The following is a 72,089-nucleotide window of genomic DNA, read 5'->3' on the forward strand; positions in this document are numbered from 1 at the left end:
ATCCATCGCTTTTAACGTTCCTAAACTAACTCATGAATTTTTAAATGGCCGACCCTCTGGTGGTGATCTTGCCCATGACGTGCCCCTCTGGAACTTTGCTCCTGCATGGACCTCAAACGCGTGGAAAAATGCGTTTTTTCTACAATATATACGACGGACCGTACTCACAGGCAGTATCGTTTATCCCGTTAATGCTTGTTCTCCTAGTATCCTAACTCTCCCATTACAGCATCAAACTGTATTTGGTGTACTGCCCGTGTATTTTGCGGAACAGGCTCAAATGGCCTACTCCTGTTCCTATGTTCCTGTGTACTCCCATCGCTTTTCCCTCTCTGATCGTTCCTGGTAGGATGTTCCTCTTGGAACATTCTTCCCCCTTTGTTTAAAGAAGCTCTTCCTAATATTGATTCTAAATTTATGTCTTTCCCTCCTACTTTCCTGGTTTACTTTGAAATAATATCTTGGTTTTACCTTAGCTTTGCTTTTTTAATATTTGATATATCTCAATTAGGCCTCTAATAATCCCTATAACCATCATTCTGGACTGCAGACCTTGCATTTCTCTAATATTTCCTCATATCTTATCTCCTTCACACTTTGGAATCAGTATTGTTGCTCGACTCTGCACCTCCTCCGATGCCTGTACACAATTTTCTGTAGCAGAATTGAACACAGGCGTGTGGCCTGACCAGCTCATTGTAAAGCCTTAGTATGACCTCCGAACTCTGGTCTGGCTACGTAACCCCAGCACTGTATTAGCTTTAGAAATTATACTCTTTTTTTTTTGCTTTGGTCCAGAAACATCACAATGTTCATAAGCTTCAATGATTCAACTCTTTCTTGTGTTTGCTTGAAAATGAAATGTAGTCGTCCAGGGATGAGACATTTCAGTTATGTGAAGAGACTAGGCTTCTGGGACCTTGCTGTGCGCAAATTGGCTGCAGCTTTTCCCTACATTACAACAGTGACTACCCTTCAAAAGTACTTCATTGGGACGTCCTGAGGTCATGAACGGTGCTGTATCAATGAAAGTTCTTTCTTTGTTACATTGATTGCTGGGATTGTTCTCTTTAGAGCAGAGAATGTGAAGGGAGGATTTAATAGAGGTGTTCAAAATTACGAGAGGTCTTGATAGAGCAAATAAGGAGAAATTGTTTTCACTGGCAGGAGGGTCGATAACCAGAGGACACAGATTTAAGATAATTGGCAAAAAAAGAGAGGAGATGAGGAGAAATTTTTTTATGCAGCGTGTTATTATGATCTGGAAAATGCACTGCCTGAAAGGTTGCAAATTCAGTAGTAACTTTCAAAAGGGAGTTGGATATATACTTGAAAAGGAAAAATTTGCAGAGCTATGGGGAAAGAGCAGGAGAGTGGGACAAATTAGATAGTTCCTTCAAAGAGCCGGCACAGGCACGATGAGCCGATTGATCTCCTTCTGTGCTGTATGATTCTAGTCCTTTGCTATACTGATCTGCCAAACCTTGGCTTCTTATATACAGTAATGCATGTTCATTATGGCCCCCTCACTAATATAGGTCCAACGTAAAAAAGCCATCACTATAACACTTACCAGCTTATAACAAAAAAAGTTCAAAAGAAATTCTGCACAGGGGTTTTCCTTCTGGAAGTATATACAAAAGTATTAGCGAAAAACACTCATTGCTGATGACATGGCCCTACAGCCACCACTGTAGACTTCGTACCACTGCATTGCCTCTCTGTGTTGTATTATCTCAGTTTCTCACTCATGGTTCTGATGAATGCCATGTCTTCATACTCTTGATTGTTTGCCTCTCTGGCCTGGTCTGTACCCTGAGGCTTTGTACATCCTTTGAATGAATTTAGGTGAGATTCTTCTTGGCGCCTGAGTGCTTCTTCGGGATTCAGTCTGCTCTCCGAACTTTTGCGACCATGCAACAGGATCTACAAATAATTTTTAATTACAGTATCAGTGATATCATGCCCCTTGCCTTTCAGTGAATTAAACTACCTCATCAGCTTAAACTAAATATGAATATCAACAAAATAAATATTGTCCATATATTTAAAACATTAGTTAGTGATACTAAAGATGTATTTACCTGATGTTCCTCTGTCTACTAATTTAATTGTAAACAATTTTACAACTCCAAGTTATAGTCCAGCAATTTTATTTGACTATAACTTTGCTGGACTATAACTTGGTGTTGTAAAATTGTTTACAATTGTCAACCCCAGTCCATCACCGGCATCTCCACATCATGGCTACTAATTTAATGGAGGCATTAGCACACTTAATTTAATAAGTTAACTAAAACAGTGATCAAAGCAATGTCATATACATACATTACACATTCAACTGCTATTTCCACCAAAAGTCATTTTCAGTTGTACATCTTTTATCTTATGCATGAACATATATTCTTGTGTATTTTATATATACTGTATTCTAGATATATTGTAGACTGCATTTTACATATACTGTAATTTCTATTGTATTTTATACACACTAGATACTATATATACTACCCACTGGATTAGGTGTACACCATATATTATATTTTATATATAACCACACACTATATATTATATATACAACATACTGCATTTTATATGCACCATATGTGGTATCTTATATACACTATATACTATATTTTATATATCATATACTATATATTCTTTATACCATATACTGTATTTTATATATCCTATATATTGAGTGTTATATACGCTATATATACTAAATTATATATATACCATATCGTATTTTATATATACCATATGCTTTATTTTATATATAACAGCAGATCTTCTGTGGCATTGTTCATGAGTGATATTACCAGATATCAATGGACTGGTCAGATGGGCAAAAAAGTGGCAAATGGAGTTCAATCCGGAGAAGTGTGAGGTAATGCATTTGGGAAGGTCAAACAAGGCAAGGAAATACACAATAAATGGGAGGATACTGAAAGGTGTAGAGGAAGTGAGGGACCGCGGAGTACATGTCCACAGATCCCTGAAGGTAGCAGGACAGGTAGATAAGGTAGTTAAGAAGGCATATTAGCCGAGGCGTAGAATATAAAAGCTGGGATGTTATGCTGGAACTGTATGAAATACTGGTTAGGCCACAGCTTGAGTACTGTGTACAGTTCTGGTTATCACGTTACAGGAAGGATGTAATTGCACTAGAGAGGGTGCAGAGGAGGTTTACGAGGATGTTGCCAGGACAGGAGAATTTTAGCTATGATGACAGATTGGATAGGCTGGGGTTGTTTTCATTGGAACAGAGAAGGCTGTGGGGTGATTTGATTGAGGTGTACAAAATTATATGGGGCCTAGATAGAGTGGATAGGGAAGATCTATTTCCCTTAGCAGAGGGGTCAATAACCAGGGGGCATAGATTTAAAGTAATTGGTAGAAGGATTAGAGCGGAAATGAGGAAAAAAAATTTCAACCAGAGGGTGGTGGGGGTCTGGAACTCAGTGCCTGAGAGGGTGGTAGAGGGAGAAACTCTCAACTCATTTAAAAAATACCCGGATGTGCACCTTGAAGAGCCGTGACCTGCAGGGCTACGGACCAAATGCTGGAAAACTGGGATTAGGCTGGGTGGCTCGTTTCTCAGCCGGCACGGACACGATGGGCCGAATGGCCTCCATCTGTACTTTCTATGATTCTATGATCTAGGAACTACTGCAGGGTGGAGATTTTTAGCGGAAATCTGGGCCTGTCCCTTTAATGCTATCGCGCACGTATTCTCCATGGGGAAGTGGTCCAAGTAGACATATCCGGGCAAGTGTAGCTGAGGTCAATCAGAGGACAACGAACTGGTAAATGAATGGCTTCAGGACGGAAGAAGACACGGTGAAATAATTAGCTTTCTCTTTCTTTTAAGATTGTTTTCCATCTGCAACAAAGTTTGCTCTCTGGAGTGTGACAGACACACGCTAGGCAATAGGTTTTTTTTAATATATATTTAGTATTGGCGTGCAGACCCACTTACCTAAGCTCACGGCTGGGCAGACAGACAGCTGGCAGTGAGTTACAAGACAGAAATCCAATGACTCTGATTATCTTGCAAAGCACGAGAGCAAATATTGTGCAGTTGTATTCATTGGATCAAGAGAGACTGTCCAAAGCCTGATTCCCCTACTGCCTGCTGGTGCCACACTCCCTATGTAGCCCAGGCACCAGACGAAAGTGGCACAAACAACACATCTGATTGCAGAAGCTCGCAAAGCTGTGGCAAGGCTGGTCAGAAATTCATTGGGCATCTTTGCCCCGGGTAGCTAGAGCCGTACACCCAGATACTAATGTTGCTCGCCTGGACCGGTCCCCAAAGCTGCCTGTGAGCCACTGTGTGAGGCTTACTCACCACCCCCCAGTTTTCTCTTCTCCCTTCTTCAAGTTACCGACGTGCTGGAGAATGGCTATGAGACATCAGCCAAGTCCCTCCACAGCCTGATCCCCCCACCCTATCTCTCCAATCTCCTCTAGCTTTACGTTCCCTCCACATTCATACATTCCTCCGACTCTGGCCTCTTGTGCATCCCCTCCTCTCCCGCCACCACCCCCCCCCTCCTCTGTCATTGGTGGAAGAGCCTTCAGGTGCCTGGTTACTACTCTCTGGAATTCCTTCCCTAAGCCCCTTTTTCCACTCCAGGTCTCTCTGCTCTTTTTAAAAAACCTCCTCATGACCCATCTCTTCAACCCCTCTTAATCTCTTCCTTTCCAACTCCCATGTCCATTTTCCATGTGCCTATCTGTGAACCACCTTGGGATATTTTGTAACATTGAAGGCGCTATATAAGTGCACGATGTTATTGTAGACGGTGAGTACGGACAGGCTAATAAATCCAACAGGGAATTCAGGAGAAACTTCTTTACCCAAAGAGTGGTAAGAATGTGGAACTCGCTACCACATGGAGTAGTTGAGGCGACTAGCATAGATGCTTTTAAGGGCAAACTAGATAGGCACATGAGGGAGAAAGAATTAGAAGAGCATGCTGATAGGGTTAGGTGTAGCAGGGAGGGAGGAGGCTCGCGTGGAGCTTAAACGCTGGCATAGCCCAGTTGGGCCGAATGGCCTGTTTCTGTGCTGTAGTTTTGATGTAACTCTTGGCTGAACCCAATTGGTGTCCTTACCCAACACTCATACAAGTGCACTTCCCAGTTATTGGATAGCAACCAGGCTCATTTGTTTCCTCCCTAGACCAGGAGGCACTGGGTCAATTGAAGCACCATTTTTTTGCCACCTTGACTTAAATCAGCTCCACTCATCACGGAGCAGGAATCAGATCTGGGCCCTTCTTCGCCTGGCTGGCTCCGTTCCAAACTGGGCGGTGGCTTTGTCAGTTAAGCCATTGGGGTAGCCCCTTCATCACTCCGTAAAGAGAAGGCTGAGGGGTGACCTGATAGAGGTCTTTAAAATTACAAAGGGGTTCGATAGAGTAAGATGTAGAGAAGATGTAGGGGAGACTAAAACTCGGGATCATAAATATAAGATAGTCACTAATAAACCCAATAGGGAATTCGGAGAAACTTCTTTACCCAGAGAGTGGTGAGAATGTGGAACTCGCTACCACATGGAGTAGTTGAGGCAAATAGCATAGATACATTTAAGGGGAAACTGGATAAACACAAGAGGGAGAAAGGAATAGAAGGTTACGCTGATAGGATGAGATGAAGTAGGGAGGGAGGAGGCTCGTGTGGAGTATAAACACCGGCACGGACCTGTTAGGCCGATTAGTGCTGTAAATTCTATGCAATTCTGTTATGAGCCCTGAACCATGTATACTGTATCCCGTGATAGCAACATATTAATGTTTGACAACACTGCATAAATGAACAATTGCAATAATAATTTTTTTTAAAAGATTACTTACAACAAGTGCTATCATCGCAATAGTGACAGCAAAGCTATAAATTAAAAGGGCTGGAAAAACAACATCTTGCCACATCTTATTGGGGGCCTCCAATGTCTCACATGAATTTGACTCTGAAAATAAATCATAAGACAATTTTAGGAACAGGAAAAGTCGCTAGGCCCGATAAACCTGCCTTTCTCACAGTCGAACCCCGCCTACCCTCCTCCTCGCTGTAACCCCTCAATTCTCTCCACAGAAATGCAGCTAAATGCCTCTTGAACCTTTCCGCTTCAACAGCCTTCCCTGGTAAGTTATTCCGCAGTTCTATTGCGGTTTATTTTTTGTGGCTGGAATGGTCCTACCTGAATTCCCGCCTTGCTTCTAACTTCCCAGTTTTTTTTAAACCAGCTGTGTCACCTGGTATTTGAGTCCATCACCAGAGTGGACAATTGTTTATTCAACGCTCATTGTAACCTTGAAAACTCCAGTTGGGTCACCCTGCAGTGCCGTCTCCAAAGGAAAGAAGCTCAACTTCTTTAATCTTTCCTTGTAACTTAAATTCTTGTTACCCGCAAGGGACTTTTTAAATGTTACACAGGAGAAATGTTAAATGCTGGGACTAGCGTCGCCAAGTTTTTTTTTACACGTGTTTCCCATGTTTTCTTTTTTTCACTTCTTTGGTCTGGGTCTCACCAGCCAAAGCACCATCCCACCTGAAAGGCCGTCTGGCTCATCCAAAGCTCTGCCGCCAATATCCCAACCTGCACCAAGACTCACTCACCCATCACCCCCATCCTCACTGACTAACATTGGCTGCCAGTCCCCCAGTGCCTCAAATTTAAAACGCTCATCCTCGTGTTTAAATCGTTTTTGTGGCTTCAACCTTCCCTATCTCTGTAACCTCCTCTGACCCGTTCCTCTGACTTTGGCCTCTTGTGCATTCCTCTGTTACTTTGCCCCACGATTAGTGCCTTCAGCCGCCTTAGGTCCCATTCAGGAATTCCCTCCTTAAACTCTCCAGTCTCGTCAAACCCCCTCTCTCCTCCTCTAAGCAATCTCCTTTAAACCCGCCTCTTTGATCAAACTTTTGGTCACTCCTCTTAATATCTTCCATCTTTGGTTCAGTTTATGAGGCACTTTGGGACGTTTTTCTACAGCGAAGTTGCTATATAAATGTAATTTGTTGTCGTTGGTGTATTCTTTACAGCATTGTTGCACCGTGGGCCTGGGCCCTTCATTTAGGTTTGCCAATAAAATATCGGTGAAGATTTACCAAAATTTAAAACAAGCTTTAAAAAAAAACCACACAGGGTGCCATTAAGCACGTCTGTTCCACAATCGTATCTGTCTTTACTCACCGCGCACATTCAACCTGGTTCCTTCTCCATATCCACTTATGTGAGGCGGAGGAAGAGAGACTGACACTTCACAAACGTACACTCCAGAGTCACCCAGGGTCAGGTTGCTTATTACCAGGACGCTATAACCTTTCGACAGATTGCCGCGAACGTATAAACGCCCATCTTGACTAGACAAGGAATCGGAGTCCGCCGAAAAGGTCATGACGCTATGTTTGACCTGCGCACCTTTGTGCCAGTACATGTCCATGTGGCTTTGTCCTCCATCGCTGTAGTGGGCCTCGCAGGCGAAGGTGGCCGTCATTCCGACAGACGCGGTGATTTCCCCGGGGTGCTGTGACACCGAAACTCTGCATTCGTAACCTGACAAGGTGCGGAGTGTGGGGGAAGGGTGGGAGGGAGTGAAACGGGACTTTGAATCGACTAGCAGTATTTCCAAATATAGCGCGCACAGCAGCAGCTAATGGGCACCAGGCCAGTGCCTGCACTCATTTACAGTCAAAGAATCTTAAAGAAGAAAAATAGAACTTGCATTTATATAGCACCTTTCACGAGCTCAGGACGTTCCAAAGGGCTCTACCGCCAGTTAATCACTTTTGAAGTGTAGTCACTATTGTAATGTAGGAACTGAGGCAGCCAATTTGCACACGGCAAGATCCCACAAACAGCAGTGAGATAAGTGACCAGATAATCTGTTTTTAGTGATAAGTAAGAACATAAGAAATAGGAGCAGGAGTAGGCCATCTGGCCCCTCGAGCCTGCTCTGCCATTCAACAAGATCATGGCTGATCTTCTACCTCAACGCCATTTTCCTGCACTATCCCCAAATCCCTTGATGCCTTTAATATCTAGAAATCTATCGATCTCTGTTTTGAATGTACTCAATGACTGAGCCTCCACAGCCCTCTGGGGTAGAGAATTCTAAAGATTCACCACCCTCAGTGAAGAAATTTCTCCTAATCTCAGTCCTGAATGGCCTACCCCTTATTCTGAGACTGTGACCCCTGGTTCTAGACTCCCCAGCCAAGGGAAACATCTTCCCTGCATCTACCCTGCCGAGCCCTATAAAAATTTTGTATGTTTCAATGAGATCACCTCTCATTCTTCTAAACTCTAGAGAATACGGGCCTAGTCTACTCAATCTCTCCTCATGCGACAATCCCGCCGTCCCAGGAATCAGTCTTGTGAACCTTCGTTGCACTCCCTGTCATGGAATCATAGAATCATAGAAAGGTTACAGCACAGAAGGAGGCCATTCAGCCCATCGAGTCCGTGCGGGCTCGATGCAAAGCAATTCAGCTAATCCCACTCCCCCGCCCTTTCCCCGTAGCCCTGCAAATTTTTGTCTTTCAAGTACTTATCCAGTTCCCTTTTGAAGGCCATGATTGAATCTGCCTCCACCACCCCCTCGGGCAGTGCTTTCCAGATCTTAACCACTCGCTGTGTAAAAAAGTTTTTCCTCATGTCACCTTTGGTTCTTTTGCCAATCACCTTAAATCTATGTCCTCTGGTCCTTGACCCTTCCGCCAAAGGGAACAGTTTCTCTCTATCTCCTCTGTCTAGACCCTTCATGATTTTAAATACCTCGATCAAATTTCCTGGCAACCTTCTCTGTTCCAAGGAGAACAACCCCAGCTTCTCCAGTCTATCCACGTAACTAAAGTCCCTCATCCCTGGAATCATTCTAGTAGATCTCTTCTGCACCCTCTCTAAGGCCTTCACATCTTTCCTAAAGTACGGTGCCCAGAACTGGACACAATACTTCAGTTGTGGCCGAGCCAGTGTTTTATAAAGGTTCATCATGACTTCCATACTTTTGTACTCTATGCCTCTATTTATAAAGCCCAGAATCCTGTATGCTTTTTTAACCGCTTTCTCAACCTGTCCTGCTACCTTCAACGATTTGTGCACATATACCCCCAGATCTCTCTGTTCCTGTATCCCTTCTAGAGCTGTGCCCTCTAGTTTATATTGCCTCTTCTCATTCTTCCTTCCGAAATGTATCACTTCGCATTTTTCCACGTTAAATTTCATCTGTCACGTGTCAGCCCCTGCCACCAGCCTGTCTATATCCTCTTGAAGTCTATCACTATCCTCCTCACTGTTTACTACCGTTCCAAGTTTTGTGTCATCTGCAAATTTTGAAATTGTGCCCTGTACACCCAAATCCAAGTTATTAATATATATCAAGAAAAGCAGTGGTCCCAGCACTGACCCCTGGGGAACACCACTGTACACCTCCCTCCAGTCCGAAAAACAACCATTCACCACTACTGTCTGTTTCCTGTCACTTATCCAATTCTGTATCCATGTTGCTACTGCCCCCTTTATTCCATGAGCCACAATCTTGATGATAGGCCTACCGTGCGGCACTTTATCAAATGCCTTTTGAAAATCCATATACACCACATCAACTGCATTGCCCTCATCAACCCTCTCTGTTACCTCATCAAAAAACTCTATCAGGTTAGTTAAACACGATTTACCTTTAACAAATCCGTGTTGGCTTTCCCTAAACAATCCACCCTGTTAATTCTGTCCCGGATTATCGTTTCTAAAAGTTTCGCCACCACCGAGGTTAAACTGACTGGCCTGTAGTTGCTGGGTTTATCCTTACACCCTTTTTTGAACAAGGGTGTAACATTTGCAATTCTCTAGTCCTCTGGCACCACCCCTGTATCTACAGATGTTTGGAACCTCTGCAATTTCCACCCTTACTTCCCTCAGCAGCCTAGGATGCATCCCATCCGGACCAGGTGACTTATCTCTTTAAGTTCAGCCAGCCTTTCAAGTACCTCTTCTTTATCAATTTTTAGCTCATCCAGTATCTCAACTGTATCTTCCTTTACTGAGTCTGTGGGAGCATCTTCTTCCTTGGTAAAGACAGATGCAAAGTATTCATTTAGTACCTCAGCCAACCCCTCTGCCTCCATGAGTAGAACTCCTTTATGATCCCTAATCGGCCCCCACCCCTCCTCTTACTATCCGATTTCTGTTTACATGCCTGCAGAAGTCTTTTGGATTCCATTTTATGTTATTCACCAGTCTATTATCATATTCTCCTTGCCCCTCTTATTTCCTTTTTCACTTCCCCCTCTGAACTTTCTGTATTCTGCTTGGGTTCTCACTTGTGTTATCAACCTGACATCTGACATACACCGCTCTTTTCTGTTTCATCTTACTCTCTATCTCCTTTGTCATACAGGGAGCTCTAGCTTTAGTTGCCCTACCTTTCTGCCTCGTGGGAATGTGCCTAGACTGTACCTGAACCACCTCCTCCTTAATGTCTGCCCACTGTTCAATTACGATTTTGCCTGCCAATCTTTGATTCCAATTTACCTGGGCCAGATCTGTTCTCATCCCATTGAAACTGGCCCTCCTCCAATTGAGTATTTTTACTTTAGAGTGGTCCATGTCCTTTTCCATAGCTATTCTAAACCTTATGATACAATGATCGCTGCTCCCTGAACGCTCCCCCACTGACACTTGCTCCACTTGGCCCACCTCATTCCCTAGAACCAAGTCCAGCAATGCCTCCTTCCTCGTTGGGCTGGAAACGTAGTGGTTAAGAAAGTTATCCTGGACACATTTCAAAAATTCCTCCCCCTCTTTGCCCCTTATATTATTATTGTTATCCCAGTCTATATTAGGACAGTTGAAGTTCCCAGTTATCACTACTCTATGGCTTTTGTACCTCTCTGTAATTTCCCTGCAAATTTGCTCCTCTATATCCTTCCCACTAGTTGGTGACCTATAGAATACACCCAGTAGTGTAATGGCACCACTTTTATTTCTTAACTCTAACCAAATAGATTCTGTCCTTGACCCCTCCAGGACATCCTCTCTCTCCAGTGCTGCAATATTCTCCTTAATCAATACTGTCACTCCCCCTCCTTTGTTTCCTTCCCTATCTTTCCTGAACACCTTGTATCCAGGAATATTTAGTACCCAATCCTGCCCTTTTTTGTGCCAGGTCTCCGTTATCACCATGACATCGTATTCCCATGTGGCTATTTGCGCCTGCAGCTCACCAACCTTGTTTACCACACTTTGAGCGTTTGCACACATGCACTGCAAACCAGTCTTAGACTTTCTTTTACTCTCTCGTAATCTGATCCCACCTAATACTGTACTATTACTTGCTCTAGTGCTATTTTTCTCCCCCGATTCTTTGTGCCCTTTGTTTCTCCTTTCCATTGCTACATCCTGGTGCCCATCCCCCTGCCAAATTAGTTTAAACCCACCCCCACACAGCACCAGCGAACCTCCCCGCGAGGACATTGGTCCCAGCTCCGTTGAGGTGCAACCCGTCCGACCTGTACAGGTCCCACCTTCCCCAGAACTGGTCCCAGTGCCCCAGGAATCTAAAGCCCTCCCTCCCGCACCATCTCTCCAGCCACACATTCATCTGCTCTATCCTCCTATTTCCATGCTCACTAGCGCGTGACACCAGGAGTAATCCAGAGATTACTACTTTTGAGGTCCTGCTTCTTAATCTCTTTCCTAACTCCTTAAACTCTGCCTGCAGAACCTCATCCCTTTTTCTACCTGTGTCGTTGGTGCCAATATGGACCACGACCTCTGGCTGTTCACCCTCCCCCCACCTCCCAGAATGTTCTGCAGCCGCTCAGTGACATCCTTGACCCTGGCACCAGGGAGGCAACATACCATCCTGGAATCATGTCTGCAGCCGCAGAAACGCCTGTCTGCTCCCCTAACTATAGAATCCCCCATCACTATTGCTCTCCTGACCTTTCTCCTTCCCCCCCCCCCTCCCCGTACAGCTGAGCTATCCATGGTGCTGTGGACTTGGCTCTGGCTGCGCTCCACAGAGGAATCCCCTCCCTCACCAGTAATACTGGTTACAGAGTGAGATGCACTCAGGGGACTTCTGCACTACGTGCCTGGTCCTCCTTGTCTGTCTGGCGGTCACCCAGTCCCTCTCTGTCTGCACTCCCTAAAGCTGTGGGGTGACCACCTCCTGAAACGTGCTATCCACGTAGCTCTCAGCCTCGCGGATGCACTGCAGTGACGCCAGCTGTTGCTCAAGCTCCGAAATCCGGAGCTCGAGCTCCTCCAGCTGACAACACTTCCTGCACCTGTGGTTGTCCAGGACACGGGAAGCATCCTGGAGTTCCCACATGGCACAGGGTGTGAGCTGCCCTGCCAGGCCTCGAATTATTCGATTGTTTACTAACCTTATCAAAAATAAATTAAGCCTTAAGCCTTAAAAGACACTCAACAGAAAAAGAAACACTCACCAGCTATGGCAAGTATATCCTTTCTTAGGTAAGGAGACCAAAATTGTACACAATACTCGAGGTGTGGTCTCAACAAGGCCCTACATAATTGCAGTAAGACATCTTTACTCCTGTACTCAAATCCTCTTGTAATAAAGGCCAATATACCATTCCCCTTCCTAATTGCTTGCTGCACCTGCATGTTAGCTTTCAGTGACTCATGTACAAGGACACCCAGGTCCCTTTAAACGTCAACATTTCCCAATCTCTCACCATTTAAAAATACTCTGCATTTCTGTTAGTTCTACCAAAGTGGATAACGTCACATTTTTCCACATTATATTCCATCTGCCATGTTCTTGCCCACTCACTTAACCTGCCTATATCCCCTTGAAGCCTCTTTGCATCCTCCTCACAACTCACATTCCCACCTAGTTTTGTGTCATCAGCAAACTTGCAAATATTACATTTGGTCCCCTCATCCGAATCATTGATATAGATTGTGAATAGCTGAGGCCCAAGCACCGATCCCTGCGGTACCCCACTAGTCACAGTCTGCCAACCTGAAAAAAACCCGTTTATTCCTACTCCCTGTTTTCTGTCTGTTAACCAATTCTCAATCCATGCCAGTATATTACCCCCAATTCCATGTGCTCTAACTTTGTTCACCAACCTCCTGTGTGGGACCTTATCAAAAGCCTTCTGAAAATCCAAATACACCACATCCACTGGTTCCCCCTTATCTATTCTACTAGTTACATCCTCAAAGAACTCTAATAGTTTTGTCAAACATGATTTCCTTTTCATAAATCCATGTTGACTCTGCCAAATCCTATTATTATTTTCTAAGTGTTCTGTTATCACATCCTTTATAATAAATTCTAGCATTTTCCCTACTACTGATGTCAGGCTAACAGGTCTGTAGTTCCCTGTTTTCTCTCTCCCTCCTTTCTTAAATAGTGGGGTTACATTTGCTACCCTCCAATCTGCAGGAACCATTTTGGAAGATGACAACCAATGCAGCCGCTATCTCTATGGCCACCTCTTTCAAAACCCTGGGATGTAGATCATCAGGTCCTTGGGATTTATCGACTTTCAGTCCCATTAATTTTTCTAGTACTTTTTTTTTAACTAATTCTAATTTCTTTCAGTTCCTCATTCTCGCCAGTCCCTTGGTTCTCTAATATTTCTGGGAGGTTTTATGTGTCTCCTTCCGTGAAGACAGACACAAAGTATTTGTTTAATTTCTCTTCCATCTCCTTATTCCCCATTATAAATTCTCCCGTCTCTGTCTGTAAGGGCCCCACATTTACCATCGCCAGTCTTTTCCTTTTTACATACCTATAGAAGCTTTTACAGTCTGTTTTTATGTTTCTCGCTAGTTTACTCTCATATTCTATTTTCCCTTTCTTTATCAAATTCTTGGTTCTCCTTTGCTGAATTCTAAAATGCTCCCAATCCTCAGGCTTTTTCAGGCAACTTTCTTCCTTTGATCTAATACTATCTTTAATTTCTCTTGTTAGCCATGGTTGGTCCACTTTTCCTGATGGGTTTTTGTGCCTTAAAGGAATATCTATTTGTTGCAAATTATGTATTAATTCTTTAAATGCTAGCCATTGCCTGTCTACCATCATACCTTTTATTGTAGTTCCCCAATCAATCACAGCCAACTTGCGCCTCATACCTTCGTAGTTTCCTTTATTTAGATTTAAGACCCTAGTTTCGGATTGAACTACATCACTTTCAAACTTAATGAAGAATTCTATCATATTATGGTCACTCTTCCCTAAGGGCTCCTTTATAACAAGATTATTAATTAACCTTTTCTAATTGCACAATACTGGATCTAAAGTAGCCTGTTCCCTGGTTGGTTCCTCAACATACTGATCTAGAAAACCATCTCGTATACATTCCAGGAATTCGTCCTCCACAGTATTAGTGCTTATTTGGTTTGCCCAATCTATCTGTAGATTAAAGTCCACCATGATTACTGTATTACCCTTGTTACATGCACTTCTAATTTCCTGCTTTATACCGTGCCCTGCATTACCACAACTGTTTGGTGACCTATAGACAACTCCCACCAATGCTTTCTGCCCCTTGCTGTTTCGTAGCTCCACCCAAACTGATCCTACATCTTGATCTTCTGAGCCAAGATCCTTTCTCACTATTGTACTGATCTCATCCTTTATTAACAGCGTTACCCCACCTCCTTTTCCTTTTTACCTGTCCTTCCTAAATGTCGAATATCCTTGAATATTCAGTTCCCAGGCTTGGTCACCCTGCAGCCACCACGTCTCCGTAATGGCAATTAGATCATACCCATTTACTTCTATTTGTGTCGTCAATTCATCCACCTTGTTGCGAATGCTGGGTGCATTCAGATAAAGTGCCTTTAATTTTGCCTTTTTAACATTTTTTCCTATTTTGATCTTATTTGCTGCTGGCCTTTGTTTCCACTGCCTTCCAATTTCACTTACTACTTTTCTGCCTTCCACTTCCAGCTTTGTTACTTTGTAATGATCATTGAGGGATAAATATTGACCAGGACACCGGGGAGAACTCCCCTGCTCGTCTTTGCAATAGTACCACGGGATCTTTTACATCCACCCGAGAGGGCAGACGGAGCTTCGGTTTAACATCTCATCCGAAAGACGGCGCCTCCGACAGTGCAGCACCTCCCTCCGTACTGCGCTCGGAGTATCAGCCTGGATTTTGTGCTCAAGGAAAAATACACAAACTGCAAATAATTACAACAGAAACAAAATGTTTCTTGTCTAAAGAAAAAGGACTGATTAAATGCTCATCTTTAATTATACCCATCCATGTGAACAAAAAAGTGTGAAAAAGAATTCTCACCCTTTTGATGTTTCAGTCAGATCTATATAGCACATATTGCAAATGACCTCTTGCTAGCTATCTCGGGCACTCATTAAAAGAATAGTTGCTTTTTGGAAAGCACCTTAACCAACAGAGTCATTTGGAGGTAATAGTTGGTCGCATGTAGTCAGAGTCCATGGGTAATACCAAACCAAATGACAATTATCTAGATGCCACAATATGAAAATGCAGAGTAAGATATCATAGAGTTATAGAATCATATAGCATCGAACGAGGCAATTCCACCCATCGTGCCTGTGCCAGCTCTTTGAAAGAGCTATCCAATCTGTCCCACTCCCCCGCTCTTTCTCTCTATCCCTGCAGATTTTTTTCCTTTTCAAGTATTCAACCAATTCCCTTTTGGTCAGAACATTGAATACAGGAGTTGGGATGTCTTGTTGAAGTTGTACAACTTGGAATACTGTGTACAGTTCTGGTCACCCTATTATAGAAAGGATATTATTAAACTAGAAAGAGTGCAGAAAAGATTTACTAGGATGCTACCGGGACTTGATGGTTTGACTTACAGGGAGAGGTTGGATAGACTGAGACTTTTTTCCCTGGAGAGTAGGAGGTTTAGGGGTGATCTTATAGAAGTCTATAAAATAATGAGGGGCATAGATAAGGTAGATAGTCAAAATCTTTTCCCAAAGATGGGGGAGTCTATAACGAGGGGACATAGATTTAAGGTGAGAGGGGAGAGATACAAAAGGGTCCAGAGGGGCAATTTTTCACTCAAAGGGTGGTGAGTGTCTGGAACGAGCTGCCAGAGGCAGTAGTAGAGGCGGGTACAATTTTGTCTTTTAAAAAGCATTTGGACAGTTACATGGGTAAGATGGGTATAGAGGGATATGGGCCAAGTGCAGGCAATTGGGACTAGCTTAGTGGTATAAACTGGGCGACATGGACATGTTGGGCCGAAGGGCCTGTTTCCATCTTGTAAACTTCTATGATTCTATGATTCTATGAAAGTTCCTATTGAATCTGATTCCACCGCCCTTTCAAGCAGCACATTCCAAATAACAACTTGCTGCGTAAAAGAAAATTCTCCTCATCTCCAGTCTGGTTCTTTTGCCAATTATCTTAAATCTGTGTCCTCTGGTTACTGATCCTTCTGCCAGTGGAAACAATTTCTTCTTATTTACTCAATTAAACCCCTCATCATTTTGAATACCTCTATTAAATCAATGTAACAAAAGAGCATAAGGGAGCACGGGACTGAGAAAAAAATCATTCCGTCCACACAGACCGTCCATATCGACCCTATCATGGTCTCCGGCCCTCCTGAGAGAAAGTTCTGCTTTTGATCCCTCAAAGGTTATCAAGTAAAATTCATCTATCCTTAGATCTTCACAACTCCGTGGGACTTTTGAAATCGAGACAGTATTCCCCTCTCTCCCCAGTTGCAGTAGCAAATTATGTCCCATCGAGCATTTGATCACTAAGGATGTGATGGTTAAGGTTAGGGGAGATTTCTTTACTCACTGCACGCATCCAACACATCGTGCCCAGTGCACACCATTGTATAACATGGACAGGGGATACACCACACTATATCCATATCCAACGCTATATCCCGCCCATGCAGATCGCACCCAGTCAAACCTCACCCTTCCCTACAAGGCACAACCCATGCTCACAGGCCGTACTGCAGCGATACACAGCCAGCTCTACACACTGGATGTCCACATAATGAAAAAGATGCACCCTCACCTTTAGCTCTGCCAAGTTCGTTAACTTGAAGTGATAATCACAGCTTTCTTTCGTGGAAGAAAATAACTTTATCCTGCGTGTTTAACTGTAACAAAATAACCCCCTCCCCTGCTCGATTCACTTCAATTTATTTGCAATCCACGTGGCTGTTTTTCAAAACCATGCCCTCACTGTCTGCAGTGAGCTGGTGTTGCAGTACTGTACACCGCGACACAGGCACAGACTTTTGCCTCAGTCACTAGGGCAGAAATTACTGTCCATACTGCTATAGTACAAATGCTATTTGTACCCATTTACAGCTTCATTTGTAGCTCAGCAAATGATGGCAACTTTCCTCTTATCCCAAGTTATTTACGAACATAAGAATGAAGAGCAGGAGTTGGCCATTCGGCCCCTCGAGCCTGCTCTGCCATTTGATAAGATCATGGCTGATCTGATTGTGACCTTGTCTACCTACAATAACCTTTGACTCCCTTGTTAATCAGGAATCTATCTAATGAAAATAATAAATTAAAGAGAAAACGTTACCCCGTATATCAACAATCATAGTATCATAGAATGATACAGCACAGGAGGAGGCCATTCAGCCCATCGTGCCTGTGCCGGCTCTTCGAAAGAGCTATCCAATTAGTCCCATTCCCCTGCTCTTTCCCCATAGCCCTGTAAATTTTTTTCCTTCAAGTATTTATCCAATTCCCTTTTGAAAGTCACTATTGAATCTGCTTCCACCGCCCTTTCAGGCAGTGCATTCCAGATCGTAACAACTCGCTGCATTAAAATAATGCTTCCTCATGTCGCCAGAAAAAAAAGATAGATTAAAAAAAGAAACAACTTGCACTCATATAGTACCTTTCACAACCTCAGGACGTCCCAAAGCGCTTTACAGCCAATGAGGTATTTTTTAAGAATAGTCACTGTTGCAGTGTAGGAAACCCGGCAGCTAATTTGAGCTTCAGTGAGAAAAATCACGAGATGATCTAGTTTAGCGATACTGGTTAAGGGATAAGTATTGTTCAGGACAAAAGAGCTGAATTCCAGAGGTGAGGTGAGAGTGACTGCCCTGGACATCAAGGTAGCATTTGACCGAGTGTGGCACCAAGGAGTCCGAGTAACATTGAAGCCCTAGTAAAATTGGAATCAGGGGGAAAACTCTCCAGTGGCTGCAGTCATACTGAGCACAAAGGAAGATGGTTGTGGTTGTTGGAGGCCAATCATCTCAGCCTCAGGACATTGCTGCAGGAGTTCCTCAGGGCAGTGTCCTCGGCCCAACCATCTTCAGCTGCTTCATCAATGACCTTCCCTCCATCATAAGGTCAGAAATGGGGATGTGCGCTGATGATTGCACAGTGTTCAGTTCCATTCGCAACCCCTCAAATAATGAAGCAGTCCGAGCCCGCATGCAGCAAGACCTGGACAACATCCAGGCTTGGACTGATAAGTGGCAAGTAACATTCGCGCCAGACAAGTGCCAGGCAATGACCATCTCCAACAAGAGAGAGTCTAACCACCTCCCCTTGACATTCAACGGCATTACCATTGCCGAATCCCCCACCATCAACATCCTGGGGGTCACCATTGACCAGAAACTTAACTGGACCAGCCATATAAATACTGTGGCTACAAGAGCAGGTCAAAGGCTGGGTATTCTGTGGCGAGTGACTCACCTCCTGACTCCCCAAAGCCTTTCCACCATCTACAAGGCACAAGTCAGGAGTGTGATGGAATACTCTCCACTTGCCTGGATGAGTGCAGCTCCAACAACACTCAAGAAGCTCGACACCATCCAGGACAAAGCAGCCCGCTTGATTGGCGCCCCATCCACCACCCTAAACATTCACTCCCTTCACCACCGGCGCACTGTGGCTGCAGTGTGTACCATCCACAGGATGCACTGCAGCAACTCGCCAAGGCTTCTTCGACAGCACCTCCCAAACCCGCGACCTCTACCACCTAGAAGGACAAGAGCAGCAGGTACATGGGAACAACACCACCTGCACGTTCCCCTCCAAGTCACACACCATCCCGACTTGGAAATATATCGCCGTTCCTTCATGGTCGCTGGGTCAAAATCCTGGAACTCCCTTCCTAACAGCACTGTGGGAGAACCTTCACCGCACGGACTGCAGTGGTTCAAGAAGGCGGCTCACCACCACCTTCTCAAGGGTGATTAGGGATGGGCAATATATGCCGGCATTGCCGGCGACGCCCACATCCCATGAACGAACAAATTTTTAAAAAGGATATCGGGAAAACTCCCCTGTTCTTCTTCAAATGGTGCAGTGGGATTTTTTTATGTCCACCTGAGACGGCAGACGGAACCTCGGTTTAACATCTCATCCAAGAGATGGCACCACCGACAGTGCAGCACTCCCTCAGTACTGCAGGATGGGTCATGATGCTCCAGCCATCATGAGTGTGGGGCTGGCTTGATCGACCAGCTGGTCTTTTCCTGCCCATCATTTTGGTATGTTGGTATGAATGTGCCACCCTGTAAAGGGAGGGCAGTTGTTCACCGACTTTGGGAGGACTCCTCCTTCAAACTGTGAAATAGATAATGGGACTGTTTATAGTTTCTGCGTAGCTAAATTTAAGCTGGTGGTACTGTACTATCACACTTCTCGGTCAAGTGTAGCAGCTTTTGAGATGGGTTGCAAGTTTACCATAGACATGTATCATTAAATTTCAACCAAATGTAGGCACCGAAGCACAAAGCAAAAGGATGGTTTTGCTTTCTAAAGCACTTGCCCATCTAAATTGCCATTGAAACCGATCTGGGCTTCAGGTGCTCGTCCTTAATAGAAGGAAAAAAAATGTCGCACCCTTCGGTGTCCTACTCAATTTCACAATTGAGGTGAAAATATCTGGCTCACTGTCTATTTCTTTTTTGGTTTCCTTCCTTCCCCCCATTCTTCCCCCATCCCTCTTCGTACGAGGCTGGTGGTAAGGTCATTCCACCATTACCGGCAGCTTGCTGTTAACTAAGTGGACATTCTTTATGTGCAAGCCTAGATCAGAACGTCAACAGGCCATTCAAACACAGGAGTCATTGCGTCTCAGTCTGTCCTTGACCTCATCTGATGTCCATAACATGCAATTTCCAGCAGGGATTACTACATACAGCAATCAGGAGCGGGACCTTTTTCTGATTTTTCCCCTTCCCAACGGATTGGGGTTCCGGTAAAACCTTAAATTAGATTTTTCTTCACATTGTGAATTATTCATTATCTATCTCAGCAATCCCTTTTTGAACCATTTGAATCATTACACTTTAATGAAAAAGGAACTATTTGCAGGGCTGTGGGGAAAGAGCAGGGGAGTGGGACTAATTTGGATAGCTCTTTCAAAGAGCTTGCACAGGCACGATGGGCCGAACGGCCTCGTTCTGTGCTGTAGGATGCTATGATTTTCTCTCTGCGCTGTTTGTGAACTTTGTTTTTAGACGAGGGGATGTTACATTTTAAGGAGTTTGGGGGGGTCCAACTATTCCTCTCTCTCCCTAGATATTGGGGGCAATTTTGACTTTGGGCAATAGTGTGAAATCAGGTGAAGTCAGACCAGCCGCCCACTAAACACCTCTCCCCATTTTCATTTCAATTGACTTCAACGTAAATGAAAACCGGGAGATGTATAACGGGCCCCTGATCCATTTTACACTATCACCCAAAGTCAAAATAACCCCATTTAATCAATATAGTGGGGCAGACAAGAAACTCAATATTGCATGGACTGTATGTACAGGGAATCCTCTATTTTGGGGTAAAGAAGGGTAAAGAATTCCCTCCCTAAACCTCTCCGCCTCTCTACCTCCCTCTCCTCCTTTAAGACACCCCTTGAGACCTACCTCTTTACTAGCCCTAACATCTCCTTATGTGGCTCGGTGTCAAATTTGTGTTTGATAATCGCTCCTGCGGAGCGCCTTGGGACATTTTACTACGTTAAAAGCGCTATATAAATGCAAGTTGTTGTTGTTGTAAGAGCTCGGAAGATATTTCTTTATTCATTCTTTCTGGATCTTTACTCGGTGCGCTCTTTCAGTCTGCGTGGAGACGGGAAAAAACGGTTCATGGGAGCAGCTGGGAAAAGTACAGAAGGAGCAAAAAAACTGTGGGGCAACTGGAAAATTCAGACTGCGTGCTGGGATTTATAAAATAATGAAAATGTTATGCATCACTGGCAAAATTCATCAGTGATATCACAAGGATTATTTAGTGTATTAGAACATAAGAAATAGGAGCAGGAGTAGGCCAATCGGCCCCTCGAGCCTGCTCCGCAAATTGCTGCCAATATTTGTAGAAAAAAATCATGATTAAGCATTAATGTTGTGTGCTGCACCTTTTACTGACACTTTTCTGACACTCCTGATTCATCATCTTGCACTACTACTTGTAATTGGCACACCTGCAACCACTGGTGCTTCACCCTAGTGCAGTGCAACTCTCTCGCTCTCTCTCTCTCTCTCCAGACACTCTCTAGTTTTCTCTCTATCTAAACACTTTGGAAAGCACTCTAGTCTGAAAGGAGAAAATCTGTAATTCTGTTTCTGGATATTTGTCATACTTTAAGTAAATTATGAAAAATGTCACCCTCCCACCTACTGAAACCCTAGCAAATCTTAATTTATTTAGTAATTTCCATTCACAGAAATTAAAAGAACACGGGTAGATTTTGACTTTGCGTGATTGAGTTAAACGGGCGATAGCAAATCGTTCTACATTTCTCCGGACTTTTATTTCCGTTGACTTCAGCCGGGAGAGATGTGAAGCAGGTTGCTGACTCGCTATCATCCATTTTATGCCACCGCGCCAAGCCAAGGTCGACCCAGTTGTTTTGTGAGATACAATCTAGCTGTGATGTGGATATTCTGAAGTAAATTAGTTTCTTCGCTTTTGGAAGAAAGCCTTTAATGTTCAGATGGACAAGTTTTTTTCTCAAAGGCAAGATCACATTGCAGCTTCTGCATTCTAATTGTTTAAATCCAGAAATTTCTGCTGTCAAATGAATTTTGCCGTATTTGCACATTTAAATTTACCATGAACGTAAAGTAACGTGAATTTAAATTTGCTGAGTTTAAATTTAACACAATTTTAAATTCACTGTGAATTTTTTTGACGTGATTTTAAATACACTGTGAATTTAAATTTAACATGATTTTAATTTCACTTTGAATTTTTTTAACACGATTTTAAATACACTGTGAATTTAAATTTAACATGATTTTAAATTCACTTTGAATTTTTTTAACACGATTTTAAATACACTGTCAATTTAAATTTAACATGATTTTAAATTTAATGTGCATTTAACATGAATTTCAATTTTCTATGAATTTATACTTACTGCTTTTACCATATTTATCACGAATCAATTTCAGCAAAATTAATTTTGTGCAAAAGTGCTGACTGCCTTGGATTGCATAAGTTATTCCTTGAACTCATATTTCTGGGTTTATTGCAAGATCTATAGGTTAAACACAGATAATAATTTTATGTTCCTTGGAGGCTCTTTTTTTTGTGAGTATATATTTCACAAATTTAAAAAAATTAAGTGCATACCTGTAAAAATTCAGTGTCAGTTTCCAGATTAATTGACTTTAGTTATGTGCGGGGAGCTCATTCAAAATCTGAGGACTGATTGGATGCGTTCAAATCCAAGTTTGAGGGACTCTGTTTATGTGGGGAAGCTGGGGGTTCTTCTCCTTGGAGCAGAGAAGGTTAAGAGGAGTTTTGATGGAGGTGTTCAAAATCAAGAGCGGTTTTGATAAAGTAAATAAGGAGAAACTGTTTCCAGTGGCTGAAGGGTCGGTAACCAGAGGACACAGATTTAAGGTGATTGGCAAAAGAACCAGAGGCGACATGAGGAAAAAAATTTACTCAGCGAGTTGTTGTGATCTGGAATGCACTGCCTGAAAAGGTAGTGGAAGCAGATTCAATAGTAACTTTCAAAAGGGAATTGGATAAATACTTGAAGGGGAAAAATTTGCAGGGCTATGGGGAAACAGCAGGGAAGTGGGACTAATTGGATAACTTTTTCAAAGAGCCAGCACAAGCACGATGGGCCGAATGTCCTCCTTCTCTGCTGTATCATTCCATCTATGATTCTCAGGTGTTCCTCCCTCTGAATATTTCAAAGTCCTCTTTAACCACTGAGAGAACTTGAACCAAGTCACCGAGTCTCATTCTGCTCTGTACTGCTCTGCTGAACTCTCAACGTCCTGTTTTAACTCAAGTCAATCTGTGAAAGTGGCAAATCATCTGTTTTTTTTGCCAGTGGGGGAGTCTTGCTTCATGCTGCCTTTCCCACCAGAGCTGTTTTAATATCAGGACACCCTGATTGAAACAGTAGAGCTGAGAGGTGGACACAGCTCCCTCACACCTTTGGGCTCAGTAACTCTTTCGAGTTAGCTTCCCCAGGTGATAACGATGCCATCAACACCTGTTATTTGCTCATCCAAACCTTTACTGGCCACATATTATCCCGCACCAAGTCCCATCACCCCGGACTTGTTGACCTGCATTAGCTCCTCGTCTCCCAGTACCTCGATTTTTTTTTATCATCCTTATATTTTAAAATGCCTCCCCCTCCTTATCTTTGGTTACCTCCTCCGCTACCACAACCCTCTCCCCCAAAACTCATCTATGCTCTGACTCCGAACTCCAGTGCATCCCCCCCCCCTCACCTTTCACACCACCGTGGGTGGGTGTACCGTCAACCACCAAGGTCCCGCTCTCTGGAATTCCCTCCCTAAACCCCTCCGCCTCTCCACCCCTCCCTCCCCCCCTTTAAGACCCTCCTTAAAACCCACCTCCTTGACTAAGCTTTCAGTCACCCCTTTTAACCTATCCTTCTGTGACTCACCATCTGTTCTCCTCACACCTCTGTGAAATGCCCTGGGATGCTTTTCTACATTAAAGGTGCTATTATAAACACAAGCTCTTGTTCAAACAAAGACAGTCAACGTCAAAGAAAACAACATCAAAAAATATTAATGTTAGTGATCGTTTTTTTGATCTGAAAAAGTGCTGATGCAGATAACACCTCTTTAAATAATTTTAAAAAGGAAATATTGATAAGTGCATTTACAGTGACAGTTTTGGAAAATTATATCACTTTACAGTTTATTAAGTTAATTAAATAAAATAGTAACAAAACAATAAAAATACAAGTACAGCATTATTACAACTATTTTATTTAAATCTAAAATCATTCCTATTTGGTTAGTTTTATTTGGAAAAACAAAGCTTTCTAATTTTGAAACTTTTGATGTAATAATAGTTGCATTTAATTGATATTGTGGCTTATTCCATTGAATCAACTCAGTGAGTTACTGTTGGAGTTTGGTGACTTATTTATGTAGGTAAACAAAAATGTTTATTTATACGTTCAAAAAGTACAACAAACGGAATAATTATAATGTAAGCAAATTCACATGGAAATCCCTAAAGCTCATTCATTATTTGCAAAGATGTTTTTGTGAGACATGTAAAAAGTATTTTATAAATGCAAATCTGTCTTTCTCTCTAAGATTGAATTTACCAGGTTTGCTCTGTGACATAGGGACAGGAGTATGCCATTCAGCCCCTTGAACCTCTTCTGCCATTAATTAGACCTTGACTGACATTCCAATTTTTCCCTCCCTCGCTGTATGAAAGCTCCTGTTCTCAACTCTGCACCCGACAGCGTGACCGAGATAAGGAACTCGCCGTCAATTGGGGCGGGAAGGGGAATTGTAGGGTATAAACCTGCGAGTCAATATTTTTGGGGCACGGCAGGCTGGAGGTCTGTCATTCACTGCTGTCCGAACCTCCTTCCCTTAATGTAATTAGCAGACTGGACAGGTCTGTTACAGGGGGCATAATACTACGAGAAAGCGCAAATCCTTTTACCTGCCAAGCACGTAATTGCAGCCATCAGGGGGAGTGAAGCCGTTAATGGAAACATTGCAGAAAGAAGATGTCCTTCTCCCTCCAGAGCGACGTCTCAAGATTTAAGATTCTCACCTTCAGACCGGGAAACACAGAGAGTGATCAGTTAGGGTGCTTGTGAAGGTTGCTTTTGTGGTCAGTCATTTCCTTTCAACGAAAAAAACAATTATCAGTAAAATACAAGAAGGCAAAAAGTAAGCTAAAACAAAAAAATCTAAACCGTATTTTAGATTAAAATCGGCCGGGACAAATAATCTGAATTATTTTGAACAGGGAGGTAAGAAAAATATACATTATACACATACATATACACTAAATTATCGATGTACACACTGATTATTCTCTATAACTTGGGTGATTTCTACCTGCAATAATTACAGAAGGTTGATCTATTATTTCGGATCAGTATCTGTTGTATTTCAGACGATTTATATATATACTTGTGTGTGTGTTTGTTACCTGAACAATTGGCTTGGTGCGAGTTTAAAAAAAAAATTGCCATTCGCTGGTAAACAAAACTTTTCACCTTTTCCGCACAAAGTGCTTACTAAACAAAACAGTTGACCACAACTGAAAGACAGACAGCAAGTGATAAGTACAGGGTGCTGATCACAATGGCAGCAACTATACCAGGCTGGGCGCGATCGGCACACCGCAAATCCAGCGAGACCCAGTGCCCTCCCTAGGACAAAGAAATAAAGACGGAATAAAGTGCAGTGAACCCAACCAGCAGCACACGACTTATTGTAGACAACAGCCTCTTGAACCCTTCAGCCCAACTCTACCCTGAGAACCAAGACCAAACAGGTTACTTTACACGTTAAAAAGAAAGAATTTGCATTTATACAGCACCTTTCACCACCTCAGGATGTCGCAAAGCGCTTTACAGCCAATTAATTATTTTTGAAGTGTAAAGTAGGCAACGTGGCAGCCAATTTGTGCACAGCAAGATCCCACAAACAGCAATTAAATAAATGACCAGGTAATCTGTCTTATAGAGTCATAGAAAGGTTACAGCACGGAAGGGGGCCATTCGGCCCATCGAGTCCCTGCTGGCTCCATGTAAAAGCAATCCAGCTAGTCCCACTCCCCCGCCCTATCCCCGTAGCCCTGCAAATTTTTTCCTTTTAAGTACTTATCCAGTTCCCTTTTGAAGGCCATGATTGAATCAGCCTCCACCACCCCCTCGGGCAGTGCATTCCAGATCCTTTTTTTTATTCGTTCACGGGATGTGGGCGTCGCTGGCGAGGCCAGCATTTATTGCCCATCCCTAATCGCCCTCGAGAAGGTGGTGGTGAGCCGCCTTCTTGAACCGCTGCAGTCCATGTGGTGACGGTTCTCCCACAGTGCTGTTAGGAAGGGAGTTCCAGGATTTTGACCCAGCGACAATGAAGGAACGGCGATATATTTCCAAGTCGGGATGGTGTGTGACTTGGAGGGGAACGTGCAGGTGGTGTTGTTCCCATGTGCCTGCTGCTCTTGTCCTTCTAGGTGGTAGAGGTCGCGGGTTTGGGAGGTGCTGTCGAAGAAGCCTTGGCGAGTTGCTGCAGTGCATCCTGTGGATGGTGCACACTGCAGCCATAGTGCGCTGGTGGTGAAGGGAGTGAATGTTTAGTGTGGTGGATGGGGCGCCAATCAAGCGGGCTGCTTTATCTTGGATGGTGTCGAGCTTCTTGAGTGTTGTTGGAGCTGCACTCATCCAAGCAAGTGGAGAGTATTCCATCACACTCCTGACTTGTGCCTTGTGGATGGTGGAAAGGCTTTGGGGAGTCAGGAGGTGAGTCACTCGCCGCAGAATACCCAGCCTCTGACCTGCTCTCGTAGCCACAGTATTTATATGGCTGGTCCAGTTAAGTTTCTGGTCAATGGTGACCCCCAGGATGTTGATGGTGGGGGATTCGGTGATGGTAATGCCGTTGAATGTCAGGGGGAGGTGGTTAGACTCTCTCTTGTTGGAGATGGTCATTGCCTGGCACTTATCTGGCGCGAATGTTACTTGCCACTTATCAGCCCAAGCCTGGATGTTGTCCAGGTCTTGCTGCATGCGGGCTCGGACTGCTTCATTATTTGAGGGGTTGCGAATGGAACTGAACACTGTGCAGTCATCAGCGAACATCCCCATTTCTGACCTTATGATGGAGGGAAGGTCATTGATGAAGCAGCTGAAGATGGTTGGGCCTAGGACACTGCCCTGAGGAACTCCTGCAGCAATGTCCTGAGGCTGAGATGATTGGCCTCCAACAACCACTACCATCTTCCTTTGTGCTAGGTATGACTCCAGCCACTGGAGAGTTTTCCCCCTGATTCCCATTGACTTCAATTTCACTAGGGCTCCTTGGTGCCACACTCGGTCAAATGCTGCCTTGATGTCAAGGGCAGTCACTCTCACCTCACCTCTGGAATTCAGCTCTTTTGTTCATGTTTGGACCAACGCTGTAATGAGGTCTGGAGCCGAGTGGTCCTGGCGGAACCCAAACTGAGCATCAGTGAGCAGGTTATTGGTGAGTAAGTGCCGCTTGATAGCACTGTCGATGACACCTTCCATCACTTTGCTGATGATTGAGAGTAGACTGATGGGGCGGAAATTGGCACTCAGCCATTTCTTGATATCATGTGGAGTGAATCGAATTGGCCGAAGACTGGCTTCTGTGATGGTGGGGATATCGGGAGGAGGCCGAGATGGATCATCCACTCGGCACTTCTGGCTGAAGATGGTTGCAAACGCTTCAGCCTTGTCTTTTGCACTCACGTGCTGGACTCCGCCATCATTGAGGATGGGGATGTTTGCAGAGCCTCCTCCTCCCGTTAGTTGTTTAATTGTCCACCACCATTCACGACTGGATGTGGCAGGACTGCAGAGCTTTGATCTGATCCGTTGGTTGTGGAATCGCTTAGCTCTGTCTATAGCATGTTGCTTCCGCTGTTTAGCATGCATGTAGTCCTGAGTTGTAGCTTCACCAGGTTGGCACCTCATTTTAGGTACGCCTCCTCATTGAACCAGGGTTGATCCCCTGGCTTGTTGGTAATGGTAGAGTGAGGAATATGCCAGGCCATGAGGTCATCCTAACCACTCGCTGTGTAAAAAAGTTTTTCCTCATGTCGCCTTTGGTTCTTTTGCCAATCACCTTAAATCTATGTCCTCTGGTTCTTGACCCTTCCGCCAATGGGAACAGTTTTTCTCTCTCTACTCTGTCTAGACCCTTCATGATTTTGAATACCTCTATCAAATCTCCTCTCAACCTTCTCTGTTCCAAGGAGAACAACCCCAGCTTCTCCAGTCTATCCACGTAACTAAAGTCCCTCATCCCTGGAATCATTTTAGTAAATCTCTTCTGCACCCTTTCTAAGGCCTTCACATCTTTCCTAAAGTGAAGTGCCTAGAACTGGACACAATACTCCAGTTGTGGCCGAACCAGTGTTTTATAAAGGTTCATCATGACTTCCATATTTTTGTACTCGATGCCTCTATTTATAAAGCCCAGGATCCCGTATGCTTTTTTAACCGCTATCACAACCTGTCCTGCCACCTTCAACTATTTATGCACATATATCCCCAGATCTCTCTGTTCCTCCACCCCTTTTAGAATTGTGCCCTCCAGTTTATATTGCCTCTCCTCATTTTTCCTACCGAAATGCATCACCTCGCATTTTTCTGTGTTAAATTTCATCTGCCATGTGTCCTCCCATTCCACCAGCCTGTCTATATCCTCTTGAAGTCTATCACTATCCCCCTCACTGTTCACTACCCTCCCAAGTTTTGTGTCATCTGCAAATTTTGAAATTATGCCCGATACACCCAAGTCCAAGTCATTAATATATATCAAGTGGCAGTGGTCCCAGCACCGATCCCTGGGGAACACCACTGTACACCTCCCTCCAGTCCAAAGAACAACCGTTCACCACTATTCTCTGTTTCCTGTCACATAGCCCGACTTTAGTGATGTTGGTTGAGGGATAAATATTGGCCAGGACACTGGGGGAGAACACCTTCCTCGAGCATCTTCTTCGAAATAATGCCGTGGGATCTTTTACATCCACCTGAGAGGGCAGACAGGGCCTCGATACTGCACTGGGAGTGTCAACCTGGATTTTGTGCTCAAGTGTCTGGAGTGGATCTTGGACACACCACCTTCTGACTCAGAGTTGAGAGTGCTACCAACTGGACCACGGCTGGCAGCTGCAATTATCTGCTAGATCCACAAGCAATCACATTAAACGTGTCAACATCTTTGCTACCAAAGTAAAAATTCACACAGCCACAGGAATGCAGCCATCAAACTTACAACATTAGAGAGCAAAGGAAAATCTATGAGCACTGGATATCTCGGAAACAGAAGATCTTGGAAATGCAAAGCAAATCAGCCTGCATCTGTACGTAGCGCTCTGACGAAAGGACTACACCTCAAATGTTACATAGAATTACATCGAATTTACAGGTGTTTATGCTCCACACGAGCCTCCTCCCTCCCTACTTCATCTCACCCTATCAGCATATCCTTCTATTCCTTTCTACCTCATGTGTTTATCTAGCCTCCCTTTAAATGCATCAATGCTATTCGCCTCAACTACTACATCATTAAATAAATTTAAAACAGAAATAGACAGTTTCCTAGAAGTAAAGGGAATTAGGGGTTACGGGGAGCGGGCAGGAAATTGGACATGAATTTAGATTTGAGGTTAGGATCAGATCAGCCATGATCTTATTGAATGGCGGAGCAGGCTCGAGGGGCCGATTGGCCTACTCCTGCTCCTATTTCTTATGTTCTTATAACTACTCCTTGTGGTAGCGAGTTCCACATTCTAACCACCCTCTGGATAAAAAAGTTTCTCCTGAATTCCTTTTTTTGATTTTGGGTGATAGTGTAAAACGGGTGATATCGATTCACCTGTTCTACATCTCTCCTCATTTGCATTTTCATTGACTGCAATGAACCATTGGGTTCAAAAAGCTCAACTCGTTTTCAGATCTTAACCCTACTTACACAACCCTCTCACCTCAATCCTCTCTGTCTCATAAACACATCCAATTGTTCTTTTTGAACCCATTTATATTGCCTGCTTCAATGCCTTTCCTTGGTAATTTATTCCACAGCTCTACTACCCGTTGAGTGAAAAAGTTCTGTCTGCCATCCCTTCTTGCTCCTAACTTCCTCCCTTTTAATCCATGCCTGCGGGAATTTGAAACCTTCACTTCAGTGAATAAGAGGAAAGATCGGATAGGCCGGGGTTGTTTTCTTTGGAACAGAGGAGGTTGAGGGGAGATTTAATTGAGGCGTATAAAATTATGAGAGGTCGATATAGAGTGAAGCAGGGAGGATCAATTTCCCTTAGCAGAGGGGTCAGTGACCTGGGGGCATAGATTTAAAGTGATTGGCAGAAGGATTAGAGAGGAACCGAGGAGAGATATTTTCACCCAGAAGGTGGTGGGGGTCTGGAACTCAATATCTGAAAGGGTGGTAGAGGCAGAAACCCTCAACTCATTTTAAAAAGTACTTGGATGCGCACTTGAAGTGCCGTAACCCACAGGGCTACGGACCAAGTGCCGGAAAGTGAGATTAAGCTGGATAGCTCTTTCTCGGCCGGCACGGACACGATGGGCCGAACGGCCTCCTTTTGTGCCGTAACTTACTATTCTATTCTATGAATAACTCGTTGGAACCAAGTTCGTTATTTCCCTTCATGAGCCTGTTGAAGGTTAACTTCATCAAGACATTTTGATTCACTGTCTTGGATCTTCATGAACTGTGTTGCTATGAAGGTGAGGATCTGGGATAAAGGGTCGAAGGTGATTTAAAGGCAGACAATGGGTTATTCACTATTCTACGGGCTAAGATTAGGGGAGGTTATTGGTAAATTTAAGCGTGAATTATGAATTTCATATCAAAAGAACTGTCAACAAATCGTTAGACTAAATCTGCTGGGTGAGTGATTGCTTTTTATTTTTCCAATTTCCTCCCCTTGTCGAAACTTAATATTACTTATTACTATACAAATGCATTAACACCCAAACAAGTAGCACAAAGAGAAACTTTATTGAACCCCAACTTGTATACAAGTGGAAGAACACCTCAAACAAAGGTTGAGGGTGTAGCTTCACCGAGTTGCAGAAACAGCTCACGTTTATACAATTCAGTAAACAACGCCCACCTGTTACAGAATATGGGCGTACACGTACATTCTTTATTGGCTCAGGTAGTTGGTCAATCAAATAGTAAGCCCGCCCTCGAGTTCCCTTAGCCATTTTGTTAACTTGCACGTTGGCTTGAGAAAGTGTTAGTCATCTGCTTTCTTCCCACATTCCTGTCTCTCATTATCTGTAGGGCTGTAGCTAGTCTCAAGGCCATATGGCCATTTATTCCTGAAGCTAGCTACATCCCATATCTCGGGGTGGGGGGTGGGGGGAGGAGGACAGACTGTCTGCTGTGCTAAGCGACTTGTTCAAGTAAAATTAATTATCAACGTGAGAAACTACACAATGGTGTTTCTCAGGTAGTTGTGGCGTGTTAGTCTATTATGTGAGTTAAGTGAATTAATAAAGAGTTAATATGGTCAAGTATCCCTTCATGCACTTCCACACCCTCCTGAAGACATTGGGCAGAACTTTTAACTTTGGGAGGGTGTAAATCGGACGGTAGTGGATCGGCCCACCTGTTACACACACCCAGCCGATTTTATTTTCCACGTGACTTCAATGGAAAGGTTGAATCGGGCTGGGTGTATAACGGACAGCTGATCTGCTACCGCCCGTTCTACAGACCCTCGGATGTTCAAACTTCCCTTCATCGTCTCTGGCTGGGATAAGTTTCCCTGGTCAGCAGCAACCCTCACGTAATCTTGTACAATTGCCCATTGTTCATTATCCAGCCACCTGTTGGCAGTCTATTCAGCTGTGGAGTGCACCACAGAACAGCCTGATGCTACTCCCATCCAATGTCCGCATACATATTTTTTTCTGCTGCATGTAACCATTGAGCCATTGGAGAGCTCTAAGTTGGGGGAAAAAGCATTAAAACCAATAAAACTGTGGCATGGAACACTTTGCTTTAAAATCCCAACTTACTTAGCAGATTGATGGCTTGTCTGAGCTTGCCTCGTTTTTGTTGGAGAAACAGGGAAGAGTTTCACTGGATGAGGTGGGACGGTTAGAATTCTGGTGAAGCCAGTTGGACCCAGTTGACTATTGAACTGTTTGGAGTTAATAATCATCAGAAAAAGAGAAACGGAGAAAGAAAGAAAGAAAAAGAACATGTATTTAATATAGCAACCTTCATGACCTCAGGATGTCCCAAAGTGCTTTACAGCCAATGAAATACTTTTTGAAGTGCAGTCATTGTTGTAATGTAGGAAACGTGGCTACAAGAGCAGGTCAGAGGTTGGGTATTCTGCGGCGAGTGACTCACCTCCTGATTCCCCAAAGCCTTTCCACCATCTACAAGGCATAAGTCAGGAGCGTGATGGAATACTCTCCACTTGCCTGGATGAGTGCAGCTCCAACAACACTCAAGAAGCTCGACACCATCCAGGACAAAGCAACCCGCTTGATTGGCACCCCGTCCACCACCCTCTAAACATTCACTCCCTTCACCACCGGCGCACCGTGGCTGCAGTGTGTACCGTCCACAGGATGCACTGCAGCAACTCGCCAAGGCTTCTTCGACAGCACCTCCCAAACCCGCGACCTCTACCACCTAGAAGGACAAGGGCAGCAGGCACACGGGAACAACACCACCTGCACGTTCCCCTCCAAGTCACGCAACATCCCGACTTGGAAATATATCGCCGTTCCTTCATCATCGCTGGGTCAAAATTCTGGAACTCCCTTCCTAACAGCACTGTGGGAGAACCTTCACCACATGGACTGCAGCAGTTCAAGAAGGCGGCTCACCACCTTCTCAGGGGTAACTAGGGATGGGCAATAAATGCCGGCCTCACCAGTGATGCCCACATCCCATGAACGAATGAAAAAAAACGTGGCTGTCAATTTCCCCACAGCAAGCTCCCACAAACAGCAATGAGATAATGACCAGATAATAGGTTTTAATGATGTTGGTTCAGGATTAAATTTTGGCCAGGACATCGAGAGAACTTGCCTGCTCTTCATTGAATAGTGACTTGGGATCTGAGAGGGCAAACGGGAACTCGCTTTGCAATAAGAAACGGTGATCAAGCTAATTGCTTCTACAGATAATGTACAACATTCCTTACCATGGATCCTACCTCATTTATTCAACCTCCTGAGTGAAACTTCTGCCAATTTTTTCCTAGACCCTCAAAAATAAATCAAATAAAACCCCAGACATTCTATCCTTGGCTGATTGCTATCCACAGATGACACTTCCTTGGACCCAGCAACACAGAAACAATCATGTTCCATGGAAAGGAAGCACTGAAGACTTTGGAGGCAGTGAAGAGTCACAAAGCTGATTCCACACAACAGCGGACTCCGTTATGAAGGAAGATTAGAGAAATTAGAGCTCTTTACAGTTGAAAGAAAGTGGCTGAGGGGGTCTTTAGAATCATAGAATGGTTACAGCACGGAAGGAGGCCATTCGGCCCATCGAGTCCATGCCGGCTCTCTGCAAGAGCAATCCAGCTAGTCCTATTCCCGCCCTAGTTTTCCCTTCAAGTACTTATCCAATTCCCTTTTGAAAGCCACGATTGAATCTGCCTCTACCACCCCCTTTATAGAAGTACATAAGATATTAAGATTATGAAGACCTGGAGAATCAGTTGAAGATAAATCTTGACAATAGGAAAAGAGGGCATCAAATTGGTGAAGGGTAAATTAGGGACATATTTCATCACGTGACGAGAGTTGCAATAAACTCTCAGGAAAAGTATTGGAGGTGAAAAACCTGAGGTTATTCAAGAGCCAGTAGGATTACACGATGGGGTGGAGAGACTATAGGCTCTTCTTTTTGGACTGAAGAGCTAAGATGGGCCTTCATCATCTGTGCTTATCTTGCGTTTTCCTAAATATTTAATCACCTGTGGTAATATTTGTTCCTAAAACTTTAAATTGAAATTTAGAGCAAGGGCAGTTCAGATTCAGTGACGCACATGGCCAATTATTCATAAAACGGCCGCTGTGGCATGGAGTGGGCGATTACTTGTGGAAACTGAAGAGAAATTTAACCTTGTATTGAAACCGAGTCAGGATGATGACTTTATGCTCTTTGAAGAATTCAAAGCGAGCATACTCTGAAATGGCATTAACCTACATGCTCGCCCTAGCTGCTGTTATCTCTTGTTCGATCAATGTCATTTCAGATGTTGTAATAAAAAGCATGCAGTTGAGTTTGCAAAATCAGAGTAATCATGAAAGGTTCATCTGTCTACCTGCTTAAAGATGAAATGACTGACAGGAATATTTTACACACATATTTGACCCACATTTACCAAGCATAATGAAACGTACATGAGTGCATTTCTCAATGACAAAGAATTGGGATGAACTTTCTGACCTTTTTATATTTTCCTGGGCTTTTATCGGAATTATTTCTAAACCTCCTCCAGCGAAGGCGGCACTCATTATTTAAATAATTATATATTTATTAAAAAGTCACCAGACTGGCGGCAAACAGCACCGGGCCAGAAGAGGCCCAGGTGGGCGTCATTTTATTTTTTCATATTTTCGTGAGGTTCCTTGTGACCCAGGAGGAGCAGGAGTGGAAATCCCGGGCCTCCTCTCCCACTGGGCTTTCCCTCCCCACTGCTACGGTCACGATTGGCCCTGGTTCCCTCCCTCTCCAACCACTCCTCACTTACCTTGCCAGGGACCGTTCCCTTGGTTCCCCGATGGTATCGGCCTCCCGCCCGATTTCTCGCTCCCGCCCACCGACCGTTACGCAGTTCCCACAAGGTTTCGGGCAGGGGACAGTCCAGAGAAATGCAAATGAGGCCCGTGTTTTAAAATGGCCCAGGCCTCACGCACCCTTAACCCACCCACCCCAAACGTGCCCCGAATCGGGGCTTATAAGTCATACTTATTGGGTCAAACTCTTGCAGGAGTGGGGCATCTCACGGCGTGCCCTGTCTGTTAGACTTTCTCCTGCACCCTTCAGCTCAAAATGTTTTGTGCCGTAACTTGCTGGAAGTCCGAGCTGATAACATCTGGGACCTTAGTGAACAACTGGACCAACAGTCTATCTCCTTAATCAATGAGATTTAGGGATTAAGAAAGAAAGAGAGGAACGATGGAGAAGGAAATTGGGTGAATTAGAATCAAATCGGGTACAGAAAGAGAAATAAAGAGAGCTAAAGAAAGATTGGATTAAGAGAGAGAGAGAAAAGGGACAGAAAGGAAAAGTAAAGAAATTCAAAAAAAAATTAATTTTAAATTTTTTAAATCTCTAAGAGGAATTTACTACGTGCAGGAATGCGACTCAACAGTTTAAATTGATCCCTTTCTGGGCTGGAGAGGTCGATTGGCATTGCATTAACGATTATCACACTGTTAAAAAGGTGCTTGCACTGTTAATCACAGCCCTAACTTTCTGCGGCTTGTTTAAAGGGCAATTAATGTGCAAATCCAGCAAGTTCTTAAAAATAACAGGGAGGTTGAGGGCGAGATGCCGTTTGTGCGAAGCTAATGGCAGAGCGGCGTAAATCGATCAGCGAGTTCTGGAGATTCACAACTCACAGAGCATCTCTTAGTCTCCAGAATTTGCTGGCCGATTTGCACACGCCATTAACACGCCATTATATTTCCAGCAAGGTTTGGCCCTGTCTACATGCTACACGTGTGTGTACATGTATATGATGTAAATGTACATGTACATTGTACAGACACACACACACTTATCCATCTAAATAATTAAAAGTTTTGGATTTAACATGCATCTGTAGGTGATGCATCTCAGACTCCGTCATAAGTCAAAGTCCATCAAACTTCAAAGTTTCAATCATACCTCAAAGATTCCTGTAGGGCAGAAATTAGTGATTGGTTCATCGATCACAAAGTACCATTAATTAAGTAAATGTGCTAACTGACTTACCAGTTATGTTCATTAAATAAGTAAGAAAAAGCTAGCAATCGGCAACCAATCACGTCTTTCAAAAAAACAGGCTATCCTGTCTTTTAAAAAGGGTTACCAATCAGCAGAAAACGGACCAATAAAATTTCTTTAAAAATGTCAATAAAGTGCATTCAGTAACCGTCTCGGTTTCTTAGTCTAAAAATTAAACTTACAACACAACAAATACATTAAAAAATTGCATAATTTATACCAAAATGATTAAACCTATCCGTAAAGTTGCCTCGAAGGTGCTTTGGAACCCTGCAGTAATGTTTCCTTACAGGGACTCAGCCCTCTCTCGGGGAATGAAGCTGCTATTTTAGTCCTCGCCTCAGCTTTCATTGTTTGGTTGGATTTTGTTGCTGTTTTTCCTTTAACACCGTACCCAAGATGTACAGGCCGGCCACCGCCCAATTCTCAGCGTATGCTTGAACCGGTCCAATTGTCCTTGCTGGCGTTCTTTGTAATTGTCTATTGGGCACGAACATACAAAATTGAAGGGCATGGTAAGGGCAGCTGGTCCATCAAGCCTGCCCCACACCTCGCTGGCCAGACCATCATGGTTAAACACTTCTTCCCGTCCCCCCACATGTTGAGACAGGCGACACTGACCGCAATGAAACGCAAACAGGTCGAGCTACTACGGTTTTGTTTTTAAGCAATAGTACAACAGCAGGGACTTTAAGAAAGAAAGAACTTGCATTTATCCGGCACCTTTCGTGACATCCCAACGCTCTTTACAGCCACTGAAATGTGGTCAATGCAGCAACTGATTTGCGGACAGCAAGCTCCCACAAACAGCAATGCAATAATGACCAGGTAATCTGTTTCAGTGATGTTGGTTGAGGGATAGATGTTGGCCAGGTCACTTAGGGAGAACTCTCCTGCTCTTCTTTGAAATGGTACCAATAGGATTTTTTTATATCCACCTGAGAGGGTAGACAGAGCCTCAGTTTAACATCTCATACCACAAGACAGTACCTCTCACAGTGCAGCACTCCCTTATTACTGCCATTGAACGTATCATCCTATTTTTTTATGCCTAAGTCTCTGGAGTGGGATTATGATACCACAATCTTTCGAACATCAGAGGCAAGAGTGCTGCCCACTGAGCCAAGGCTGATATTAACTAGGATAAGTCTGGGATTTAGTACTCTGAAGTTGTGACTCAAGCTTCACAGAACTGAACTAAGTTCTGAGAGGGACAGAGGATATAGAGAACCATTTATTTAACTTGGAGTGTGAAGGTAGAACTGGAAGGCATGAGTACAAAACCAATAAGTCTCAAGTGAGATTGGACAGCTGAAGGTGCAAGTAATCAAATATTCAATGGAACATATTGTTCCTGTGCTGTTGTGTCGTGAAAATGTCATTGGCAACTGGCCATGGTTCAACACTGAAAGTGTAAGTGTGGATAGATATTATGGAACTATTCTACTCTTGCTTTTGGGTCAGGAGAAAGTTATGAGGGCGTTTCACCAAGGGTGATTATGTGAACAGAGTAGAATTGATGATGGAATAGATTGCGTGTTGGGCCATGAAGGAGTAGGTTTTATGGACTTAATGGAATGATCATGATCTAGACATTGATATGTAAAGATTGAGAGACCAACATGAAATGAGGAGGAAACAAAGAGAGTTCTGGAGATATAGAAAGATGGTAAACAGATAAATAAAGATAAACTGAGATGGTACAGTTAGAAATTAAACCTTATTTCTTTTTAGGAGTGCGACAGTTGATGGCACTCAGGGGCTCTAAGTATAGTCTAATGATAACCACAGAACTTCCTGTAAACTGATTCAATCAGATTAGTGGGTATAGTTCCTGTGTCAAAATAGATGGTAACAAAAAGAGAAGGAGATCTGCTGTGAAAAATAACAACTAATATTTACGAAGCCTTTTTCTTCATCTCACCCTCCAATTTTCACCCCTCCATTACTGACCCTGCTGACTTGTCCTGGGCTGCAGCTCCACAATCGAAGCCCACCCCCTGGTACCTTACCTAAGTGGCCATTCTCCTTGTAGGAGCCTCTACAGTGAGTACTGGCAGTCTATTTGACCATGAGGACATCGTAACTGAGTCTTATCTTGCCTTCCCCAGCTCAGGGTTACTTAGTTCAATCGTAGAGCCCACTCTCGAACCCAATGAATGGTGTGGAGGGAATAGAGGTAAACCAATAAAAATTAAGATCTATCTAAAAATTGTGGGGATCAGTTTCACAACAAGACTTGCTGCAGAGAGTTGCTATCGGTAGACTGTACTGGGACTGAAAGGTCAACCATATCCTGGTGTGCTGTGTCGGTGCGGTGTGCAGATACAATTTATTTACTCCCTTTCATGTCCTCAGGACATCCCAAGGTGCTTCACAGCCAATGAATTACCCTTGAAGTTCAGTCAATAGTTGTCTCGTAATGTGGCGGCCAATTTTCACTCAGCAAGGCCCCACAAACATCAAATTAAATAAATGACCAATTAACCTGGTTTTGTTGGTGTTGCTTGAGGGAGGAATGATGACTGGGACACCAGGAGGACCGTGTAAACTTCTTCAAATTGTGCATAAGGTCTCTTACATCCACCTGAACAGATGGTTGAAGCTTTTGTCTCATGCCTTATGTGAAAGACATCATCTTTCCGCCTCGATCCTGTGCCCTAGTATCAGCCATGGCTGAGTTGGTAGCACATCTTACCTCTGAGTCAGAAGGTTTGTAGGTTCAAGTCTCACTCCAGAAACTTGAGGATGTGTAATTTAGATTGACAATACTGAGGGAGTGCTGTGCTGTCTTTTGGATGAGATGTTAAACCAAGGCCCCGTCTCCCCTCTCAGGTGGATGTAAAAGATCCCATGGCACTATTTTGAAGAAGAGCAGGGGAGTTCTCCCCGGAGCCTGGACAATATTTATTCCTCAACCAACACTTAAAAACAGATGATCCGGTCATTTATCTCATTGCTGCTTGTGGGATCTTGCTGGGTGCAAATGGGTGCATTTTTCACATTCAAAAAAAGTACTTAATTGGCTGTGAGGTGCTTTGAGACATCCTGGGGTCATGAAAAGTGCTCTATAAATGCAAGTCTTTCTTTCTTTCAAGTAGGGCTTAAATCCACAACCTTCTGACTCAGAGGCGTGAAAGCAACCAGTGATCTAAAGTGATGCTTGAGCCGAATTGCATACACAGCAGTAATACAAGAAATCCGTAGAATGACACAGACCACCAGCGTACGTTTTAAAGGAGAAAAGTAAAATATGAATAAATCCAAATAGATCATTTAAAACCATTTTAAGCTCACGACTTCCCTCTTGTTTTGGGGGAGTTGAGGGATTTCAGTGCTGGGGAATGACACTCTTTTCCATTTTCCACACCAAGTGCCAGCATCAAGTTGCCCCAGTATAGGAGCGCTCTTCTTATATTAATGTGCCACGGATGAAGGAGTAGTCATTACAGTCGCTGAAACAACGAGGTCAACTCCATTCAGGTAAATGACGCAAGTAAATATTTCTGATTAAGTGAATCTGAATTTGCTTTCTACCCTCATCCATTGCGATCGTGCCCACTGGCTGAATCATTATGGCTCCACGTTTTGCTATCTTGGTTGCTGGGTTGGAAGAACATCCACGAACTTTGACCTAGTGGCGCCTTGCTCGAGTGAGGCAATAATGTTTTTACTCAGAAAACAGAGGAATGTGAGGGGTTGCACAGTTCTGAGGGTGTGACAAATAAGCCATCTATCTCTTGCCTTCCGCCGCTAAGCCAGAAGATCATGGCTTAAGCCCCACTCCAGAGACTCGAGCACAAAATCTAGGCTGACATTTCAGCGCAGTACTGAGGGAGTGCTACGCTGTTAGATAGTGCTGTCTCTTGGATGAGACGTAAACTGAGGCCCCGTCCTACCCTTTCAGGAGGACACAGAGGATCCCATGAAATTGTTTGAAGAAGAGCAGGGGAGTTCTCCCTGGTGCCCTGGCCAATATTTATCTCTCAACCAACATCACTAAAACAGATTAGCTTGTCATTTACCTCCATGCTGTTTGTGGGACCTTGCTGAGCCCAAATTGGCTGCTGCGTTTCCCTACATAGAATTACATAGAATTTACAGCACAGAAACAGTGTTCATGCCCTACACGAGCCTCCTCCCACTCTATTTACTTCCTACTTCATCTAACCCTATCAACATATCCTTCTATTCCTTTCTCCCTCATGTACTTACGTAACTTTATATCAGTGACTACACTTCAAAAGTACTTCATTGGCTTTGAAGCTCTTTGAAGCGTCCTGAGGTGATGAAAGGTGCTATATCAATGCAAGTCCTTTCTTCTTTGTAAAAATGTTACCTGTTTTGAAGTAGCTCACTCTAGCACGTGGAACGCGGCTCCATTTGTTTCAAGGGGTTTATGATCTGTCTCACTCTTTTTGATGATAAATCTAACCCCTACCATTACCCCACTGTTGATAACTCTGCCCTTTATCTACGGGGCTGAGACCATGAGCTTCTTTCTCGGAAAGAACTTGAGCTTTGGCAAAAATAAACAAATCGTCACCACAGACGCTCCTCTCGAATTCATTTTTCTGGGACTGGAGGTTGTTGTGGTTTAAACACAAGACTTCCGCCTCTTGGAGCTGGGTACAAATCCAGACCAGCACTAACAGGATGGAAGTGCCTGTCTACTAGTTTTTAAAATAAAATTCACTCTTGGGATGTGGGCGCCATTGGCAAGGCCGGCATTTATTGCCCATCCCTAGTTGCCCTTGAGAAGGTGGTGGTGGGCCTTCTTCTTGAACCACTGCAGTCCGTGAGGTGAAGGTTCTCCCACAGTGCTGTTAGGTAGGGAGTCCAGGATTTTGACCCAGCGACGATGAAGGAACGGCGATATATTTCCAAGTCGGGATGGTGTGTGACTTGGAGGGGAAGCTTAGAGATGGTGGTGTTCCCATGCACCATAGCTGTAGGTGATCTGTGCGAAATGAGCTTAGGACAGTCTCAGCTCAGTTCTTAGTTGGTCTGGACCCACCAATTCCACACAATTTGGCAATCGTTTTCAGAGAAATTACAAGGGATGCTGGTGTGGAAATTGGAAAAGTGTCACACTGCCCATGCTTTACCAGGGTAGTCTGCATTACAATGGGTTTTTTCTGTGGCTTGTGAAATGTGGCAAGCAACAGGCACCAAGCACTCTGCCCACACAAGGTCACTAATATGCACTCACTTGTCTCACATACATCTTCTGTCTTATTCCTTATTCCAACATATAATCCTTTCTATCTGCTTGCAGGAGAAGGCTGCACATAACCAGTGCCAGTGAATGCAGACAAGAGACTGCTACACCTGAACTGTAACCTTTGACTCCATATTAGGATAGGGCTCCAGAGAGTCTGAGTGTAGAAGCATTAGAGGTTAAGGTCGGAGATAGGATCTTACAACACAGAAGGAGGCCATTCGGCTCACTGTGCCTGTGCCGGCTCTTTGAAAGAGCTATCCAATTAGTCCCACTTCCCCGCTGTTTTCCCATAGCCCTGCATAGATCTTCCCGAAGCACAGAGCTAGTATCTTCCTTTGCCTTTCATCTTTATTTTATTCACTCACTCATTCGCCCTCACCCACAGACATATGCTCCGGCCTCTGTTTTGACCCTGTAAGCACTGCTTCAGGGAGCATCTCACCACAAATATTCCAAAATACATTCTTCTGTTACTCAAGATTCTCAAGAGTAAGAGGTGGCAGAGGCCAACTTGGCACCTCACAGCACCCTGCATCACCCAGTCACCTACGCAAAATCTCGGCTGACACTCCAGCGCAGTACTGAGGGAGTGCTGCATTGTTGGAGGTGCCGTCTTTCGGATGAGACTTTAAACCGAGGCCCCGTCGGGTCTCGGGTCCTTCCGTCCTGGCTGGTTTTCGAGTGCTAGGCCCCAGTAGTCCTGGGGGTGAATTTATGTGGGGATTCTCCAGCTCATCCGCCACTTTTTTAAGGAGTTACGCCAGACAATCAGGAGATTCCCTGCGGGAGCTCAACCCCCACCCACCACCCGCCCCCCCCGCAATATTATAAATAAAAGATGCCGCCATTTTGGAGCTGTTTCTCTCCCCTGTTGTTATAGCTTAACTGGGCTAATTTTGTGCCCCTTTTGCATTGCCTGACTGAAATGATCTTTATGTATCGTTCGGTGCTTTTTCACATTTTTCCAGCTTTTAAAAAAAGAACTCATTCCAAAAAAAATACTGTAACGCTTTTTTACATAGATTTACATAGAATTGTTAAAACCCAGAAACAGGCCATTCGGCCCAACAGGTCTATTCCGGTGTTTATGCTCCACACGAGCCTCCTCCCTCCTTACTTCATTCTCACCCCAACAAACATATCCTTCTATTCCTTTCTCCCTCATGTACTTATCTAGCTTCCTCTTAAATGCATCTATGCCAATTGCCTCAACCTAGGGGTTGCCAACTCTGGTTCGACGTATTCCTGGAGGTTTCATCACATGACCCCCTGCCTCCAACCGCCCCCGCCCCCGCGCGTCCCCGCCGTTGGTCCATCCCCACGACGCCCCCGCCTTCCCACGGCCAATTGGTTCTTCGTTACCCGATTGGGTGCTTCCTGGCTCTCAGTCAAACAGCCTTTCTTCCCCCTCCCACCACCTCCAATATTTTCATAACGAGTAAGCGAAAGTGTTCAAAGAAAATGAAAAAAAAGAAGACAATTATAAATCCCCGATGATTTTTTATCCCCCCCCTGGATTTTGTTCGCAGTAGTGCCCTGGGGATTAATCTTCAATTCCTGGAGACTCCAGGGCAATCTTGGAGAGTTGGCGACCCTACCTCAACCAATCCATGCGGTGGTGAATTAGAGGTTCACACCACCATGTGGTAACACATAGCACACCCAAGTGTTGACCTTTACCTGTTCTCTCACCCTCTTCCTTTTATTCATTCCTACAAGGCTGGCTCGCTTATCCCCCCCTAGTTTCCAGTTCCGGCAAAAAAAACCCTACTCTTCTCGAAACGCTAACTCACCTTTCTTAATCGTTACAGATGCTGACAGACTTACTGTGCATTTCCTGCATTTTCCGATCTTAATTATTAAAAAATAATACGTACCTTGGATTGTCCCCGCCCGACTCCCCCATTGCGGAGGCACCATCTCCACGCGGGACTGCAGCGCTTCTAGGAGGGAAGGCCCAGCACCACCAATTTCTCAGGGCAACTAGGGACGGTCGATGAACGGGGCCTTGCCAGAGTCAACTACATTTCAGAAAAAAAACAATGTATTGAGAAAAAAAAAATCACTCCGGGGCTGCCAACAGCCTCTGCGCATTATCTCTGTTTCTCAGCGTTTAAGTGTACCTGTAAAAGGAATCTCAAAATGACTGGCGTGCGAGGGAAAATCTGATAAGGTTATTCGTTGAATCATGATGGTCCCTGTTATGATCTGAAACTGCTTTTATCTGTCTTGTCCCCCTGTTGAACCACGGAGGGGGAGGTGAAATCTCACTGCTAAGTTTTTGGTGCTATAAACCAAGGTGTGATTTTAAAGAAGCCGGTGAAAGAGACGTACCGGGTGGGCGGGCGGTGGGAGGAGAGGGGGAAGGGAAGTCAAGAAGGAAAAATAAAGAAGTGAGTTTAACTTTGCGATGACTTAGTTGAGTTCTTCTGGGGACGTGTATTACTGACTTTGTCCGGATGAGGCATGTTAGTGCTGGGAGGTGCAACACTTGTCTCTTTCACCCACCCAGCGTCAGCATTTAGTACTACCTGGGTCACATAGAAGATTACAGCATCAGGAGGAGGCCGTTCGGCCCATCGTGCCTGCGCCGGCTCTTTGAAAGAGCTATCCAATTATTCCCACTCCCCTGCTCTTTCCCCATTGCCCTGCAACTTTTTACCTTTTCAAGTATTTAACCAATTCTCTTTTGAAAGTTATTATTGAATCTGCTTCCACCGCCCTTTCAGGCAGCGCATTCCAGATCGTAACAACTCGCTGCGTAAAAAAAAAAGTCTCCTCATCTCCCCTCTGGTTCTTTTGCCAATTATCTTAAATCTGTGTCCTCTGGTCACCGACCCTCCTGCCAGTGGAAACAGTTTCTCCTTATTTACTCCATCAAAACCGTTCATAATTTTGAACACCTCTATTAAATCTCCCCTTAAACTTCTCTGCTCTAAGGAGAACAATCCCAGCTTCTCCAGTCTCTCCACAGAACTGAAGTCCCTCATCCCTGGTACCATTCCAGTGAATCTGCTCCGCACCCTCTCTAAGGCCTTGACATCCACCTTAAAGTGCGGTGTCCAGAAATGGACACAGTACTCGAGCTGGGGCCTAACCATTGATTTATAAAGGTTTAGCGTAACTCCTTTGCTTTGGTACATATTGAGCTGTTGAGGAAAGCTTGCTTTTCACAGTCCAACCGCTTACTGCAACAGGCTAACATTTTCATTCGGGATCTCAATTTAAGCTTGAAAATTCATGATCAGGGGTAAACAGCGCAATCTGAGGCCACATAGCTCTTTACTCCCAATATTGCCAACTCCGCGCAAGATTCCATCGGCACAGCGGGTTTGCCGAGGGAGTGTTCACACCAGGTTCACAGCTCGCAATAACATAAGAGGCTCTAATCGACATTCTAAACAGCCGCATTCTTGCCCTTTTTAAATATTTCGTTCTCGGGATATGGGCGTCGCTGGCAAGGCCGGCATTTATTGCCCATCCGTAGTTGCCCCTTGAGAAGGTGGTGGTGAGCCGCCTTCTTCTTGAACCGCTGCAGCCCGTGTGGTGAAGGTGCCGTTCGGTCGGGAGTTCCAGGATTTTGACCCAGCGGCAATGAAGGGAACGGCCGATATATGATCAAGTGTGACTCGGAGGGGAACTCGGAGGCGATGGTGTTCCCGTTGCCCCTGCTGCCCTCGTCCTTCTAGGCGGGGGGGGGGGGGGGGTGGGGGGGTGGGGGGAGGTCGCGGGTTTGGGAGGTGCAGCTGAAGAAGGCGCAGAATGCACGGCCGGAGTTAATCGATTGAATCAGAGACGATGGGCCCGGAATTTCGTGGGAGCTGCTCCCGCTCCGCCGCCCGTAACCTCCCCGGAAGCGCGACAGATAAACCACTTACGGCGGCAGCTCCGAGGAAAGTCACGGCCTACGTCGACATTTGAGAGTAGGTTAGATCGGTAGTTGAAGGAAAGGAACAGGGTGGGCACATGGGTTTAGGTCTACTGCTTGTGTGGAAGGTAAACACCAACAGGGACTGGTTGGGTTGAATGGCCTGTTTGGACTAATGCGCCTGCAGTTTGTATATTGCCCAATGTTGGTTCATACCCCAGTCGTAAAATTTAGGCTATTGTGTCTAAAGTGAGAACGCAGATATTCTGGCTCCAAAACTAGAGGTCATAAATGGTAGATCTCAGCCATATCTGTTAGGAAAAAAACAACGACCTTTGAGGAGATGGAGGGAAGTTCAGGCTGTGGGCTACACCAGGCCTCTCTCACACAACTCAAAACAACCAGTTCAAAAAGGACATGGGTAGGACTCCTGAGAGCATTTCGACTCATTGCCTTCCCAATGTTTGTGTTTTCTGGCGGTGAATGAGTTGGCGGGAGAGGGGGCGGGGAGGGGGAGTGAAACTCAAAGATAGGGGAAAGAGGGGGGAAAGGGCAAGTACTACTGAAAAATGGGAGCTGGGGGGTGCGGGTGGGGGACGTTATTTTTTATTCATTCTCGGAATGGTGGGCGTCACTGACATTTATTGCCCATCCTTAGTTGCCCTAAGAATGTGGTCTTCAACCTCCGCACAGCAGTTTGATACAACTGAGTGGCCACTTCAGAGGACTGTTGAGGGCCAACCATGCTGATGTGGGACTGGAGTCACGTATCGGCCAGATCTGGTAAGGACGGCAGGTTTCCTTCCCTAAAGGACGTTAATGAATCAGTGAGTATTTATGACAATCCAAAAAGGTTCACAAGGATGATACCAGAATTGAGAGGATAACCTTATCAGGAAAGGCTGAACAGGCTGGGGCTCTTTGGAAAAGAGAAGGCTGAGGGGGTGACCTGATTGAGGTCTTTAAGATAATGATAGGGTTTGATGGGGTAGACGTAGAGAAGATGTTTCCACTTGTGGGCGAGTCCAAAACTAGGGGTCATAAATATCAGATAGTCGCTAATAAATCCAATAGGGAATTCAGGAGAAACTTCTTTACCCAGAGAGTGGTTAGAATGTGGAACTCGCTACCACAAGGAGTAGTTGAGGTGAATAACATGGATGCATTTAAGAGGAAGCTAGATAAACACATGAGGGAGAAAGGAATAGAAGGTTATGCTGATGGGGATGAAGAGGGGTGGGAGGAGGCTCATGTGGAGTATAAACACCGGCATGGACCTGTTGGGCCGAATGGCCTGTTTCTGTGCTGGACATTTTATATAATTCTATGAAATGTGGCTACAACTGCAGGCAGAGGTTGGGTACCTCCTGACCTCTCAAAGCCTCTCCACCTACGACGCTCAGATCTCTGCGCTCCTTCAATTCTGGCCTCTTGCGCATCCCTGATTTCCTTCACCACACCATTGGCGGCCTTACCTTCAGCTGCCTAGGCCCTAAGCTCTGGAAATGCCTCACTAAACCTCTCCGCCTCTCTCGCCTCCTTTAAGACTCTCCTGAAAACCTACCTCTTTGACCAAACTTTAGTTCACCTGTCCTAATATCTCCTTATGCGGCTTGGTGTCAGTTTCTTTTGATAACGTTCCTTTCTTCCTTCAGAGGGTTGTGAATCTTTGGAATTCTTTATCCCAGAGGGCTGTGGATGTTCATTCGTTAAGTATATTCAAGATTGAGATCGACAGATTTTTGGACACTAAGGGAATCAATGGATATGGGGATCGGGCCGGAGGGTGGAGTTGAGGTAGATGATCAGCCATGATCTTATTGAATGGCGGAGCAGGCTCGAGGGGCCGTATGGCCTACTCCTGCTCCTATTTCCACTTGTGGGGGGAATCCAAAACTAGACGTCATAAATATAAGATAGTCACTAATAAATCCAATGGGGAATTCAGGAGAAACTTCTTTACGCAGAGAGTGACGAGAATGTGGAACTCGCTACCACAAGGAGTAGTTGAGGCGAATGGCATGGATGCATTTAAGGGGAAGCTAGATAAACACATGAGGGAGAAAGGAGTGGAAGGATATGCTGATAGGGTGAGATGGAGTAGAGAGGGAGGAGGCTCGTGTGGAGCATAAACACCGGCATAGACCAGTTGGGCCGAATGGCCTGTTTCTGTGCTATATTGTTGATGTAATTCAATGTAATCTGACAGCTAGTGCTACCAACTTTTTAAAAAACTGAATCTTAATTCTCAAACTGCCATGGTGGGATTTGAACTCTTGGGGCGGAATTTTCACTTTGAGCCAAGAAGGGGGGTGGGGGGGTGGAGTGATGATTTTCGGGTGCGAAACCTGGAGGGTAAGTTGGTGGGTGACGATCGCTGAGGCCAATAAATTTTTCTTCTGGGTTTCGGAATGACAGGCTGGCTGTCGGGCAGGAAAGTCTGCGGCATCGGGCTGCAGCCAGGGATCGGAGGGAGGGAGGGATCACAGGTCTGGAGATCGGGGTGAGGGGGAAGAAGATCGAGGGGGGGCCGGGGAGGAGATCGGGGGGGGAGGCCGGAGAGATTGGGGGCCGTGGAGGAGATCGGAGGGCTGGGAACATGACCGGGGGGCCGGAAAGAAGATCGGGGGGCTGGGGAGGAGATGGAGGGGCCGGGGAGAAGATCGGGGGGCCGGGGAGGAGATCGGGGTCCAGGAAGAAGATTAGGGGGCCAGAGAGGAGATCGGGGGGGGGGGCAGGTGAGGAGATCGGGGTTCAGGAAGAAGATTGGGGGGCCAGCGAGGAGATCGGGGGGGGCAGGTGAGGAGATTGAGGTTCAGGAAGAAGATTGCGGGGCCGGGGAGGAGAACGGGGGGGGCAGGTGAGGAGATTGAGGTTCAGGAAGAAGATTGCGGGGCCGGGGAGGAGAACGGGGGCCAGGGTGGAGATCGGGGGGGGGGGGCGATGAGGAGAACGGGGGACCTGGAAGAAAATCGGGGGCGGGGGGGGGTGGGGCTAGGGAGGAGATCGGGGGGCCGGGGAGGAGATCGGCGGAGCGGGCGAAGCGATTGGATGTGCCGGGACTTGGAGATTGGAGGTCGCTGGAAGTCGGGTGAAAAGTCGGAGGTAGGTGGAGGCCCACCATCGGGATGGGAGGGGCGGGGGGAGCGATTGCAGGGTTCCTGTTGGCCAGGTGAGCTTGTTGCTCCTCCGAGCCCACAAGCAGTGCAATAAAGGCACCCCATCTCATGGATCCGGCCCTTCCCACCTGCTTCCCCCTGACGTGAATCGGAAGCGATGGGAAACAGGAACAGGTAAGGTTAAATTTGTTTTACTTTTCCAATATACAGAATGTTAAGCACCTCAAGTATCTCAATGAGGTACGTTGCCCTTTTAAATATCGGCCTGCTAGCTTTGAGTGGGGGCGAGACTTCCTGGCGTCTGCTGTCCACACGCAGACAAACCTGTCTGGGTTAAACCCAGAAGTGGGCGAGTTGGAGCCGAGTTACGGTCCCCACTCCAAAAACCTGGTTATTTTAACCTCCCACCTGCCCCCAACCCACGGGTTCTCGCGGGCTAAAATTTACCCCATGCTGTCTGGATTATTAGTCCGGTAACATAACCACCGCACCTGTACCTGAGGGGAAACGATATCACAGACGCTTCTAATGACCAGGGGAGGTCACTGAAAGGTCACGAGCTGTTAAACGGTAACGGAATACTTGATTAATTCTGAAAGCAGACAACAGAAAGAAAAGAATGTATGACCAATATAGCGAGGACTGTGGGCTGAACTTATGCCCTCAACATTACAAAATGGGGGACTATTCCAGACCAATCTAAGGTGGTAAATGGCATAGAGATTTCAAAGCTAATTATGAGTGAATAAGAGACCCCCCCCCCCAAGAAAATCTCTGACTTATACTGAGAATGTATAAGGCCGTGCGATTGAAGACTGGAAAACAGCAACAACAACATTAATATAGCGCCTTTAACGTAGTAAAATGTCACAAGGCGCTTCACAGGAGCGATTATCAAACAACGTTTGACCCCACGTTAGGAGATGTTAGGACAGGTGACCCAAAGCTTGGTCAAAGAGGTAGGTTTTAAGGAGCACCTTAAAGGAGGAGAGGGAGGCGGAGAGGTTTATGGAGGGAATTCCAGAGCTTAGGGCCGAGGCAGCTGAAGGCACGGCCGCCAGCGGTGCAGCGAAGGAAATCGGGGGGGGGGGGGGGGGATGCGCAAGAGGCCAGAATTGGAGGAGCGCAGAGATCTCGGAGGGTTGTAGGTTCTGGAGGAGGTTACAGAGATAGGGAGGGGGTGAGGCCATGGAGGGATTTGAAAACAAGAATGAGAATTTTAAAATCGAGGCGTTCCCGGACCGGGAGCCAATGTTGGTCAGCGAGCACAGGGTGATGGGTGAACGGGACTTGGTGCGGGTCAGGAGGAGAACAATCCCCAGCTTCTCCAGTCTCTCTTCCGGCCTGTCGGAGCCTCCGGCCGTTGATTCCGCTGCCGGGCGGGACACCCCCGGACTTCGGGTTAATATTACGTCGCGGCGCCGATGACGCCATTGAGCTACAACTTTTTCATATTAAATAGGCCCTCCCGCCTGACCTCATCGGGGGGAGGGGGAGCCTCGTCGATGGCTTGATTCGCCGTCGTAAAAAAACACGCCAGCCGGGAACACTGAAAGTTGGAGCTGGGAGATAGAAATTTCAAATTTTAACCCCCTCCCACGCGTCATTCTCACTGGGCGAGGGGAGGGAAGGTGGGTTAAAATCCTAGCCCAAGACTCAACCCACCGTTCTTTCTCAATGCCTCAAAGCGACACGACTCCTTAACTCCCTCAGGCTTTGGCCGCCTCCCACAGCCCAAACTCCGTGTCACCGACCCACATTGCTTTTTGGTTTTATCTCCTTCTCTCTCCACTTCACCAGACAGAAAAAGCCCCGTTTAGAGGCTTTTTAGAGGTGGTCGATCAGTGCCGCAGTTACATGCGGTAGAAATCAAACAAACAACTTGTTATGTGTGGTTTAGGCAAGATAAATCATTCTGTGACTGCAGAATACAAAGCCTGCCTCTGGGCTCAAAGTTTATGTTGTTCTCAAACCATAAACCCAAACTGGGTGTCTGGAAATGATTTAAAATACCTGCAATATCCAAATGAATTTATTATCTCACAATCGTAGTTTAAGAATAACTGGGTCAAGAGTCCCTGTGAACTGATGTAGAGTCACTGGAGAAGGTGCAAAAGAGATTTACAATGATGATACCAGGCTGGGACTCATTTCTCTCAAAAAGAGAAGGCTGAGATGTGACCTGATAGAGGGCTTTAAAATTCTGAATGGGTTTGATGGGGTAGACATAGAGAAGATGTTTCCACTTGTGGGGGAGACCAAAACTAGGGGCCATAAATATAAGATAGTCACCAACAAATCCAATAGGGAATTCAGGAGAAACTTCTTTACTCAGAGAGTGGTGAGAATGTGGAACTCGCTACCACAAGGAGTAGTTGAGGCGAATGGCATAGATACATTTAAGGGGAAGCTCGATAAACACATGAGGGAGAAAGGAATAGAAGGATATGCTGATTGGGTGAGATGAAGAGGGGAGGGAGGAGGCTCGTGTGGAGCATAAACACCGGCATGGACCTGTTGGGCCGAATGGCCTGTTTCTGTGCTGTACATTCTATGTAATTCTGTGACTTCCCCTAGCTCCCGGCACATGCCAGAGTTGCAACTTTCAGCTGTCGTGACGAATTGGTTAAAAAAAAATGAATGGGCCTTCCCGGCCACTGGCCTCAGTGAATGGGGCACATTTACTTTGGCGTTGCCATCAGCTGCATGAGACTTGTGCCCCGGGAGTCAGCAGCACCAGTACGGCACCTGACAGGGTATAGATAGCAGCTAAGCTTCTATAAACATGGGAACATAGGAATATAGGAACAGGAGTAGGCCATTCAGCCCCTTGAGCCTGTTCCGCCACTTAATTAGATCATGGCAGATCTGCATCCTAACTCCATCCACCCACCTTGGTTCTGTAACCCTTAATACCCTTGCCTAAAAAAAAATCTATCAATCTCAGTTTTGACATTTTCAATTGACCCCCAGCCTCAACAGCTTTTTGGGGGGAGAGAGTTCCAGATTTCCACTACCCTTTGTGTGAAGAAGTGCTTCCTGACATCACCCCTGAACGGCCTAGCTCTAATTTTAAGGTTATGCCCCCTTGTCCTGGATTCTCCAACCGGAAGAAATAGTTTCTCTCTATCTCCCCTGTCAAATCCTTTCATCATCTTAAACACCTCAACTAGATCACTCCTTTAATCTTCTATACCCAAGGAAATACAAACCTAGTCTGCAACCTGCCCTCATAATTTAACTTTTAGCCCCGGTATCATTCTGGTGAATCTGCACTGCACCCCCTCCAAGGCCAGTATATCCTTCCTCAGGCTCAGTGCCCAGAACTGATCTCAGTACTCCAGATGAAGATTGAACCAAACCTTTATATAACTGTAAACACGGAGTCCGGTCTTGCATGTTTGCTCTCTGCGTCTCTGCTTTAAAAGCAGAGCTTGGCGCGACTACGGAGACCAGCTGCTGACTCTGAGCGCCAAAACCAGGACGTTGCTCCCCACCTCCCCCCAGAGGTGCTCTTGACCTGCCGTGCCTTTGCGGACGCCCAGCACTGACAACATCTATCTGATACCTCGGTGACTATCGCGCCCTCACTGTCAACCAGCTGTCTCACCGGGTGTGTCGATCCCTGTTGTAATTATCACTTTGTTACACGATGAAGTGTGCACAAGTTCACAGTGGCCTTGGGCAAGTCTGCGATATGCACATTGAAACAGTACGAGACCTGACGACTTTTCACATTCCACACAGAATTGTAGCAAATAATTTTTTTCCCCTAAACCAGCTTTTAGCAGCCCAATGGCTCAGGCATGTAAATGAACTATGTTGAGTGGTACTGAGATCTACAATCCAGATTTAATAAAGAGTTAATACCAGAGTTTCAATGTTTTATAGTTATGAAACTTGTATTAGGGCAATAGGGATATATATATATATATATCCTATATAAACCCAATACCATTGAGCAAGGGAACAGAAAGCCAGCCAGCGTTCTCCTGCCTTTAACTCAGTTGATCACACCATCCTTCTCCAACACCTCTCCTCCTTTCCCCTACCTATTCCATCCGGCTTCAGCTCATCTGCACCTCATCCATGCCTTTGTCACCTCCAGACCCGACGATTCCAATGCTTTCCTGGCCTGTCTCTCTCATCCTCCACTCTCCGTAGACTTCAGCTCATCCAAAACTCTGCTGCCCGTATCCTATCCAGCACCAGGTCCCCCTCATCCATCAGGCCTGTGCTCGCTGATCTGCATTGGCTACCTGTCCCCCAAAGCCTCAAATTTAAAATTCTCATCCTTGTGTTAAAATTCTTCCAGTGCCTTGCCCCTCCCAATCTCTGTAATCTCCTCCAGACCTACAACCCTTCGAGATCTCTGTGTTCCTCCAATCCTGGCCTCTTGCACATCCCCGATTTTCATCGCTCCACCGTTGGCGGACTTCGGCTGTCCAAGCCCTAAGCTCTGGAATTCCCTCCCTAAACCTGTCCGCCTCTCCGCCTCTCTCTCCTCCTTTGAGACGCTCCTTAAAACCTACCTCTTTGACCAAGCTCTTGATCACCTGTCCTAATATCTCCTTATGTGGCTCGGTGTCAAATTTTGTTTGATTACGCTCCTGTGAAACGACTTGGGACGTTTTACTACTTTAAAGGCGCTATATAAATGCAAGTTATTGTTGTTGGTACCGGAGCACGACTGATGCTAATTACACACAACTCAGCAAGAGTCGTGATCTCAGAAGAGGATGGGAGAACATTGGAAATGGTGATGACATCTCTCCTTTTAGGTATTATTATTTTGTCTGAGATTGGAACCAAACGATAAATTCAAACAGTCTCGCAGTGTGACTTTCCATCTCTAATTCACAGCTTGATAACTTCTTGCACACGTGTAGGTGTCAGTTGTGGCTCAGTGGTAGCACACATACCTTATGAGTCACGAAGGTTGTGGGATCAAGTCCCACTCTAGAGGCTTAGAGCATAAAATCTAAACTGATACTTCCAGTGTAGTACTGAGGGAGCACTATACTGTCAGAAGGTGCTGTCTTTCAGATGAGGTGGTTAACAGTAACTACAGTTGACGAATAGTACTTCATTGGCTGTGAAGTGGTTTGGGCCATCATGAAAGGTGCTGTCCAAGTCTATCTTTGAAGGCATGAAGGGCCTTTCATAACTGAAGAGGTTAATAAGCAAAGTTAAAGCTGGCTCTGTAGTTTTCCTTGCATCTGATGTAAATTGCAAATGAAAGATTGGACAAGCTACGACAGGTATAATTCATTTTTACATCCCCTACAGATGCCAACAGGAGTTGGCTCCACAGCTTCCCACACATTCCTGAAATCTTCAGGGATCGAGATAAATTACCACCTGTGCCACAATGAATACATTTCATTTTCAAAATCGTTTCTTCAAAGAACAAAGATTTTCTATTGAAGTATTTGACTTACATGCAACATGAGCATAAATGATTGATGAATGCATGAGGCTAGTAATCTCCAGATTATACCTAGTCAAAACACACAGATGAATTTACTCTTCAATGAGCAAATGCTCCGACTGTTAATATATCCCATGTTGCTTTTGAGGAATATTAAGATTGTAATTCTAATTATTATTTTTGTAAATTTTTAAGCTGCAATATTGCTGCTGTAATGCTTAACCTCAGTCCAGGAGCTAAGCACGTAATCTTGGCTGGCACTCCAGTGCAGTACTGAGGGACCGCTGCACTATCGGAGGTGGCGTCTTTTGGATGAGATAATAAACCGCATCAAAAGTCATTTATATCAAGGCCTTTGAGATGTTTAAGATGATTGGCAAAAGAACCAGGGGGGAAATGAGGAGAATTTATTTTTACGCAGCGAGTTATTATGATCTGGAATGCACTGCCTGAAAGGGCGGTGGAAGCAGATTCAATAATAACTTTCAAAAGGGAATTGGATAAATACTTGAAAAGGAAAAATTTGCAGGGCTCTGGGGAAAGAGCAGGGGGGGAGTGGGATTAATTGGATAGCTCTTTCAAAGAACCAGCACAGGTACCTAGTCAATTATCACATATCTAGATGCCAAAGGAAAAATCAAAATGCTTTAATATTGTGTAGTTGGAGATAGTCTTAACTCATCATCTCCAATTGTTCACACTGATTTTTAAGCGCTGATGATTCTCCCTCATACTATGCAGCTCAAAATTATATCTCTCCGGTCTTGACCCGAGCTCGGAGGGACAAAAACTAGAATTTGACTTTGTCCTCCTCACATCTCAAGTGGAAATAGCCTGAACATTTCACACATTCAGCACTGCGCTTTGTTGAAAGCCTTGTGGCAACCTGGATGGTGCATGAGTCATTGTCAATAACCTCAGAAGTTCGTAACGCGTCAGTTTCGCTTTGTGAGTGCCTGTGGTTTTCATACTTGTGAGAGATGTGCACTTCATTCTAAATCAGTCATCCTGTTTCGGGGAGAATTTTCCTTTCACGATGTCATGGGCAAAAAAGGAAGAAAGAACTTGCATTTATATAATGCCTTTCGTGACCTCAGGACGTCCCAAAGCACTTTACAGCCAACGAAGTACTTTTTGAATTGTAGTCGCCGCTGTAATGTAGGAAACGCGGCAGCCAATTTACACACAGCAAGCTCCCACAAACAGCAATGTGATAAACCACAAGATAATCTGTTTTGGTAATGTTGGTTGAGGGATAAATATTGGCCAGGACACCGGGCGAAATTCCTCTGCTCTTCTTTGAAATAATGCTGTGGGATCTTTTACCCGAGAGGGCAGACGGGGCCTCAGTTGAACGTCTCATCCGAAAGACGGCACCTCCGACCTCCTATCTGTCTCTCACTACGATCTTCATTTCCAGTTGCCTCTATTTCTCTTTCACTCTGATCTTTATTTCTCTCACTGTGATTTCATTTCCAGGTCTCTCTTTCTCTCTGGTGGGTAAAGGCAAACCCCCATGAAGCATTAAACCTGGGAACATAAAAATCAGCTGCACTTCCCACTCCCTATTGCAATCCCATTGGAAAATCTGCAAAGGTGTGGACATCGGATGAGAATAATGTTTGCAAATTGACTCCAAACAATTAATCACTGTCTGAGGATTGTATAATGTGTAATATTCATTGAAAAAAAAATTGTTCTCAGGATGTGGGTGACACTGGCAAGGCCAGCATTCGTTGTCCATCCCTAGTTGCCCTTGAGGTGGTGGTGGTGGGCCTTCTTCTTGAACCGCTGCAGTCCTTATTGTGATGGTGCTCCCTCAATGATATTAAGTTAGGAATTCCAGGAAAATAACCCAGTGATGATAAAGGAAACCTGATGTATCTCCAAGTCACGATCTCAGGACATCCCAAAGTGCTTTACAGCCAGTGAAATAGTTTTGAAGTGTAATCACTGTTGTAATGTTGGAAACGCGGCAGCCAATTTGTGCACAGCAAGATCCCACAAACGGCAATGAGATAATGACCAGATCATCTCTTTTTAGTGATGTTAGTTGAGGGATAAATATTGGCCAGAACACAAGGGACTACTCCCCTCCTCTTCTTCCAAGTAGTGCAATGGGATCTTTTCCATTTACCTGAGAGGGCAGACAGGGCCTCAGTTTAAAGTCTCATCTGAAGAAAGGCACCTCCAACGGTGCAGCACTCCCTCAGTACTGCACTGGAGTTTCAGCCTGGATTTTTGTGCTCAAGTCTCTGGAGTTGGGACTATAAACCCACAACCTTCTCACTCAGAGGCGAGAGCGCTCCCCGCCAAGCCATGGCTAAAACTTAGAACGGGGAATGGTTAGAGGGCAATGTACTAGAGATTTGCAAAACTATGAAAGGTTTTGAGATAATGAAAGATTGTTTCCATTGATTGATGAATCAGTAAGAAGAGGCACTGACTGAGGGTTATCACTGGGAAGAATGAATCGGGCAGAGTGTTATTGTAGCATGCAATGCTTTACCAGACGTGACTGTTGAGGCAGTAGCTATAACATAATTTAAAAGGGAGTTGGATAAGTAGTTAAAAAGGAAGGATATAAAAGGAGAGGGTAGGAAAATGGGATTCGAGTACCTAGTTCAGGCACACGTGTAATGGGCCAAATCATCCTTTCTGTGCTGTAATTTTCACCATACAAACACATTCTCCGACACATATACTAACAAACAATAATACGTATACACAAGCAAATATACACATAGAATCATAGAACAATGCAGCACAGAAGGAGGCCATTCGGCCCATAATGTCTGTGTCTGCTCTTTGAAAGAACTATCCAATTAATCCCACACCTCTGCTCTTTCCCCATAGCCCTGCAAATTTTTCCTTTTCAAGTATTTATCCAATTCCCTTTTGAAAGTTACTATTGAATCTGCTTCCACCGCCCTTTCAGGTCGTAAATTCCAGATCACAACAACTCGCTGCGTAAAATAAATTCTCCTCATCTCCCCCTTGGTTCTTTTGCCAATTATTTGAAATCTGTGTCCTCTGGTTACCGACCCTACTGCCAGTGGAAACAATTTCTCTCCATCTGCTCTCTCGAAACCCTTCATAATTTTGAACGCCTCCACTAAATCTTACCGACCCTCCTGCCATTTGCATAATACAAGTGCACAAACATTCACGTGGAAACAGATGCACACAACTTGATGCATCCAACAGAGGAGACAGAGGGGCACTCTGGGAGAAGTCGGCTCAGTCACCTCCACTGAACAGTGGGTAGCAGAAGAACTGGTGTCGAGGAGCAGTTAAACCCAAAACACGACACTTGTGTTTCCCTCCCTCCCTCCTCCCCTAACCAAAAAAAAAGGAGGCACTGTGAGGAGGGCAAGCAAGTTGACTAGGAGGAGGATCCAGCTGCTGGAGGCACGAAGTCACAGCCAACAGGTAAGTGATTGGCTGGTGACTGGTAAGTAGTTTTTTTTCTTGCCATTGTAGTTGTTGTTAAGCTAACTTAAGGGTTAAGTCATGGCAGGAGATCCCAGACCTGTGTCATGTTCCTCTTGTGGGATGTGGGTATTCAGGGATCCTTCCTGTGTCCCTGGTTCCATTACCTGCGGGAAGTGTGTCCAGCTGCAGCTACTGTTTGACCGCTTGACGGCTCTGGAGCTGCGGATGGACACACTTTGGAGCATCCGCGATGCTGAGGAAGTCGTGGATAGCACGTTCAGTGAGTTGGTCACACCACAGATAAAAATTACTGAGAGAGATAGTGAATGGGTGACCAACAGACAGAGGAAGAGTAGGAAGGCAGTGCAGGGGTCCAAAACGGTATACTTCTGAAAGTTCCTGTCTAATACCATCAAAATTGGCCTTTCCCCAATTTAGAATTTTAACTTTTGGGCCAGACCTATCATTCTCCATAGCTATCTTAAAACTAATGGAATTATGATCACTGGTCCCAAAGTGATCCCTCACTGTTGGCAGGAGATCCCAGACCTGTGTCATGTTCCTCTTGTGGGATGTGGGTATTCAGGGATCCTTCCTGTGTCCCTGGTTCCTTCACCTGCGGGAAGTGTGTCCAGCTGCAGCTACTGTTTGACCGCTTGACGGCTCTGGAGCTGCGGATGGACTCACTTTGGGGCATCCGCGATGCTGAAGTTGGGGGAGATGGCTCACCAGGGGAAGGTGACAGCGGCCAGGTTCATGGCACCGTGGCTGGCTCTGCTGCACAGGAGGGCAGGAAAAAGAGTGGCAGAGCTATAGTGTAAGGGGAATAGACAGGCGTTTCTGCGGACGCAACCGAGACTCCAGGATGGTATGTTGCCTCCCTGGTGCAAGGGTCAGGGATGTCTCGGAGCGGCTGCAGGACATTCTGGAGGGGGAGGGTGAACAGCCAGTTGTCGTGGTGCATATAGGTACCAACGATATAGGTAAAAAACGGGATGAGGTCCTACAAGCTGAATTTAGGGAGTTAGGAGTTAAACTAAAAAGTATGACCTCAAAGGTAGTAATCTCAGGATTGCTACCAGTGCCACGGGCTAGTCAGAGTAGGAATGACAGGATAGCTAGGATGAATACGTGGCTTGAGAGATGGTGCAAGAGGGAGGGATTCAAATTCCTGGGCCATTGGAACCGGTTCTGGGGGAGGTGGGACCAGTACAAATTGGACGGTCTGCATCTGGGCAGGACTGGAACCAATGTCCAAGGGGGAGTGTTTGCTAGTGCTGTCGGGGAGGGTTTAAACTAATGTGGCAGGGGGATGGGAACCGATGCAGGAAGTCAGTGGGAAGTAAAGTGGTGACAGAAACAAAAGGCAATAAGGGAGAGTGTACAAAACATGACCGGACAGATGGTCTGAGAAAGCAGGGCAAAGACCAAGGGAAGTCTAGATTAAACTGCATTTATTTCAATGCAAGAAGTCTGATGGGCAAGGCAGATGAACTCAGGGCATGGATGGGTACATGGGACTGGGATGTTATAGCTATTACTGAAACATGGCTAAGGAAGGGGCAGGACTGGCAGCTCAATGTTCCAGGGTACAGATGCTATAGGAAAGATAGAGCAGGAGGTAAGAGAGGAGGGGGAGTTGCATTCTTGATTAGGGAGAACATCACGGCAGTAGTGAGAGAGGATATATCCGAGGGTTCACCCACGGAGTCTATATGGGTAGAACTGAAAAATAAGAAGGGAGAGATCACTTTGATAGGATTGTACTACAGACCCCCAAATAGTCAACGGGAAATTGAGGAGCAAATATGTAAGGAGATTACAGACAGCTGCAAGAAAAATAGGGTGGTAATAGTAGGGGACTTTAACTTTCCCAACATTGACTGGGACAGCCATAGCATTAGGGGCTTGGATGGAGAGAAATTTGTTGAGTGTATTCAGGAGGAATTTCTCATTCAGTATGTGAATGGCCCGACTAGAGAGGGGGCAAAACTGGACCTCCTCTTGGGAAATAAGGAAGGGCAGGTGACAGAAGTGTTAGTGAGGGATCACTTTGGGACCAGTGATCATAATTCCATTAGTTTTAAGATAGCTATGGAGAATGATAGGTCTGGCCCAAAAGTTAAAATTCTAAATTGGGGAAAGGCCAATTTTGATGGTATTAGACAGGAACTTTCAGAAGTTGATTGGGAGAGTCAGTTGGCAGGCAAAGGGACGTCTGGTAAGTGGGAGGCTTTCAAAAGTGTGTTAACCAGGGTTCAGGGTAAGCACATTCCTTATAAAGTGAAGGGCAAGGCTGGTAGAAGTAGGGAACCTTGGATGACTCGGGAGATTGAGGCCCCAGTCAAAAAGAAGGCGGCATATGACATGCATAGGCAGCTTGGATCAAGTGGATCCCTTGAAGAGTATAGAGATTGCCGGAGTAGAGTTAAGAGAGAAATCAGGAGGGCAAAAAGGGGACATGAGATTGCTTTGGCAGATAAGGCAAAGGTGAATCCAAAGAGCTTCTACAAATACATAAAGGGCAAAAGAGTAACTAGGGAGAGAGTAGGGCCTCTTAAGGATCAACAAGGTCATCTATGTACGGAACCACAAGAGATGGGTGAGATCCTAAATGAATATTTCACATCGGTATTTACGGTTGAGAAAGGCATGGATGTTGGGGAACTTGGGGAAATAAATAGTGATGTCTTGAGGAGTGTACATATTACAGAGAGGGAGGTGCTGGAAGTCTTAACGCGCATCAAGGTAGATAAATCTCCGGGACCTGATGAAATGTATCCCAGGACGTTATGGGAGGTTAGGGAGGAAATTGCGGGTCCCCTAGCAGAGATATTTGAATCATCGACAGCTACAGGTGAGGTGCCTGAAGATTGGAGGGTAGCAAATGTTGTGCCTTTGTTTAAGAAGGGCGGCAGGGAAAAGCCTGGGAACTACAGACCGGTGAGCCTGACATCTGTAGTGGGTAAGTTGTTAGAGGGTATTCTGAGAGACAGGATCTACGGGCATTTGGAGAGGCAGGGACTGATTAGGAACAGTCAGCATGGTTTTGTGAGAGAAAAATCATGTCTCACGAATTTGATCGAGTTTTTTGAAGGGGTAACCAAGAAGATGAGGGCTGTGCAGTAGACGTGGTCTACAAGGACTTTAGCAAAGCCTTTGACAAGGTACCGCATGGTAGGTTGTTACATAAGGTTAAATCTCATGGGATCCAAGGTGAGGTAGCCAATTGGATACAAAATTGGATTGACGACAGAAGACAGAGGGTGGTTGTAGAGGGTTGTTTTTCAAACTGGAGGCCTGTGTCCAGCGGTGTGCCTCAGGGATCGGTGCTGGGTCTGCTGTTATTTGTTATTTATATTAATGATTTGGATGAGAATTTAGGAGGCATGGTTAGTAAGTTTGCAGATGACACCAAGATTGGTGGCATTGTGGACAGTGAAGAAGGTTATCTAGGATTGCAACGAGATCTTGATAAATTGGGCCAGTGGGCCGATGAATGGCAGATGGAGTTTAATTTAGATAAATGTGAGGTGATGCATTTTGGTAGATCGAATTGGGCCAGGACCTACTCCGTTAATGGTAGGGCGTTGGGGAGAGTTATAGAACAAAGAGATCTAGGAGTACAGGTTCATAGCTCCTTGAAAGTGGAGTCACAGGTGGATAGGGTGGTGAAGAAGGCATTCAGCATGCTTGGTTTCATTGGTCAGAACACTGAATACAGGAGTTGGGATGTCTTGTTGAAGTTGTACAAGACATTAATAAGGCCACACTTGGAATACTGTGTACAGTTCTGGTCACCCTATTATAGAAAGGATATTATTAAACTAGAAAGAGTGCAGAAAAGATTTACTAGGATGCTACCGGGACTTGATGGTTTGACTTATAGGGAGAGGTTGGATAGACTGAGACTTTTTTCCTTGGAGAGTAGGAGGTTTAGGGGTGATCTTATAGAAGTCTATAAAATAATGAGGGGCATAGATAAGGTAGATAGTCAAAATCTTTTCCCAAAGGTAGGGGAGTCTATAACGAGGGGGCATAGATTTAAGGTGAGAGGGGAGAGATACAAAAGGGCCCAGAGGGGCAATTTTTTCACTCAAAGGGTGGTGAGTGTCTGGAACGAGCTGCCAGAGGCAGTAGTAGAGGCGGGTACAATTTTGTCTTTTAAAAAGCATTTGGACAGTTACATGGGTAAGATGGGTATAGAGGAATATGGGCCAAGTGCAGGCAATTGGGACTAGCATAGTGGTATAAACTGGGCGACATGGACATGTTGGGCCGAAGGGCCTGTTTCCATGTTGTAAACTTCTATGATTCTATTCTATGATTCTAACTACACAACTAAGTGCACAAACAATCAAGAAACGGCTGAGTGCACTGGATACAGCAAAGGCTATGGGCCCCGACAACATCCCAGCTGTAGTGCTGAAGACTTGTGCTCCAGAACTAGCTGCACCTCTAGCCAAGCTGTTCCAGTACAGCTACAACACTGGCATCTACCCGACAATGTGGAAAATTGCCCAGGTATGTCCTGTCCACAAAAAGCAGGACAAATCCAATCCGGCCAATTACCGCCCCATCAGTCTACTCTCAATCATCAGTAAAGTGATGGAAGGTTTCGTCGACAGTGCTATCAAGCGGCACTTACTCACCAATAACCTGCTCACCGATGCTCAGTTTGGGTTCCGCCAGGACCACTTGGCTCCAGACCTCATTACAGCCTTGGTCCAAACATGGACAAAAGAGCTGAATTCCAGAGGTGAGGTGAGAGTAACTACCCTTGACATCAAGGCAGCATTTGACCGAGTGTGGCACCAAGGAGCCCTAGTAAAATTGAAGTCAATGGGAATCAGGGGGAAAACTCTCCAGTGGCTGGAGTCATACCTAGCACAAAGGAAGATGGTAGTGGTTGTTGGAGGCCAATCATCTCTGCCCCAGGACATTGCTGCAGGAGTTCCTCAGGGCAGTGTCCTAGGCCCAACCATCTTCAGTTGCTTCATCAATGACCTTCCCTCCATCATAAGGTCAGAAATGGGGATGTTCGCTGTTGATTGCACAGTGTTCAGTTTAATTCGCAACCCCTCAAATAATGAAGCAGTCCGTGCCCGCATGCAGCAAGACCTGGACAACATCCAGGCTTGGGCTCATATGTGGCAAGTAACATTCGCGCCAAACAGGCAATGACCATCTCCAACAAGAGCGAGTCTAACCACCTCCCCTTGACATTCAACGGCATTACCATCGCCGAATACCCTACCATCAACATCCTGGGGGTCACCATTGTCCAGAAACTTAACTGGACCAGCCATATAAATACTGTGGCTACAAGAGCAGGTCAGAGGCTGGGTATTCTGCGGCGAGTGACTCACCTCCTGACTCCCCAAAGCCTTTCCACCATCTACAAGGCACAAGTCAGGAGTGTGATGGAATACTCTCCACTTGCCTGGATGAGTGCAGCTCCAACAACACTCAAGAAGCTCGACACCATCCAGGACAAAGCAGCCCGATTGATTGGCACCCCATCCACCACCCTAAACATTCACTCCCTTCACCACCGGCGCACAGTGGCTGCAGTGTGTATCATCCACAGGATGCACTGCAGCAACTTGCCAAGGCTTCTTCGACAGCACCTCCCAAACCCGCAACCTCTACCACCTAGAAGGACAAGAGCAGCAGGTACATGGGAACAACACCACCTGCACGTTCCCCTCCAAGTCACACACCATCCCGACTTGGAAATATATCGCCATTCCTTCATCGTCGCTGGGTCAAAATCCTGGAACTCCCTTCCTAACAGCACTGTGGGAGAACCTTCACCACACGGACTGCAGCGGTTCAAGAAGGCGGCTCACCACCACTTTCTCAAGGGCAATTAGGGATGGGCAATAAATGCCGGCCTCGCCAGCGACGCATCCCATGAACGAATAAAAAAAAATTCACATACAGACACAAATTAATACACATTTCCACACCTACAAAACCATCACACATGGACAGCCACATACACCCACATACGTCCACACACCCCCTCTCTGCAAACCCAACCTAAGTACTAAGGACGAATGGTGATTTGATTTTTCCATCTGCTTGGACTTGGATTGTCTGCAGTCCATTGATCTCACTGATCCCTGCTGAGGGAATTTTGAGCAGCTAGGGATTAAATTAAAAAGCAGAACCACAACGGTGATAATCTCCGGATTATTACCTGAGCCACGAGCAAATTGGCACAGGGTAAATCAGATCAGAAAGATGACTGCGTTGCTTAAAGGTTGGTGTGGGAGAAGTTGGTTTCGATTCATGAGGCACTGGCACCAGTACTGGGGAAAGATGGAGCTATTCTGTTGGGACAGGCTTCACCTGAACCATGCTGGGACCAGTGTTCTGGCAAATCGAATAACTAGGGCAGTAGAGAAGGCTTTAAAATAAATAGAGGGGGGGAGGGCTCAGGTGGGGCGAAGTTTAGATTGATAAAGAGAAAAGACAAGGAAGTAATACAGGAAAGTGATGGGGGTAATGATAAACAGAGTGTGTCAGGAAGGGACAGAGCGTACAAACATAAGAGTGCGCTAGCAAATGGGGCCGGGGTAGGAAAGAATGGTAAAAAGACAAAATTAAAGGTTCTTTATCTGAATGCACGCAGCATTCATAATAAGACAGATGAATTAACGGCACAAATAGAAACAAATGGGTATGATCTCATGGCCATTACAGAGACGTGGTTGCAAGGTGACCAAGGTTGGGAGCTAAATATTCAGGATTATTTAACATTTCAGAAGGATAGGAGAAAAGGTAAATGTGGTGGGGTAGCTCTGTTAATAAAGGATGAAATTGGAATAATAGTGAGAAATGATCTTGGTTCAGAAGATCAAGATGTCGAATCAATTTGGGTGGAGGTAAGAAATAGCAAGGGAAAGAAATCACTGGTGGGAGTAGTATATAGGCCCCCTGACAGTAGCTACACTGTAGGGCAAAATATTAATCAGGAAATAAGGGGGGCTTGTAAAAAAGATAATGTAATAATCGTGGGCGATTTTAACTTTCACATGGATTGGACAAATCAAATTGGCAAAAATAGCCCTGAAGAGGAGTTCATAGAGTGTATTAGGGACTGTTTCTTAGACCAATATGTCAGGGAACCAACCAGGGGACAGGCCATTTTGGATCTGGTAATGGGTAACGAAACAGGATTACTTAATGATCTCAAAGTAAAGGATCCCTTGGGAAGCAGTGATCATAACATGATAGAATTTCACACCCAGTTTGAGAGCGAGGATCTTGGGTCTGAAACTACTGTATTAAACTTAAATAAGGGCAATTATAAAGGAATGAGGGCGGAATTGGCTAAAGTGGACTGGGTAAACAGATTAGATGGGATGATGGTGGATAAGCAGTGGCAAACATTTAAAAAGATATTTTATGACTCGCAACAAAAATATATCCCTGTGAGGAGGAAAGACTCCACAAAAAGGGTGAACCAACCATGGCTAACTAAGGAAGTCAAGGATGGTATCAGGTTAAAAGAAAAAGCATACAACATGGCAAAGATTACTGGTAAGCCTGAAGATTGGGAAAACTTTAAAAACCAGCAAAGGATGACTAAAAGAATAATAAAGAGGGAGAAAATAAATTATGAGAGTAAACTAGCAAGAAATATAAAAACTGACAGTAAAAGCTTTTACAAATATATCAACAGAAAGAGGGTAGCTAAAGTAAACATTGGTCCCTTGGAGGATGAGACTGGGAAAATAATAATGGAAAACATGGAAATGGCAGAGGAATTGAACAGATATTTTGTATCTGTCTTCACAGTAGAAGACACTAATAACATACCAATAATAGTAAAAAATCAAGGGGCAAAGGGGAGGGAGGAACTAAAAACAATCACTATCACTATAGAAAAAGTACAAGGTAAACTAATGGGTCTAAAGGCTGACAAGTCCCCTGGACCTGATGGCTTGCATCTGAGGGTCTTAAAGGAAGCGGCTACAGAGATAGTGGATGCATTGGTTGTAATCTTCCAGAATTCACTAGACTCTGGGAAGGTCCCAGCGGATTGGAAAACTGCAAACGTAACACCCCTATTCAAGAAGGGAGTGAGACAGAAAGCAGGTGACTATTGACCAGTTAGTCTAACATCTGTCATTGGGAAAATGCTAAAATATTATTAAGGAAGTAGTAGCAGGACATTTGGAGACTCATAATACAATCAAGGAGAGTCAACATGGTTGTATGAAGGGGAAATCATGTCTGACAAATTTATTAGAGTTCTTTGAGGAAGTAACGGACAGGATGGATAAAGGGGAACCAATGGATGCTGTATATTTGGATTTCCAAAAGGCATTCAATAAGGTGCCACATAAAAGATTACTGCACAAGATAAGAGCTCATGGTGTTAGGGGTAATATACTGGCATGGATAGAGGATTGGCTAACTAACAGAAAACAGTCGGGATAAAAGGGTCATTTTCAAAATGGCAATCTGTAACTAGTGGGGTGCCGCAGGGCTCAGTGCTAGGGCCTCAACTACTTACAATATATATCAATGAAGGAACAGAGTGTCTTGTGGCCAAATTTGTTGATGATACAAAGATAGGTGGAAAAACAAGTTGTGATGAGGACACAAAGTGTCTGCAAAGGGATATTGACAGGTTAAGTGAATGGGAAAAAATTTGGCAGATGAAATATAATGTGGGAAAATATGAAGTCATCCACTTTGGGAGGAAAAATAAAAAAGCAAAATATTATTTGAATGGAGAAATACTACAAAATGCTGTGGTACAGAGGGATCTGGGTGTCCTCGTACATGAAACACAAAAAGTCAACATACAGGTGCAGCAGGTAATCAGGAAGGCAAATGGAATATTGGCCTTTATTTCGAGGGGGATGAAGTATAAAAGCAGGGAAGTCATGCTACAACTGTACAGGGTGCTGGTGAGACCACATCTGGCGTACTGCGTACAGTTCTGGTGCCCTTATTTAAGGAAGGACATACTTGCATTGGAGGCAGTTCAGAGAAGGTTCACTAGGTTGATTCCGGGTATGGAAGAGTTGTCTTTTGAGGAAAGATTGAACAGGTTGGGTCTGTACTCATTGGAGTTTAGAAGAATGAGAGGAGATCTTATTGAAACATATAAGATTCTGAGGGGTCTCGATAGGGTAGATGCTGAGTTGATGTTATCCCTCATGGGGGAATCTAAAACCAGGAAGCATAGTCTCAGAACAAGGGGTCGCCCATTTAAGACAGAAATGAGGAGGAATTTCTTCTCCCAGAGGGTCGTGAATCTTTGGAATTCTTTACCCCAAAAAGCTGTGGAGTCTGAGTCATTGAATACATTCAAGGCTGAGTTAGACAAATTTTTGATCAGCAAGGGAGTCAAAGGATATGGGGAAAGGGCGGGAAAGTGTAGTTGAGGTAAAAATCAGATCAGCCACGATCTCATTAAATGGCCGAATGGCCTACTCCTGCTCCTATCTCTTATGGTCTCTTATGGTCTAAACCTTGAATCAAATCTCTAGAATTGCTCACGGAACAGATTGAGTGAAAACCTGGCTCATCTCCAGCTTCTTCTGGGTTCTCAGCTCGTGTTTGGGCTTCTTGTAGGTCAGGCCGCATTGGCGCTGGGCTCAGTGACTCTTTGAACAGAGATACGACTCAAAGCTGGACCTCAGGTGCTGAAGAGTTACAAATGTGAGTCTACGATTCCCGTTAACTGGCACAGTATGAGTGGACACAAAGGCAAAGTGCTGGAACCTTGCTGGCACCAATAACAACAACAGCATCGTCCATTAATATAGCGTCTTTTCCGTAGTAAAACGTCCCAAGGCGCTTCACAGGAGCATAATTAGGCAAAATTTGACGCTGATCCACATAGGGAGATATTAGAACAGGTGACCAAAAGCTTGGATAAAAAGGTAGGTTTTAAGGAGCATCTTAAAGGAGGAGAGAGAGGCGGAGAGGTTTACGGGGGGGGGGGGAATTTTCAGAGCTTAGGGCCTAGGCAGCTGAAGGCACGGCCACCAATGATGGAGAGATGAACATCGGGAATGTGCAAGAGGCCAGAATTGGGGGAGCGCAGAGATCTCGGAGGGCTGTAGGGCTGGAGGAGGTTATAGAGATAGGGAGGGGCGAGGCCATGGAGGGATTTGAAAACATGGATGAGAATTTTAAAATCGAGGTGTTGCTGCGGGAGGGAAGGGAAGACCATCCCAGGGAAAGAACTTTAGTTTTAGATACAGATCGGACCCCTTTTAATTTCAGCTCCATTCTTTGCTTGCGTGGCCTGGCATCACGCAATCTGCTGCCAGGTCACCACCAATGCCTCCTGTCACTTATTACCAAGAGTTTTATTTGAAAATCACAAGCTTTCGGAGGCTTTCTCCTTCGTCAGCCTCCGAAAGCTTGTGATTTTCAAATAAAACTGTTGGACTATAACCTGGTGTTGTAAGATTCCTTACATTTGTCCACCCCAGTCCATCACCGGCATCTCCACATCGTTATTACCAATTGGCTTCAGCGGCCTCCCAGGCATGACTCTCTCATGTGATTTTCCCTCCACCTCCTTGCTGTGAGATGCTGCTGTCTCTGCTTTGTACTCGATGAGGCTCAAATCGGGAAGGGATTAAAAGAGTGGGGCTTGAAACTGTGTCTGTGGCACTTTGAACAATTTCCTCTCCCATCTTTTACTAAAGGTGCGATCTCATCCTGTACTGCAAGCGGCCAGTCCGCGTGCGTAACCCGAGCAGTGAGCGTCGGCGCCCTCCTTGACCATGACCGGGGACATCACAGCCAAATCCGCTCCCATCCTCGGACCACGCCCACTTCCCAACACAGGTAACTGGATGGCAATCAAGAGCGGGAACGTGGGCTGATTATCCCCATCCCCAACCCTAGACCAGGGAGCACTGTGACCCATTCTAGTTCTGTCGCCTGGACTGAGATCAGCTAACTCGGTACAGACCAGTAAAGGAACAGGGAGGTCTTTGTGTCTGTATATCTTAGTAGCAAACCACATACTGTACTTAATCATTAAGCCAATGGAGGTTACCAGTTTAATGTGGTTTAAGCAGCATTCGAGTCTGCAACTCGAATCATCTACATCAATTGAGACCACTTTTTAAGCGAATGATGTGCTGGATGTCTTGTGATTTCCTGAGTATAATTTCTTATGCAAATGAGGACACACGATACATAGAGCATCCTTAACAATGCTTTAAATACTCACAGTCCCATGTCAGCTGGCTGATTTATGACTCCCATTTGAATCTGGCTGGCTTAATCAAACAACGTTTTATATTGACTGCTGGGGCGATTTTACAGCGGTTCAATAAATTAGTAAATGCATGAGTGAGAATACACTCAGGGAGCCATAATGAAGTGAGGGAAATGTGTTGGTGCATCTCTGATTCCGGAGGACTGATTTTTTTTTTTAGCAACTGCTTAATGCTCGATTGCCAAAACAAATTACAGTGTGCCGCCTTGCACCATATCACAAGCTCCTCATTTGTTACTGCCAATCTCAAAACGTCTAGAATCCTATACTCCTGCTCCCTTCCATCATTTGCGAATTTCTCGATGCTCTCTTGAGGCCCGACGATCTTATTTCTTCAGCTCAGGAAATGCGATCTGACATTCTGATTTACGAGGAACATGTGCAGCTATGCCCCCCCCACAACCCACCCTCCCCCCACCTCCACGGTGACTTAATGGGTTAGCGCACACCTGCGTGATGCCGTCTTTCAGAAGAGAGGTTGAACCGAGGCCCCGTCTGCCCCCTCAAGTGGATGTAAAAGATCCCACGGCCATTATTTCGAAGAAAAGCAGGGGATGTCCTGGGCCAAAATTTATCCCTCAATCAGCGTCATTAAATAAAACAGATTATCCGGTCATTATCACATTGCTGATTGTGGGACCTTGCTGCCGCCTTTCCTTATGCTACAACAGCGACCAACACTTCAAAAAGTACTTCGCTGGCTGTGAAAGGCTTTGAGACATCCTGAGGTCGTGCAAGGCGCTATATAAATGCAAGTCCTTCCTTTATTGTGTCTTTAAATAAAACTCATATTCGGATGATTGCAATGTGACATCACGGAGCTGGTTGTCGTGGGTTGCGACCAAGTTACTGAAATATTCATTTAAACTCAGTCAAGTCGGAAACTTACAATGAGTGTTATCAATAGGGTGTCATGGTCTCCACCTACAGTGATAAATGTCTACACCCATGAGGGAACCATAACCCATTTGTGTGATACCCGGTCCACAGATAATCATCAGGTGTAATGATTGGTCAAGGCATGTATCTTCCATTTACGCCATGAAATAAAGATGATTAAAACTACCCAGGGAGAATTTTCATCGCGTAATTTTGCTTTTAATTATTTTCTCTTTTCCCTCTGGTTCAAACTACCAGTCCGTGCTGCCGGCCTGCTACCGGGGCTGGAGTTTCCTCGCGGCCGCTCCCACGCTACTGCCGGGAAAGAATTCCCGCGGAGACGGGCGCGGAGTTGCGGCGGGGGAGCGGGAGCAGCGTCCGAGGGAAGTCGTGCCTTAGCGGCCCCTGACCAACCACTAGGAGACGCACGAGCGGCCCGGGGTAAATCTTCCATTCTCATCCCTGGGGAGAAGTACGACTTCGCCCACCCCAACCAATCAGACTGTCCTCGCTTAGAATCAGAGGATCATGTAGCACGCGAGGAGGCCATTCGGCCTATCGTGCCTGTCCCTTATCGCGGCAGCCGCCTATGTCGGGCAAAATGGCGGTAATCATTTCACCATAGGCATATGGGATACTGGGCTTCATTAATAGAGGCATAGAGTACAAAAGCAAGGAAGTTATGCTAAACTTTTATAAATCACTGGTTAGCCTCAGCTGGAGTATTGTGTCCAATTCTGGGCACCGCACTTTATAGGAAGGATGTCAAAGGCCTTGGAGAGGGTGCAGAAGAGATTTACTAGAATGGTACCAGGAATGAGGGACTTCAGTTATGTGGAGAGACTGGAGAAGCTGGGATTGTTCTCCTTAGAGCAGAGAAGGTTAAGGGAAGATTTAATAGAGGTGTTCAAAATCATGAACGGTTTTGATAGAGTAAATAAGGAGAAACTGTTTCCAGTAGCAGAAGGGTCGGTAACCAGAGAACACAGATTTAAGGTGATCGGCAAAAGAACCAGATGCCTAGTTCTGTTACTAGTGTAGGTGCAAACAGGCTAGTTAACTCGGACTGTGAGCTGGGGTTGCCAAGTCCGGTTGGACGTATTCCTAGAGGTTTTCTCACATGTCCTGCTGCCTCCAACCGCCCCGCCCGGTCAAACAGCCTGTTTCTCCCCCCATCCCCAATTTGGGAGGGGGGAAAGTTTGCAGAATATTTCCTCATGAGATCAAATGTGTTGGAGTAGTGTCCATAACAAAATGAATTATCTTTGGTCTTTTGAAGGAATAGGTTGTATTAGCTCCTATGAAGAGTTCGATGGGCTGAATGGCCTCATTCCATACTTTCATTTGGTTTTGCCTTCACAAATGGATGCTTAAACTGTAAAAATCAATGGAAACCAATGGAAATAAAAATTGAGAGAGATGTAAAATGGGCTCCGATTCGCTGTCAGCCATTTAACACCATCTCACGAAGTCAAAATGATCCCCGCTCTGTGAATGCTGGGCTAATCCTACCTATTAATAGCGTTGCTTATCATATCATGCCATCACCAAATACCCCTCTATCAATACCCTTGGGCGGTGGGAGGATCACCATTGACTAGAAGGTTAACTGGACGAGCCATATCAACAATGATATAGATAAGTGTGAGGTACTGCATTTGGGTATGAAGAATAGGGGAGCCACATACTGCTTGGATAATAAGAGTCTAAATGCAGTAGAGGAGCTGAGGGATCTGGGGGTACAGATACACAAATCACTAAAAGTAACGAACCTGTTTAATAAGGTCATAAAAAAAGCAAACCAGGTACTGGGGTTCATTTCCAGAGGGATAGAATGGAAGAGCAGGGAAGTTATGTTAAACTTGTATAGAACCTTGATTAGACCACATTTGGAGTATTGTGCATAGTTCTGGTCTCCATATTATAGAATGGATATAGAGGCACTGGAGAAGGTGCAAAGAAGATTTACTAGGATGATACCAGAACTGAGAGTTTATACCTATCAGGAAAGGCTGAACAGGCTGGGGCTCTTTTCTCTAGAAAAGAGATGACTGAGGGGTGACCTGATAGAGGTCGTTAAGATTATGAAAGGGTTTGATAGGGTAGACATAGAGAAGATGTTTCCACTTGCGGGGAAGACCAGAACCATAAATATAAAATGGTCATTAATAAATCCAATAGGGAATTCAGGAGAAACTTCTTTACCCAGAGAGTTGTGAGAATGCGGAACTCGCTATCACAAGGAGTAGTTGAGGTGAATATCTTGGATACATTTAAAGGGAAGCTAGATAAACACATGAGGGAGAAAGGAATAGAAGGATATGCTGATAGGGTTAGATGAAGAAGGGTGGAAGGAGGCTTGTGTGGACCTGTTGGGCCGAATGGCCTGTTTCTGTGCTGTACATTCTTTGTAATTCTATGTAATGTGGTTACAATTGCAGGCAGAGGCTGGGCACCTCTTGACCTCTCAAAGCCTCTCCAACTACAACCCTCCGAGATCTCTGCGCTCCTCCAATTCTGGCCTCTTGTGCATCCCTGATTTCCTTCGCCACACCATTGGCGGCCGTGCCTTCAGCAGCCCAGGCCCTAAGCTCTGGAATTCCCTCCCTAAACCTCTCTACATCTCTCGCCTCCTTTAAGACGCTCCTTAAAACCTATCTCTTTGACCAAGCTTTTGATCGCCTGTCCTGATATCTCCTTATGTGGCTCAGTGTCAGTTTTTGTCTGATAACGCTTCTTCACTCACAGGGTTTGTGAATCTTTGGAATTCTCTCCCCCAGAGGGCTGTGGATGTTCAGTCGTTGAGTATATTCAAGGTTGAGATCGATAGATTTTTGGACACCAAGGGAATCAAGGGATATGGGGATCGGGCGGGAAAGTGGAGTTGAGGTCAAAG

The 72,089-nt window shown here is 45.1% G+C and overlaps 2 long non-coding RNA genes across 2 annotated transcripts; both read right to left on the reverse strand.

The window, feature by feature from the left end:
- Window positions 1-1,339: 1,339 nt before the first annotated feature.
- On the reverse strand, window positions 1,340-7,272 carry LOC137322440 (uncharacterized). Its single transcript, XR_010963121.1, has 3 exons — window positions 7,205-7,272; window positions 5,865-5,977; window positions 1,340-1,926 (listed from the first exon to the last, which is right to left on the reverse strand). It is a non-coding gene; the product is annotated as an uncharacterized lncRNA (long non-coding RNA).
- Window positions 7,273-7,398: 126 nt separating this feature from the next.
- On the reverse strand, window positions 7,399-43,163 carry LOC137322441 (uncharacterized). The gene is made up of 3 exons (XR_010963122.1): window positions 43,070-43,163; window positions 24,921-25,034; window positions 7,399-7,567 (listed from the first exon to the last, which is right to left on the reverse strand). It is a non-coding gene; the product is annotated as an uncharacterized lncRNA (long non-coding RNA).
- Between the last annotated feature and the right edge of the window lie 28,926 nt (window positions 43,164-72,089).

Source organism: Heptranchias perlo, chromosome 6 (genome assembly GCF_035084215.1).
Source record: "Heptranchias perlo isolate sHepPer1 chromosome 6, sHepPer1.hap1, whole genome shotgun sequence".
Lineage (NCBI taxonomy): Eukaryota > Metazoa > Chordata > Chondrichthyes > Hexanchiformes > Hexanchidae > Heptranchias > Heptranchias perlo.